Source organism: Triturus cristatus, chromosome 1_2 (genome assembly GCF_964204655.1).
Source record: "Triturus cristatus chromosome 1_2, aTriCri1.1, whole genome shotgun sequence".
Taxonomy (NCBI): Eukaryota; Metazoa; Chordata; class Amphibia; order Caudata; family Salamandridae; genus Triturus; species Triturus cristatus.
Window position 1 is genome coordinate 732943215 of NC_140580.1, and position 72089 is coordinate 733015303.

The following is a 72089-nucleotide window of genomic DNA, read 5'->3' on the forward strand; positions in this document are numbered from 1 at the left end:
GGTCGCAAACTTTCCCGCTCCCGTCAGAGTCGAAAGTCCCTGCAGCCCTAGAAGTAGATTTCCTGACTTCCTGATGGCCATTGTAAGTCTCCATCAGAGCTGAGGCGAGTGGACCCCACGAGTGACGAGGAACAGCAATACCCGGGTACCATGCACTATTGTCAAGTGCAACCCCTTCATGACATTCTATGAACTTGTACATTGGACCACTTGTGGTCTAAGCCTCCAGCAGAATTTCCCTTCAAAATCAGAGGCCTACCTTGTTCCGAGTGACCATGGGCTCCTGTGAAGCGAATCCTCATGAGGCATCTTTGCGATCCTTTGCTGGCTGGCTTGTGGGTCCCCTGAAGACTTTCTCATCAAACCAAAGGGCTCCCCTGGGTTGCTCTAGGCCTGCCCTGCCCTACCTTTGCTGGGTGAGTCCCTCAGACTTTGCTGGTCTACACCGCTGACTTTCTTCTTTTTCCACAAGACTTGCCGTTGCCAAGGCTTGTTGGCTCCAATCTGGTTGCCGACACCTCAGTAAGCTGTAGACTTTGAGGGACACTCCGAATCCAGCTCCTGGTTGTCGTTGACGCCTCTTTGACCTCGTGGCTGAAGAGTCAAAACACCCTTGATCATCTGAAATCACCCGACTTCCGTGGGCATCCATCTTCCTGGCCCCGGGTCACTGGCAAGTGACTGTGAACACTGTCCCTTCTGCTTACAGGTCTTCTTCATCTTGAATCCAGCCTTGGATTCCACCGGACACTTCTCCAGTCTTCACAAGCAGAAAAACTTCTTCGGCTTCCATTGAAAACAACGACGCAACCCGACACCAAAAGACACCTATGCACCCGGCTTCCCTGGGTGAGGTAACTCGTGCACTCCAGTGCTCCTGGGGGTGTTGGCCCTTGAACTACTTACCTTGTAAGTGGGTTGCTTGTAAACTCTCTAGAAGTACCCTAAAACTTTAAAAATCCAACCGCAACTTGCTCCTTTGAAATCAATAGGGAACCCGCGGCTGTGTTCTCACACTGCGTGCGTCTCCCGTGGGTCCTTTACTTACCTGCCTTGGGTGGATTAGTGAGGCCCCAGCAATTCTAAAGGCCCTAGGCCTTGTCCCCTTGCAAGTCGACTTTCCTAAACCTCTTTTTAGTATATGGTCTGGTACGCCCCCAGGGCCCCAGCCATATTTGTGCTTAACTTATTGTGAAACGTTGATATTTGCATATGTTCCTGACTTCTAATCTCATAAAGAGATTAGTAGAGTGTGTCTAGTAATAAATACATATATATTTGATATATATACCTGTGTGGTGTCCTTTCATTTGGTAATTCAAGAGATTATAAGGTAAAACAAGCTGCTTTACATTCCTCTGAGACTTAGCCTGAAGGTTGCTCTCCACAGCTACCACTAGGATAGCTTTCTTTAAAAGGTTGTCTTAAACCTATATACCATAAGAGTCGAATTGGACTGGTGCAAGGTGGCCACTATAACTAGTGACCAGCATATGCCAGGCCAACTTCTCACATAGATACTATGGAGGTTAGTGATTGTTATGTGTGTATGAAATTGCCAGCATCAGTGGCAGAAGGTGTTACCTACCACCATTTACCATTAACATATGGTATTTCATGTAGTATATTATCAAGTTTATTTTATAGAACAGGAAAATTACAGTATTATTATTCTAACTTAGATGTGATTTTTTCAGAGGTTCCTACTCGAAAGCGTATGAATCCAGTTCTTAGTACTAAAGACGCACAGTTTATGGATATATATTTCTTAACTATGAAAACAATAGATATAGCAGAAGCACACAAACACAATCTAACATGTTCATTCCACGAAGAAGAAAAGGTATTTTTGAATTTAGTTGAACAAAGGAGACAGGACTTCCAAAGAAAAGCTTCTGAAAAGAAACCTCAGATTCCTCAATGGGCTGAGAAAGAGGAGATTTATACACCTGGCAGGACTCATGCTGCGATGTCCCTAGATTTTGAAAAGAAAGGGAAGATCTGCCTCCATTGATTAAAAACTGACTATAACAATGTATTTATTGGTTCCTGTGAATGTGAACATAATTTCTAAGTTATTGGAGGATGGGGACTGAAAGGTGGAACGGATCCAGTTTTTCCTGGAGTCTATTATGTGTGTGGGAATAAAGCTTACTTTAGGCTGCCTGCACATTGTATGGAAGTTGCTATTTTGGAATAGTATTCCCTAAAGTTTACCATGTAAAGAGAATCAGTGGAAGCAATGAAAACACAAAGGAACTAACATGCATAAAAAGAGCTCGTTTTTCAGAAATAGTAGGTGACATATTTAGTGCATTGATACCTTCAGTGGGAGTCATTTTAAACTCACAAAAGAATTGTGAATTATCAACAGTGGTTGATCGTCTATCGACGGATACTGCTGCAGGGTTCCTAATGATCAATACGGAAATGGTTGCAATAAGGTCAATGGTTTTACAAAATCGACTTGCTCTTGATATATTATTGGCAAAAGAGGGCGGAGTCTGTAAAATGCTGAAAGCGCAACATTGTTGCACTTATATTCCTGACAAAAGTGTTGAAATTGGAGTGTACATTAAAAATATTTCTTAGTTGGAAGAAGATCTAAAACCACTGGAAGTTGACGGTGTATGGAAGAAATTAACAAACAGTATTACTTCAATAGGGAGTTGGTTTACTAATGTAGGCAAGAGTATTATAGGTTAAATAATACTACCCATATTTGGAATTTAATTTAATTTTATAAGGCGCACAGCTACCCGGAGGTTTCTCAGCACCATCGGACACACGCAGACTGAGAGAAAAAACTATTGGTTGAATAACCAAGTTTTTAAGCCTTTGCAAAAGTTCTTATAGATGGTTTCATGCCAAAGTGGCATGGGGAGTGAGTTCCACAGTGAAGGCCCCAGGTAAGAAAAAGACCGGCCACCCATACGCGACCGTCTGGTCCTAGGAACTGAGAATTTGGCCTGAGTGGAGGATCGGAGAAGGCACGTTGGTAGGTAAGGATGGACTAAGGCACTCAGATACTGTGGTGCTGTGCCCAATTTAATTTTATGCATATAACACAGGGACTTGAATTTAATGCATTTCTCTATCCTAAGCCAGTGGAGGTCCAGGGGCAAGCCTGAAATGGAAGCCCTTCTAGGCACCTGGCAAAGCAGTCTGGCCGCGGAGTTCTGTACTACCTGCAGTTTTCTCACCACCTCCTTGATGGCTCCTAAATACAGGACGTTCCCGTAGTCCAGCCTAGAAGTAATAAGGGCGTGGACCACTGTTCTCTGCGTAGGACTGGGAAACATCCAAAGTACTTTTTTGAGCCATTTTAGGTTGGTGAAGCAGGTTGCAGTGACCTTGACTGCTTGCTGCCTCATTGATAGCTGGTCGTCAATGATTACGCCTAGATTATGGACTCATTGCACCGGTTGGGGGAGAGCACCCATTTGGGGAGGCCAGTGTTGGGGACCTCAAAGATCTTTGTTTTTCTCAAGAACTAAAACTTCTGTTTTTCCGCCGTTAAGTTTTAACATGTTGGCATGCATCCAATCTGCTATGTTTAGCAGCCCTACCTGGAGAGAGGATGCCTTAGATGCCTCATTTGTAGAGAGGGAGAAGATTAGCTGGGTGTCATCAGCGTACAAAAAAAAAGATAACCCGGCCTCTTCAGCTATTGTTGCCAAGGGTTTGACATAGATGTTAAATATTAATGGGCTGAGGATAGAGCCCTGCAGTACTCCATAAGGAGAAGCTTGGGACTTAGAACTTGCTGACAGGGAAAAGACCTGAAAAGTACGGTTGGTCAAAAAATCGGTGAGCCATTTGAGTGCTGTCCTGATAACATCAAAAGATTGAAAGGCCTTTAGAAGGGCGGTATGTGACACAGTGTCGAAAGCAGCACTCAAATCAAGCAGTATGAGTGCCACAGTTTCACCCATATCAAGACATTGACGCAAAGTTTCCGTAACTCCCAAAGAGTGGTTTCCGTAGAGAACCCCGCACTAAATCCAGACTGTGATGCATGTAAAACTTTTTGGGAGTCAACAAACTGTGTCAGTTGTTGGTTAATATGGTTTTCTACAATTTTTGAGAAAGCTGGAAGTAGAGAGATTGGGCAGAAATTGGATACTTCTGCCGGATCAGCATTAGCTTTTTTTTTAAGAGTGGGCGAACCATGGCATGTTTCCATGCAGATGGGCCAGCTGCTTCCTGCAAGAATGCATTAAGAAACTCCATGATAAGTTTAAGTGACGATGGCTCCAATTTTTGAAGTATAGGAATGGAAAGAAGATCTCTGAAAGAGCCAGATTTAAGGCTATTTAAGATGCGGTTGAAAGAGGTGGTATTCAGAGGCAACCAATTTTCAAGCGTATTAGTAGGCATGGCGATCTGGTTCGCTGGTGGAGCAAATCAGTCCACTGTGGGGGAAGGGTTCTTCATTTGCTGCACCACATTAGTTGTAAATACATTCAGTTCTGCATGGATTTTCTCCACTTTGCCAATAAAACACTTGGCTAAATCCTCACATTGGGCTTCATTGAGCACAGGGGGGGTAGGTTGGCAAGCTGCGCCAGAAAGATCTTTAACTAATTTAAACAAGACCTTAGGGTTGTTATGTGCCGACGTAATGGTTTTGTTTACATGTTCAGCTCGGGCAGCGTTGCAGAGGGAATGATAGCCCCTTTTAGCTAATTTGTATATACGTCTGGATTCAGGCGCATAGGGAATGATAGTCCCTTTTAGCTAATTTGAATATACGTCTGGAATCAGGCGCATAGTCCTTCCTCCAACGTCTTTCTAATGCTTTGCATTTGTTTTTCTCTATTTTTAACCTGGGGGCGGGAGGTCGATGATTGTTAACTTTGTTGATAGAGGTTGGAAGGCATGCATCAATGGATGTCAAAATCCAGGTATGGATGGTGTCCGAGTCTGCTAAATTAATTGATGTGATGGCAGGAGTGTTGTTCAAGAGGTGTTGATTAAAAAAATCTATGTCTAAATTCTTCCAGTTTCTTGACCCCGACTTGACGGTTAAGGTGGATGTGTTCTCACGCTGCGGAGTTGGCCTCACCCTGAAACCGACCAAGAAATGATCGGACCAAAGTATAGGGAGAGCTGCCTGGCATTAGATACTGGATAGATTGGAAAAAATGTGGTCCAATAAGTAGCCTGCCCTATGTGTGAAACCTGAATTGCAGAGTAGGACATTCATAGCTGCCAAAACGGCCGTCAGGGAAGTGCTCGTACTGCATGTTGGATCATTGAAGTGAATGTTTAAATCTCCCAGGATGGTGAAATTGGCAGCATCCAACAGAAAAGGGGCGATGAGTTCAGGAAAAGCCGCTGCCCATGGCCCTGCTGGCCCCGCTGGGCGGTAAATCAAAATCCCAGAGAGAGTGAATTGGGGTGTGAGGGAAAGTTTGAAAAAGCTGGCCTCGCAATCCTTAAAGGGTAGGTTCTACCATTTACAGATATATTCATTCTTAAAAATTAACGCAATGACACCTCTGGTTTTGGCCCCGCGATCCTTCCTAATTATCGTGTAGTTGGAGGGCAGAGCAGATGCAACATCGGGGCCAGAGCTCTTGTATAAACATGTTTCCGTACGAAAAATAGCATCAGGTTGTGTATTCCACAAGAGGTCGCTCCCCAAACATAAGGATGACATCTTTGACCTCTTGTGGAATACACAACCTGATGCTATTGGAATAACAGTATTAGTTTTAGTAATAATGATATGGTGCAAATGTTGTAGAAAAAGAAAGAGATATGAAGTGAACGAAAAAGGAAAGAAAAGAAAGTATGAGGAAATCCAGTTTGAAGAAATGAAAGGAGAATTGTATAAAAGGATGAAAAGTTTACCAGGCAATAATGAGGAAGGAAACGGAAAGATTGAAAGGGGAATTGAGATGTGCTAAAGTTGGCATCTGATTAGGTGACGGGTAAATTTAGGATGGCATAAAATGCCATCAGAGAGGGGATTGATGGAGCAAGGACTCGTGTAAAGGAGACTTGCTCGTATGCGATCCTCTCATATAATTCCTAATACGGTATTAATTATGTTTTGTGTAAACTAACGTACACCACATCCCATTTTTAGATAGAATGACGATTGCATATGTGTTTTACTAACAAGTAACTCGAGTGAAACTTAAGATGGCTGCTAACGCGGGAAACTACACTGCGCATGCGTTAACTACATCTACGTAGTATGACGATCTTTGCTTGTTGGGAAATCTCTGCAGCTGTGCAATTGCACCTAAAATGACTGCTTGGAAGCTACATGCTAAGCATCTGCCTTGCTGAAACTAAAACATGCTATTTACTAAATGCTAAAGTGGGGAGAGCTATTATAAGTAAATGGGATTAGAGTAGAAATAGGTGGTATACAGTGAAATTATTTTATTTTGAATTTAATATGTTTCTTTCTGACCTCTCTACTAGTTCGTATTTGGGCCTCCGAGGGTAACTGAAGTCCATACTGCACGTGACTTTCACGCAAGCTCAGTAACCACCAGCCAGAAGCCATGATGCTGTCATTGAAACCCGTCCAAATCCAACTTGTAACATGTCCTGGGAACCTGATGGACATCCTCAGTGCTGAATGGAAGTGAACGCTAAATGTATACAATGTGAATGCGGGTGGGAAATAAAGCTTGGGAAAATAAATTAATGGGCGGGAATATTAAACAAAGAACTAAAGAAAATTATTAAACTTTGCATGGTGTGATGATCATCCCCCCTTGCCTGTCCAATCAGGATTAGGAATTTCATAAAGTCGAAACATTAAGGGGTGGTACATGCCATTAGAAAAGTATAATTGGAGGAGCCTAGCGCGCAACCAAGATGGCCGCGTAGGTGCGAGGCTCCCGAGGACCTCCGCAACCTCCTACGATTATCCTGAAATTATCCTGTCCTGGATGAGGGGACTACGTTGGTGAACCTGAGCTGAGGTGGCGCCCGTTTTCCGCTTCCGAATCGGACCTCGGACACCGGAGTGAGCACCGATTGAGGTTTGCGGCCTTCCCCTCGCCAGACCCCGGATTTGCGCTGTGGGGTGATCCAGTGACAAAGTGAACAACAGCGGCAGGCAGGGCCTGGCGACTCGCGTATCCCGCACTTTCGCTTTCGCACCACCTTGTCGTTTCTGCGAGGTTGGGTCGCGGAGCCCTTGGTGTTGGTGTGGGGCCTTGCTGGGAGATTCTGCCTGCCTGCCGGCTGTGATCCACCCCACTGCTCTGAGGGGGCCCCCCCGGAGCTCGTGGCCCTGCTTTCCTGCCCTACACGACGTGGCTGGTGCGACTGGGAGACTGGTGGCCATGGCCACGAAACAAGATGGAGACCGGGCAAAGACCAAATCGACCCGGCGTGGCGCCGTCCATCAGGCCAACAGTATGGACCGCTATACCCTCCAGAAGGGATCTCCCGATGGACCGCGCAAGTCCCCTGAGAGCCCTCCTGATGCCCCAGACCTGCCCGCAGATCTGACTCTGCGAGATGTCATGGGCGCCATTGCCGAAATGAAGGCCTCGGTGGGCCAGCGGTTTGATACACTGGCGCAGAAGATTGACTCGGTCCTTGTGGATGTTGCCCTGGTGAGGGCCGATCTTTCCAAAACCAACGACCGAGTAGATTCTTTGGCCCACACCGCATCGGGCCTAACGACAGATGTGGCGGCCTTGCAATCAGAGGTGCGCCGGCTTAGTCAGGCGAGTGCGCTGATGGATCGACGCCTGGAGGACTCCGAGAGTCGGGCAAGGAGGAATAACATCCGCATTATTGGGGTGCCCGAGGGACGCGAGGAGGCGGCGGCGGATCTCTTTGTAGAGGACCTGATTGCTACCCATCTCCAGCCACGGGGGCTGAGCAAATTCTTCGCTGTGGAAAGGGCCCACAGGGTTCCCGGGGGAAGGCCGAAGGTCGGAGCCCCTCCGAGACCTCTCATCGCCCGGATTTTCAATTTTCGGGATAGAGACGCTATCCTGCAAGCCTCCAGACTGCATGGACCGGTCAAGCTCGACAATATGGAGGTTAATTTTTATCCTGATTTCACCCCAGCGGTCCAGAAGCAAAGACTGAGCTTTCTAGGCGTCAAACGCCGTCTTCGGGACCTAAACCTCAAATATGCCATGCTTTTCCCGGCCAAGCTGCGTGTGGAGGTGGATGGTCGCACTCACTTCTTTGATCGTCCTGAAGCGGCCGGGGACTGGTTGGATACTCTGCCCGGGGATCGTGAACGGGGGGGCGGGGGGGGGGGCGGTGGGGGGAGACGGCACGCTGGATCGGGACTGAGGATCTAATATTGGGCCTCACTCTGGACGAAATTGTTGCCACTTTTGATTCTGCGTCAGTTTTTGTAAGTTCCCCTCCTATGGAGGTTGTGTTGGGTCTATTGGGGGTTCTCCCTCCTCCTCTAGGGGGTTTAGTTAGTCTAACTATATATGGGGCGACAGGCACACTGCACGTTGGGGGGGCTGTTTGGGCTCACGCAGGGGTGCAGGGAGGGGGGAGTTCTGTTGGGGTGGGTGGGTGGGGATGGGGTGTTGTTCGTTTTTATCACAAGGCAAACGTATTTTTGTGTTAGTTCTAAAGTGCTCTCCGGGGGACGAATGATGGCTTCTGTACATGATGGGGGGTAGGGAACTAACTTTGTTGTCTTGGAATGTGAATGGACTGGGGGACAGGATCAAACGGGGTGTGGTCCTGCAGTTTTTGAAGCGTATCTCGCCCGATGTGGTCTTTCTGCAGGAGACACACCTTATTGGCAACTCCTTCTGCGCCATGAATCGGCGTGGCTATCGCCTTGTGGCTCACTCGGGCTTCACGTCCGGCTCAAGGGGTGTGGGCATCATGGTGAAGAACTCGCTCCCGTTGGAGCTTGATGAGGTGCTCCACGATGACAGGGGACGTTACACGGTCTTGGTGGGAAGATTGGAGGGCAAAGTGATTGTCTTTGTGTCAGTATACATCCCACCGGGGCTGCAGTCGACCACCTTTGCGGACCTTGGGCGCCTTCTCCTTGGCCTTCCGGGGGGGCTTTTAGTGGTGGGGGGGGATTTTAATGCGGTGGTATCTGGGACTGTGGATCGTCACCCCCCTAGGGACCTCCCCCGGGCACAGGCGTGGCTACCCGGCCTCTTGGATACATTTGGATTAGTGGACTGCTGGTGTTTAAAACACCCCACGCAGCTGCAGTACACTTTCCACTCGGGAGCCCATGGTAGTCTCTCACGACTAGACTATGTCCTTGTCCCGGCGGCTTATGTTGGGAGGGTGGGAGAGGTGCGCCATTTGCCACGGGGTATTTCGGACCACTCCCCGCTCCTACTGCACTTTGATGTCTTTCCGAGGGGTGAGGGTAGGGTGGTCCCAATCAATCCTTGGTACCTGCGCGACCCCACCATTCGCGCTGAATTGATTAAATCCCTTCATCGATATTTTGATGAGAATGTGGGGTCTGTGCCTTCGGCTGTACCGCTCTGGGAGGCCTTCAAGACAGTACTCCGAGGGGAGGCCCTATCCCTTATTTCCCACGCCCGGAGGCGCGAGCGGGAGGAGGTGACCCGGATGGAGGCTGAAATAGCCGAGTTGGAGGGTAATTTAGAAGGTGGGGTGACGGATGCCGCATTGCATGTCCTCCAACTCAAGCAAGCGGCCTATAGGGCCCTCGTCACGGAGGCGGCCAGGGGCCTCAGTAGAGAGCAACAGGGGCGACTGTATGATGTGGGTGATAAGGCTGGTAAACTTATAGCGTGGTTGGACAAAAAAGAGAGAGCAAATCGTGTGGTCCCGCTGATTGAGAAAACGGATGGTGTGTGTGTAACTGAGCCAGAAGAAATTGTCTCCTGCTTCAAGGATTATTTCCGTGGGGTGTACTCCCCGGTGTCTCCCTGCTCGGAAGAGGATTCCCGTGCCCTGCTCAGTGATATCGCGCTGCCGTCCCTTTCCGGGGATGACAGGGTGTCGTTGGACGCCGCTCCCACCTCCGACGAGATCGCCCTTGCCATACGCTCGGTCGCTTCCGGCAAGGCCATGGGTCCGAATGGTCTCCCTATCGAGTTGTACAAGCTGCGACCGGATACGCTGGCACCCCACCTTCGGGCTATGTTCCTGGCGGCACACTCGGTGGGCTCCCTCCCACTGGACCAGCGTCTGGCTACAATCGTGGTCATCCACAAGGAAGGGAGACCTCGGGACCGGGTTACATCCTATCGGCCCATTTCGCTACTGAACGTGGAGCCCAAGATTCTCGCCAAGGTACTGGCCAATCGGCTGGTCGGTGTGGTGGGCGATTTGGTTCATCAGGACCAATCGGGCTTTATTCCCCATCACAACACAGCCCTTAATCTGCGGCGTTTGCACGGTGTGCTCGCACGTGCCCCGTTCATACGGGAGCCGGCCATTTTGGCGTCCTTAGACGCCACCATGGCGTTTGACACGCTTGAGTGGCCATATATCTGGGCGATGCTTGCGAAGTTTGGATTCGGCCCAGGGTTCATCAGTTGGGTCAAATTGCTGTATTCGGGCCCATTGGCGCAGGTGGTGGTGAACGGAAGAGTGTCAGCTCCGTTCGAGCTGGGCCGGGGCACGCGGCAGGGCTGCCCCTTATCGCCGCTCCTCCTTGCACTTGCCTTGGAGCCCCTGGCGGCGTGGCTGCGGTGGGAGCCTTCCATCCGTGGTCTCCGCTGGACCCCCGAGTATGAGGACCGCGTATCCCTATACGCTGATGACATCCTCTTGTACCTAGCTTCCCCACGTAAATCACTCATAGTACTGGTTGATGTTTTGCATTCATTCGGTCGTAACTCCGGTCTGGTCATCAACTGGGCTAAATCGTGTGTGTATGTTCTTTCCGGGGAGGCTCCTATCCTCCCGCGGGGCTGTCCGATACAGGTCGCCCCGCAGGGATTTAGGTACCTGGGTGTCTTCATCACTCTGGACCCGGAGGCTCGGTATGATCGGAACTTGCTTCCCCCCCTCCAGCGTCTGAAAGAGGATGTCGCGCGCTGGCGGCGTTTGCCGCTTTCGCCGCTCGGCCGGGCGGCATTGTTTAAAATGATGTCGCTGCCGCGTTTCCTGTACGCGTTGCAGAACACTATGGACCTCGTCCCGGCGCGCTACTTCCGCGAAGTGGAGAGTTTGCAGCGCCGTCTGTTCTGGGACGGGAGGCCACGTATTGCCCTGGCTAAGCTGACGCTCCCATGGTATGATGGGGGGATAGCCCTCCCGGATATTAAACGGTATTATTGGGCCTCCCAGCTAGCTGCGATCAATCAGGGCCTATATGGGCCAGCCTTGAACCCGGCGTTTGAAATGGATAGGATGCTACTTCCAGGTGGTGACCATTATCGAGCGCTCTATTCTAGCGCGCCCGACGCTCGCCTAACGGGGCCCACGCGCGTCATGGTGCGAGTGTGGCACGCGGCCAATGCAGCTATGGGGTGGAAGGACCGTCTGACCCGGGCGTCACCACTATATGCGTCTGAGCGGTTGGGCTCCTTGTGGACCTCGAAGGGCTTTGAGCAGTGGGACTTAATAGGCATTAGCAAAGTGGGGGATCTCTGGACGAGGGGAGGATTTAAAATGTTTGAAATGCTGCAGATGGAATTTCAGTTGCAGGGCAGCGAATACTTTCGGTATTTGCAGGTCCGACATGCGCTGGGCTCCGTCTTTCCGGACGTTGCCTCCATCCCGGAGTGTTCCCCCCTGGAGGATAGAGTGCGGGACGGACACGTCCCTGACAGCACGATCTCACTGATCTACAAGAAACTGATCAACGACCGCTCAGACTTGTTGATTGCCCTTCGTGAGGCTTGGGTAGCCGATGGGCTGGAGCTGGACGACGAGGACTGGATCTCTGCGGTGGCCTCCCCGAAAGAGGTGGCCATACCGGCTCGCCTTCGCTTCGTCCAGCTCAAGATACTCCACAGGGTCTACATGACGGGGCCAAAGCTCCTGCGTATGGGCTACGCTGAGGACGGTTTGTGTAAGCGCGGGTGTGGTGCGCTGGGGACTTTTCTGCATATCTTGTGGGAGTGCCCGGAGGTGGCGGGGTTCTGGCGTGGTGTGCATGAGGTGCTGCGAGTGGTCACGCATGTGGCACTGTTGCCCGAAGCGAGGAGATGCCTGTTGAATGTGTGGGAGCCTACCGATTACTCGGTGCCGCAGACGTGGTGGGCGACTCTGGGGTATATGGTTGCCAAGCGTGATATTGCCCAGCTGTGGGGATCCCAGAGGCCCCCGACTGTCTCGGCCTGGAAGGAACATATGGATTGGTGCATGTTTCGGGAAAAGGTGGTGTATGTGGCGCGAGGTAAGCCTGCGACATGGGTGAAAGTGTGGGGCCCCTGGAACGCCTACCGCGGGGGAATCTGTGCTCCACCGTTATTGCCCGATCCGTCGCCGGCCCCGTCCCCTTAGCCAACTCATCCCCCCGGTACCTGGGCATTGGGTGTACCCAGCCCTAGTTCTGATCTCTCCCCCCTCGTGAGATTCCTATGGATGGCTAGGATCCCCCCCTCCAGGGGAGCACGTGCTGCTATTTCCAATCGAGGATTGCCTTGTGGGTTTGTTTGTAGTTGTTGTTCTTTAAGTTTAAAATGGAACCGTATAGTGGCGTCAGGACAGTGTGGCTCGCAACGATGTTACCCCCTGTGCATGCTCGGCCGCAGCACCATGTGTTCTATAAATGTATATTGTATGCTCCTTTCACTGCTAGCGGCCGGCCGGAAGGTTGTAGGCCCATATTTGTATATTTTTGAGTCTTGTAATAAACGGTTTCAAAAAAAAAAAAAAACAAAAAAAAAAGAAAAGTATAATTGAGGTAGTTTAGTTAGTTAGATACGGCTGGTGTTGCTGCAATGCTAAGAGACTGGGATGTTGTCCGAGAGCTGAACAAATGCTGAAGAAGAATCGAATTGCAGAACTTAGATCCTAAACTTAATCAGAATTAGAAGAAAATCGCAGAAGAATCAGGAGGGAAATTAGGCAAAGAATTAGAAGAAGATTGTAGAAGAATCGAGGAGGAGGATAGTGTCAGAGAGGGTGCGACGCAGGCGTCAGATCTAGAAGGGGTCATCTATCCTGTCTTGTAACCTGTCCTGAAGCTTTGTCACCTGATAAGTCCCAGGGGACCTTCCCAGCTCCGTGGCCAAGGGGTTGGTTTCCACACCATTCTAGGTAACTATATTACTGTGTAGTATGTCATTGTACTGCTCTTTTTCTTCTCTCCTCTCCAGGTACTGTCATTGTTGGTAAAATTGTTCAAATAGATGATTGGCCTACTTGATTAAATTGTCTTTCTTCCTTGGAGAAACGGAGCTCTTAATTTATATGAATTTGCTCTTGTGAAAATTAACCAGATAAACATTTAAAACTTTCCTGAGTCTGTGATTATTTCAAACCAGAAAGAAATTATATTAATGTCATTTCACCATCAACTAGTTCTAACTAAAATGTCCATTGACCAGAGGAAAGAACTTTTTGATCAGTGAAAGATTAGTTAAATTAGCAGGTAACTAATATAGAGTAATCACAAAAAATTGACCCGATTGGGATTTACCAGCCTATGACTGTATGTAAGTGTATGGTCCCAGATGAATACATGGTAGTTGAGTACCTGAGGTTGGTAACCCGCTGGATCAGAGGGAACTGATATAGATGTTTTCAAAATTAAATGTTTTGCTTTAATATTGATTTAAAGTATTGAGGGCCTTATTTATGAGGCCTTGCAACAGTTTTGTGCTTCAGTTGCGTCACTTTTTGTGACGCATCGGCGGCATAAAACATGCCCACAGTTGTGCCCTATTTACAAAGTGCGAGGAAGCAAAAGACACACAATTGATGGACGGAATGCAGAACAAATCAAACCATTCGCCCAAGTCAAGGGATCTGGGTTAAATCCTTCATTCTTTTGCTCACCATGCCACCCCAGTTTAGACCTGGCCATATGCAAATCAATCTTAACCCTGTGCCTCATGGTAACAGTCCAGCCCATCCATCATCTCTTATGTTTGCTTTCTTCACCCTAAGTTGGCAGGGTATGCCCAGACGTGGGTCACTTGCTCACTTTGCAAATGGATTCAAGCTAGCCTGGCTGATGAGGGGAGTTACCCCGTTCAGGGAAGACCTGGCTTGGCAGTCCAGGCTGGACTGTTAGCATGAGGCACAGGGTCAAGAATGATTTGCATGTAGCTGAGTCTGAACTGTGGTGGCGAAGTGAGCTAAAGAATGATGATGGATTCAACCCAGATCTGTGACTGAAGGGGGGGAGTGTCTGAAAAGATACAGTGCTCCATCCATCATCTCCTTGTGCTTGCTCTATTTACAAAGTGACACATCTAAGCAGATGCGTCAATTTGTAAACCCCTGCGCTACATTATACCTGCATCAGGTATAATGTATGCAGGAGGGGGCATTCCCACGCAAGTAAGCATCGTAGAAGTGACTCAGTGAAATCTATGAGATTTCATGCGCCACTTTTAGGACGTAAATGCGTCAATATATTACGCCTGCCTCAAAGCAGGCGTAAGACTGACGCAGGCCCTTTGTGAAAGACACATTGCTGGAGTTGCGTCACTTTTGTGACACACTCCAGCAATGCATCACTTTTGCGCCTACAGATATGTGAGAAATACTGACGTATCTGTAACTCCTTGTGACATGATGCGTCACACAGTAAATATAACTCATCCATTATGTCGCACGGAGGGCGCACTGAGAAGTGGCGCATCGCTGCTTTTATGCAGCGATGCGTCACTTCTCATAAATGAGGCCCTAAGTCTGTATCTTTCACGTTTAGCTTCACCATAGCTAATGTAGACCGCATTTTCAAAATGGTTAACATCTGGTTGCTGTTTAGTCCATGTCGTGTATCTTTCTTTACTTCAGGAGAAAAGCAAAGCAACAATCTTAAGGGATGTATTGTTTGTTTTCTGTCCCCATGTGAAATTGTTTTCTGTGGGCAATCTTTTTGAAATGTACTAAAGAACACCTCCAGAGTACTGCATGAACTAAAATGTATCTAATTATGTTGCAGATAACTGCTATCCCAAGGATTTTTAGAGTGAGTTCATTGCGAAATAGCACCAGAAAAATAAGGAAGTTGTCTTATCTTCTTGCACCTTAACCTGATTGGTTCTTCATCTAAGAAATATGCATAGGTGTAGCAAATTGTTAGAAATGTGTTATTTAAACGAATGAAGTGCAGATGAAGATTCAACTGCCTCTAGAGGAGATCCTTTTTTAAATGCCTTCAGATTCAGCCACCTCTTTCCATTGGCTTAAAGAAGCTTTTTTTCCCCTGCCTTAGCAGTGTAGCGTACTCCCTTCATGGGTGAACTGATCTAGCTTGACTTTCCTTTTGAGACAACTTTATAATCGGTTTCCTTTGCCTTATGAACTTTGAATTACATTGAATTATACACTGACTAGTGCATTCATGTATTGGTTATTGATTACCACTAATACTGATGATTTGAGTTTGTAACTTTGTAAATCCTTTTATAAACCTGTTTGATTTAAAGCTTAACTACTCTGGGTCAGGTTTACAAGCCCCTTGCGCCACTTTTGCGTCACTTTTCCCATGTTAAAAGTGACACAAAACGGGCGCAAGGGGCTTGTAAATCTGCCCCTCTCGGTCTTATTATAGGCTCAAATGAGCTTCACGTTATTGAAATTTAGGGGCAGATTTAAAAGCCCCATGCAACACTTTTGCGCTGCTGTTGCGTCACTTTTGTGACGCAGCGGCGGCGTAAGAAATGCAGCCAATTTACAATGTGATGCATGTAGGGAGATGCGTCACGTTGTAAAGAACTGTGTCACATTATACCTGCGTCAGGTATAATGTATGCAGGGTGCGCGTTCCCAAGCAGGAAAGCCTCATAAAGTGAACAAGATTTCACTGTGCCACTTCTAGGACGCCACTGCTTGAAGCAGGCGTAAGAAGTGACTCAGTACAATAAGTATAGGCCTCAACATGCATTGCTGGAGTTGCGTCATGCTTGCGATAACACTCCAGCAATGCATGACTTTTAGGCCAATAGATGCGTCAGAATTTCTGAAGCATCTGTCAATCCCTGCGCCATGGTTCACCGTATTGTAAATACGGCACATCCATGGTGGCGCAAGGGTATCGCAGGCTGGCTCAGGGAAACTGACACATCTCTACAGATGCGTCAGTTTCTTGTAAATCTGCCCCTTAATGTCAGTCTCAGTCGGAATTAAAGGTTCGTCAGATGGCACTGTTTGAACCTGAATTTGCACGGAGCAAAGCGCCCGATCACCTTCGCCAAGTCTAAATAAGTAACAGGTTGAACACGATGAAGGATGCTGACATGTGCCTACTGGTTTTCATATAAAGTCTCTACCAACATAAGCCATGTTTGAATGTTTAGCGCAGTGGGGGTTTCCTTCTTTCTAGTTTTGGTTCTTTGTGTAGTTGCATATACGAACTGAGCAAATTACAGGGCTTGCCGTTACTAATCCTGACTTCAGATGGGCTGGTAACGCCCATTCTCCCACTGTACACTGGCAGCTGGCCTTGCACTCCTACAGTAGCATGCCTTTGATGCTGCCGTATTTCTAAGCTTTTAATTCGTGGTTTACATCTTCTGTAAATTGATACCGTAGTAGACACTTTTACAGGCTAAACTAAATTCACTGCTTCCTCCCACGTATTAATTACAGCGAATGCCGCAATTGATCCGCAATGCTTTTGCGCCATCTAGTGGTTAATACTCGAAATATACTTTGCACTTTTGTTTAACCTACTCAAACCGTTCAAATATAAAGGACAGGTTTTCTTTTCAAAATAACATACGGAATTACTAATTTCATATAACAACGGTTAAAGATTAAAACTCACTCTTAAACATGGATTCAAAGTGTGATATTGCATCATGCTGCAGTGTTAATGTAAATTCCCTCTTCTCTGTGAGAGTTTAAAGTGTGGTACGATTTTAAACCCAAGGTGTGGCTTGAATTATGCTAGAATGTCGTGGAACTCCATTCCAACCGTGATTCGCTGGTCGGAAATGCGTTCCAGCCTGACCCAAGAAGGTTGAAATTAGAAGTCGCCAAAGAATGTTTCGGATGGACTGAGTGACAATGTGCAGCCTCTCAAAGATTTAGCTGTGACTTATTCTTGTATTGCTCCTGAATTCGGGGAGCAAGGCAGGTATGAGCAAAAAGTAGCAGTGGCTTAGGGGCATATTATCGGGAAACAGCCTTTACAACGAAGCATTTTCTACGCGTTACGTTTACAACGGTACACTTACCTCGTAAACGTCTTCACAACGCGTATTGCTTCAACGACGTCTTTACCACGCAAGCAACGTCATGACGGAAACGTCGGAAAAACGTCTTCCTGGTCGGAAAAAAAAGCGTCAGTCCTTCTTTAGTGTCGGCGAAGACCTAAGAAAAAGGAAAAAAAAGAAGAAAGGGGGCTTGGGGGGGTCTCCCCCCAAAAAAAGAAAAAGCGAGGTAAAGGCAAAAGCGAGGTAAGGGCAATGCGAAGAAAAAACATTCCGTTGTAACGCATGCGTGGTAAAGGCATGCGTTGCAACGGAATGCGTAGTAACGACATATATTCCATATTATCAAGCCAGGCGATAAACTTATCGCCGCTTTAGAGGCAGAAAACTGCCGCTAAAACGGCGATAATCGGCTTGATAATATGCTCTATGGAATTCCAATTGAAGCCCATGTTAGACGTCCTTCACATTTAACATGGCTTCAATTGGAATTCCATAGAGCATATTATCAAGCCCATTATCGCCGGTTTAGTGGCAGTTTTCTGCCGCTAACGCGGCGATAATTTTATCGCCTGGCTTGATAATATGCCCCCTAGTCCGCAAAGTGAATGATTGACAGATTGGGGGTTGTCCTTCCATATTTAAGCTATGGGCAAGGTGTTCAAGACCCCGATTTTAAGTTGCAACTTGAGCTAAGAGGATGTTATGTTATGTTATGTGTGTTTGTATAGCACACAATTCACCCAGGAGGGTATACTGGTGCTGACTCAGGAGCTGGATGGCTGAGCCAGGGTCAGGGCTAGGTGAAGAGTCAGGTCTTCAGTATCTTGTGAAATTCAAAAACTGAGAAGTCGGCTCTGATGTGCAGGGCAAGTTGTTCAAGGTTTTAGGAGCGAGGTAGGAGAAAGGACAACCACTTGATCTGATTTTGCATATGGAGTGGTGCATGCAAGTAGGAGTCCGGCTGAGAGGAGGTGTCTGGTAGGTTTGTGGAAGTTTATGTGGTTCTTGAGGTACATGGGGAAGATAACGTGTGCCTGAGGAGTTTGAAGGATGCTCATTTGTGGACTTAGAGCCGGTGGAGCTCTTTGAGAGGTGTGGTGATGTGAGTGCGGGTGGGAGGTTGAGGGTGAGCCTGTCGGCTAAGTTTGTATGGTCTGGAGGCTCTGGTCTGTTGAGCGTTGATTCCAACATAGAGTGCATTGCCGTAGTCCAGATTGCTTTCATAGGCACGGATGATGGCAAATTGGGTCATGTAGGCGTTGAACAGAGTGGGGCTGAGAGAGAATCCTCGTGCATTTTTGCAGATGAGGTCCGATGTGAAAGGGACCAGCCTGATCGACTGGGTACAGCCTTTCAGCAAGGAGCAAATCCATCAAAGTGTGGGACCTCGGATGCTAGCTTCATGCAGTCATTGAGAATAAGGATGGGGTAGAAGGTTGTGTCAAAGGCTGCGGAAAGATCCTGTTGGATGAGGGCCAAGGTGCCACCTGTGTCCATGATCATCCAGATGTTGTCCGTGGTGGCAATGAGGGCAGTCTCTGCACTATGGTTGGACCTGAATCCGGATTGAATGATTTTGAGGAGGTAGTTGTCACAGAGGGAGGTGGCTAGGCGTTTGTTTGCCATCTATCCATGACTTTTGCTGGGTAGGATAATAGGACGACCGGCCCGAAGTTGGCTATCAGATCTGCTGAGGGTTTCCTGAGGTGCGTAGAGAACTGTGGCATGTTTCTATGAGTCTGGGTACGTGGCTGTGATGATATGATTCTGTCATTCAGGATAGGGGTGAGGGCTGCACTGATAGGGTCCAGTGCTTTGATGAAGACGTCCTGAGGGCAGCAGTCCAAGGGTGCTCAGGAGTGTATAGACTGCATGGCCTTTGCAGTTTCTTGATTGGTGATTGTGGGACAGGTGGTCAGGGTGGTCCTCAGAGTGTTGGTAGAGATGGGGAGGATGGCTTCAAGAGTCTAGTTTGGGCTCAATGTTTTCGTAGACGCTAGTGATCTTTTTGATGAAGAATAGGGACAGCTGGGTGAAGTGGTCCTGAGAGGTGCTTACACTGGTGGAGCTTGCTGTCAGAGAGATTAACTCTTTCACTATGGCAAATAATCCTCACACTTGGCTTACTTTTTTATAGACAGTTGTGGTGGGAAGGCAATGATGTCACATCCTGTGCAGATGGAGGATTAAAAATCCAGTGATGTCACATCCTGTGCAGATCGATGTTGAGAAATTCAGTGATCTCACTTCCGGTGCAGATGGACGGTGGGAAATGAGTCCTCTTGCTTGGCTTTTTCTTTTAAAGACAGTTTTGGAGGAGGGCAGGAGACAGTCACAGAGCTGCATCTGCGCTCTGGGGTTTTTGAAACAACATATTTCAATGTTGGTGTTCCAACACCTGCAGTGCAGGACAGGCTTGTTAGAGCAATGGGGAATAATGTGGCAGTGCGGCTGTTTTCAAAACACATCAGGCCCATGACATGACCCAGTTGTGCCAGTTGATTGTATTGCTGAACCTGCAAGGCACAAATTACCTATGTATTTATGTAGACCTTATACACCAAGCAGTACTACGTCCGAAGCATTTTTTACACATGTGAAAATGCAGATGCTTCTTTTATTGGCTTTCAACTCAGAAATAGGGTCTAGAGGCATCTTGTCAACTATAATATCTGATAATGCATTTTGGCACATGCCAATATGGAGTGTTTTTTTGCCATTCTACATTTGCAGTGTTTATTTGGCCTTCCCTCTGTCTAGGGCAACCACTTTTTTGGGTATGCTCACTTGTCCACTTTGTGCTACTAGGTCCTCATCACTGGGAGTAAAAATCAAATACAGCCAAGTCACCGAACTCACATGGACTGCCCACGCCATCGTCCACTTCACCATCACAGGTTTCCCGGGCACCACTACCAAGCCCTTGAGCTCCTCTCACCGCAGCTGGAACAAAGTGACTGTGACCCAGTGGACAGAGACCCTCAACACCATCCAGCTCGATGCTGCATCAAACCTGGAACAGGCCATCCAGAACTTCTCCAACTGGATCACCAAATGCACTGTTATAGTCACTCCCATGCAGCTAGCCAAAACGGCAGCTCACCAGAAATCAGAACCATCAAGCGCAGCTGCAGGCAACTAAAAAATAATGGCGCACCACCAAAGACCCCACCGACTGAACCGCCTTCAAATCAGCGCTCAGCAAGTATCCCTAATGCATCAAAGATACAAAAAGAGACGCCCTGACAGACATTATTGGAACAAGTGCCAACTGCATGAAAGAATAGTCAGAGAGTTCTTCTGCCCGCCAGCCACCGAGAACATGAAACACCCGCACAACGCCCATGGAACGCCTCCCTGGGGCAGAGTAATGCAAAACAGCGATTTGTGCTGCATTGCGTGACTCCTGATTTATCAAGCCACACAGAGCCACGCAAAGTGGCCTTGGGTGGCTTGATAAATTGCATTTTGGGTTTGCATTGCCCATGCATGGTGCAAACGCGAAGCAACCCCCTTGATAAATAGGGCTCTATGTGACAATCAAAGCGAGTCACAGAACTTGTGCACTCCAGTCCCTGTGAAGTTAAAACTCAAGAGGACTCGAAATGGTCCTGTAGACTAAACAACAAGAATATGATGTTTTTGTTTTTGTGAAGAAATTTGTAATGTTGTCTTTATTTATCAGAACATAACATTTTCAAGATGGCCACAGAGGCAGAGAAAATAAAACACAGTATTTTCCCATTTCCTGTATGTTACCTGTTTGCAGTTTCTTTCCCAAAAAATCTTCTCTGTCGCACCTACATCTTGGAAGAAGCTCCAATTGCAGAGAGTTATTTCCATCCTATCGTTAACAAGGTATCAGACTTTCTAATTTGCAGGTTTTTTTTAGATCTGGCTAGAAACAGCTTTAGCTGCATGTGAGAAGTTGGCCTGGTATATGCTGTCCACTTGTTATAGTAGGCACCTTGCACCAGTCCAAATGACCCTTATTGATGATTAGGTTTAAAGACAACCTTTATTGAAAGCTATCCTAGTGGTAGCTATGGAGAGCAGCCTTCAGACTAAGTCTCGATGGAATGTAAAGCAGCTTGGTTTACCAGATTATAACCTGCTGAATGACCAAATGAAAGGAGAACCACACAAGGTATATATAAAATATATGTATTTATTACTAAACACTCTCTACTATCCTCTTTATGAGATTAGAAAAAAAGATACACAATATTAAAGCACTAGAGCGACAGTAAATAGCACAATACACAGTGGGCTCCAGGGGGAGACCAAACCATATACTAAGAAAGTGGTATAACAACCACAACTTGACTAGACACAGTACCTAGAGCACATAGAATTGCTGGGACCCCAAGGGACCACCCAAGGCTGTGACACAGGGGACCCACAGGGAATTTGTGCAGTGTGAGAACACAGCCACGAGCTCCGTACAATCCTATGGGAAAGTCGCTGTTGGAATTTTAAAGATTAAGGACACTTAGGAGAGGACTTCAAGCAAACCCTTTGGAAGATAGAAGGTTCTAAGGCCAGCACCCTTGAGAGTACTGAGGTACCCGTGTTACCTGTCCCAGGAGAGCCGGGTGCATAGGGGTCAAGTGGTGTCGGAAACGCTGGTTGATTTCAATGGCGTGTTGCGAAGAAGTGCTGCTGCCAGGAAGATGAGAAGTGTCCGGTGTGATCCAAGCCTGGATTGGAGCTGAGAAGAACCTGAAAGCAGAGGTGACAGAGTCTGGGTCACTTCACAGTGACCAGGGACACGATAGACGAATGCCCACCAATGTTGGGTGTTTCAGGTGAGATGAGGTGAAGCTTGACTCTGCAGCCACGGGGACCAGGAGATGTCGACAATGACCAAAGTCCACAGGTGAGCTGTCCCACAAAGGATGTTGAGTGCTGGGGAGTCAGTGTTCGGATTGGAGACCAACAAACCTTGGAAACTGCAACCCACGTGGGCAGAGAAAAGATGCTTCGTTGTGGACCAGAAAGGTCCTGGGGACTCCCCAAGCAATGGAGAGTCAGGGCACATCTGGAGCAACCAGAAAAGTCCACTGAAAGTTAAAGTTGCCTTCATAGGGACCAACAGGTCAATGGACCAGGGATCACGAAGGGACCTCAAGAGAAATCACAAAATACCAGCCCACGGAACACTCGTGGAGTGTAGGCTGGTAATCTTCAGTGGAAACACTGCTCGGGGTCAGGGCTACAAGTAGCTCAAAACACAGTCTCAGGGATTGCCAAAAAGCATATGCTGCTGCAAATGTGCACGGTGTCCAGGGGTACAGGTTGCACAGTCCCCACAAGGGCTATGGGTCTCAGGTTTGCTGAGAGCACTAGTCGACCTCAGAGAAGCTTGGGAACCCACCTCCTGTGTTGCAAAATCTTCAGAGTCCTTCAGGAGCTGCGTAGATGCAAACCAGTCAGATGCGTTTCAGGTGCCTGCCTTGCAGGGGAGTAACTCCTTTACTCCATGGGAGGGTCAGGACAGAGGGGTGGCTACACCCATGTCCTTTGTCCAGTTTCACACCAGAGCAGGGGCTAATAGACCCTGCAACCGGTTTGAGCTGGACTATGCACAGGGACACCAAATGTGCCCCCAGTGCAGACATCAAAGCCCTCTCAGAGTGCACCCCCCATTCCCAATACACTAAAGCCTGTCTGGGAGGTGGTCACACATCCCTGTGACAGGAAACCTATTGTCCAGCCGTCCCCTGCAGGAATTTCGTCCAGCAGCAGGAGGGCAGACTCGTGTCTGTGGCTGGCAGCATCCATTTTGTGATGCCAGGGTTTGTAAAGCTGGTAACGGGTGTACCGGTGTTGTTATATTTCTCCCTCTAGTAGGGTGGAATCATACCTCCCACACCAGATATTAGTGTGGGGGTATGATTCCAAGGTGTTTAACACCAAACACAACATGTTTCCATGCAGCCATTTTAAAGTTAACATTTACCACGAGGTTATAATGCACTTAAGTATATATGGTTGGCTACATCACAAACAACCCTGGAATATAGGTTTCGAAAGCTGCAGAGGAGCTCTGCTCATGCATGCGCACCCTCTCACATAAAATCCAGCACCCTGCCTTCAGGATTGATAAGGCCTGCCATAGGGGTGAATGATAGGTTTATATGTGCAGTGATATAGGATAGATATAGTGAAACTATATCTAAGTAAGGGGTGCATGCTCCACCTTACACAGGCTGCTGTAGCAGACCTGTTGTGTCATTTTGAATGATCTCCCAGGGGTGGCATAATACATGCTGCAGCCCCTGAGAGGCCTCTGGGGTACCTATTCCCTAGGTACAGAGTATACCATATACTAGGGACTTATAAAGGTATCCCAGAATCCAATCTGGAGTGTACCTAAAGTACATGCAATCAATTTAGAGGAAAAAGCAGCTAGGCTGGGGTCTTGGATAGCAGGATCCAAGCCAGTCTAAGTCGAATACAGTGAAACATCAGCAAAAAGTGGGGGTAACTATAAGAAGCTGATCCTACTCTCCTACACTGCAACTACAAAAACACCAAACTTCAAGCACTCACATTCAACCCATATCCACTTATGTTAACCCTCTACTCACTCACATTCTTCCAGGTGCATTAAACATTCCTTTTCACCTCAAATGTTGATTCACATACCCAGTCATTCACATTTAACCCTCAGTCACTTATGTTCACCCAATTACCCACTCGCATTCATTCAATGACATTAGGCATTCACAAACACATTAAATATCAGTTCACATACCCAGTCACTCACAATCATCCATTCAGGGAACCCATATTCACCCAATCACAAATAAATACCCACCACTCAACCCCTGCATTCACTGACTAACCAACCCTTACTCAAACACGTACACAAATTATCCTATCAATCTGCAAGGTTTTTCACTACTACAAAGACAAGCCTAACTACAACTGCTTTCTCTCTGACCAATGTACAGCCTAAACTTGGAAAGGCATGGTTACTTCACGAAGAAAATTCTGTACAAGGATTTGCAAATGCTTGTTTTTAGTACTATGGAGCAGGCCGGTCCTTTGCACAGACAGACCTCTGCCACTTATCCTGGGCGTTTGCACTTAGTTCCTTCCCTCACGTATGCATTCTGGGTGCAGCCTCAGTGCTTATTTTACCTGACTCTTCTTTGCACTCTTATGAATGGATAACTTGTGTTTTTCTTTCCCACTTTGCTGCCACGTGGCACAGCACAGAAACAGCAATGAATACCTCTCAGTTGCTGGGCATGACTGAACTTGGCAGACATCCCACTTGGCATTGAAAAGCAGCTTACCGTAACCCAGCAGGAGCAGCCACATGGTATGCACCCTCCTGTGTGAGGGGTGTTCTGGCTGGCACTCCTCTTCTGGTAAATCCCAACCTGTGATAAGGTGCAGCTGATGCTCACATTCACTAACTCTTCTACCAGAAGGATATATGATGTGTGATAAATGTCTTTGTTCAGGAATTTGAATGAAAATAAGCCAATAAGCAGCAGCAGCCCGTGCAGGTAAGAGCGGCGCAGTGGTGGGGCTGTGTGGGGGAGATTTCAACAGACGACCACGAGTGAAAATGAATTAGTTCCTTGATCGTTGCTTTTCAGATATTTTGTAAAAAATATTTAGGACTCTATTTATCTACCAAGTGATATTTTTAAAAAACAGTATTCTCACACAGAGAAATGCCTAGACAGCTAGGTGCAGCCTGTTAGTATTAACACTCACCTAGGACTCTTAGCTGCTAAAGTCCAAAGCAGCCCTTAAGTACTATTAGAGCAGAATAGGACCCAACTTCAGGAGTACAATAAGGTAGTATTTTAGAATATGTTTAGAAAATAATATCGTCTGGAAGAAATATAGTGTCCTAAATATCGGTCACAAAAATGTCATCCATTTGGGGATAGATTTTCTATTATGAACTCCAGTTGCGCAATATTTTGTAAGCAATATTTAGGACTCAATATTTCTGTTAGAGAATATTTTGGTTACAATAATCTGGTAGCATGCTACAGCACTTGGCTTAGTTTGTCTGCCTCTGTACTGCAGACAGTATAGTAGCCATGGATGTCAAGACATCAAGAGCTGGGGTAGCGGACATGACATGGCATACCCTTGGATCCCCGATGACTGCACATTGGTTGCCCCTTGTTCCACTCTCAGCCTCTAAAATACTTCCTATTTGTTGCAGAAATGGGAAGAAAGGAATGTTCATAAAGAAAACAGGGCTGGACAGGCCTTTTATTCCATCTGGCATGACCCAGTGCCACTTTCCCCAGCACCTCAAGGTTATTTGCAGCAGGCAGATTTGGGCTCCAAAAGAGAGAGAGAGAGAGGGGGGAAGGGAGGAAGGTAGAGAGAGTGAGAGATCATAGAGGGAAAAGAGGAGATAGAGGAGAGAAGGACAGCAAGAGCATGGAGAGGTAGATTGAGGGGAGGAAGGCAGAGAGGGTAGTTTGAGCTTTTTTGTCAGGACGGCTTTTAGTTCCCCAGTTCGGCCCTAAAAGTAAACATTGTTCCAAGAGCCCTATTCACTTTCTGCAGCAGGGGCACAACCAGGCTTTAAGCCAGAGTTGGCAGCTGCTTTCTGTGCTATTCCTAGTTGAAGTTCATGCTATAGTGGCTGTCAGGTGCATTGAAACCCATTGCATTTAATCTGCTTTTCTTGGCTGAACCCTAGGACTCTTTTAGTGACTTACAGCAGATACCTTGGGTGGTTATGCGGGTTGCCTTACTGTGAGAAGGTGGCCTGGTATATGATGTCCATTAATTAAAGTGGGCACCTTGCACCAGTCCAAACAACCCTTATGGTGATTTAAGAGGTCAAAGATAACCTTAGAAAGCTATCCAAGTGTTAGCTGTGGAGAGCAGCCTTCAGGCTTAGTCTTGAAGGAATGTTAAGCAGCTTGTTTTACCAGAGAAGAACCTTATAGTATTGGTTAAATGAACGGAAAACCAACCACACAGTAATATTTATTAATATAACACACCTTAAATACCTCACAATATCTGCTGCACACAGATAAACACAAAGCACACAATACTGTAGCATAAAAACAATCGTAAGTAGCACTAATACACAGTGGGCTCCAGGGGGAGACCAAGCCATATACTAAAATAGTGGTATAAGAACCACAACTCGAGTCAAGACAATGTCTAGAGGTTGTAGTATCACTGGGACCACAAGGAACCACCCAAGGTGCGTAAGGAGGGACCCCACGGAGGACGAGTGCAGTGTATGAACACGACCGCGTGCTACGTGCAATTCAACGAGCGAGTCACGGTTGCAGTTTTAGTGTTTAAGGACCCTTTCCAGTGGATTACGAAGAAACCCTTTAGAACATAGACGGTTGGAGAGCCGCCCCACCTGTGGATACCAAAGTACCAGAGTTACCTATCCCCGGGAAGCCGGGTGCATAGGGCGGAAGTGGCATCAGAAACCGTTGTCGATCTCAATGGGAGTCTTCAAAGAAATGCCACTGCTGGAAAGAAGAAAAGTGTTCGGTGGAACTCACAGGTGGATTCTTGAAGGAAGGAACCTGAAAGCAGGGGAGACAGAGTCTGGGTCACTCAGGAGTGACCAGGGGCTCGGTAGACGAATGCCCACCGATGTCGGGATGCTTCAGGTGTGAAGATGGAGACCTTGACTCTGCAGTCACGAGGACAAGGAGATGTGTCGAGGACAATCAGGAGCCGGATACGAGCTGTCCCACGAAGGATGTTGAGTGCTGAGGGCTCGGTGTCCAGCGGGAGCACCATCACACCTTGGCAGCGGCAACCCACGAATAAGGTCGAGGAAGGTCAGGGTCTGGCCCACCAAGGACCAGGAGACTCACCACAGCCAGGGGAGTCAGGGCAGGCCTGGAGCAACCAGGGGAGCCCAGGAAAAGCAGTGTTGTCCCTCAAATGGACCCACAGGCTGAAGGCACAGGAGTCGCGAGGGGACCGCTAGCAGTTTCACAAAGCAACAGCTTGCAGGGCACAGAGTGCGAGGAGGCCAAAGTCCTTTGTACGTAATGTGCGTAGATGTTGGGTCTATTGATAGCCCAATGTACTTAGTTGGGGAACACCAACAAGCATATGCACTTGCAAATGTACGCAGTGCACAGGGGTTCGGGTTATGCGGTTATGTGGTCCTCAAACTCAGTGAGAGGACAGCTCAACCTCATGGAACAAAGGAACCCACATCCTGTGTTGCTGGAGCCTTCAGAGTACACAGGAGCTCAGGATCAGCAGACCGGTCAGTTGTGTTACGGTGCCTGCGAATGCAGGGGAGTGACTCCTTCACCCTAGGGAGATACTTCAGTTGTCCTTGATGCTCCACAGGTCCTGCACGAGGCCTGTATGGTGCTCGGGCACAGACGATGCTTTGGACGGAGAGGTAGACGAAGTCGGACCCAGTCGAAGTCCAGCGAAGTCCAGAGTTTCCAGACGGTTGAAGGTCAGTGGTTTCTTGATTAGAATCTTGTCCACGTCAAATCTAGGGTCCTACAGCCATGTAAGTCCTTTTGTACCCACGGGAGAGGGTTGGAAAGATTCAGGGGACCCTCCCAGGGAAGGGTCAGGATAGTGGGGAGGATACTCTTATGTCCTTTGTCACGTTTCGTGCCACAGCAGGAGCCAACGGCTCCCAGGACTAGTTTGAATTGGACTATGCACAGGGACACCAAATGTGCCCCAGATGCAGACTTTCACGCACTTTGGAAGTGCACCCATGCAGCCCTAATACACTAAATCCTGTCTGGGGGGTGGTCAAACCTACCTGTGACAGAGTGCCTAATGTCCTGCCTTCCCCTGCTCGAGCTTGGCTCAGCAGCAGGAGGGCAGAAATGTGTCTCTGGTCAGCAGCAACCATTTTGTGCTGCCCGGGTCGAGAAGGGTGGTACCGGGAAGACCAGTGACCTCACGAAGCTTGCTTCACAAGGGGGGGAATCAAAACTACCCCGGTGTGGAGGTATGATTCCAAGGTGTTTGATACTAAACACGACATGTTTTGTTGCAGCCGTTTTCGAGATAGCATTTTACGCGAGCATTTAATGCACCTTTACCTATATGCCTGGCTGCATTACCGACAACCCGGGAGAATGGTCTCCGGAGGCTGCAGAGGGGCTCTGCTCATGCAGGGGCACCCTCTCCCGTAAAATCCAGCACCTCGCCTTCAGGATTGTCAAGGCCTGCTAGAGGGGTGACTGATAGGTTTTAAGTGTAGTGACCTATAGATATAGTATATCTAAAGTAAGTGGTGCATGTACTATCTTACACAGGCTGCAATGGCAGGCATGTAGTTCAGTTTTGCATGGCCTCTCATGGGTGGCATAATACATGCTTCAGCCTGTGGGAGGCCTCTGGGGTACCTATGCACTGGGTACATGGGTACCATATACTAGGGACTGAAAAGGGTACCCCAGTATCCAATCTGGAGTGCACCTAAGTACAAGACATAACAGTTTAGGGAGAAAGCAGACAGACTGGGGTCCTGATTAGCAGTATCCCTGTCAGACTAGTCAAAACAGTGTAATATCAAGCAAAAAGTGGGGATAACCATAAGAAGCAGATCCTACTTTCCTACACTTACATTTTGGGCAATCGTTTGTTCATGTAAACGTTTTAGTTTGCTTGATCACTTGGTTTTCTTTTGGAGTCGGGCATGTGTTTACACAAACATTTTGTGTAAATATCTATTCCGTTGCAATGCAGCTGGTGTTACATTTCTCAGAGAGCTTAACATTGGGAGTGGTTTGAGAAGTCTCCTTCTAGGCATGTGATTCTCAGGCTGAATAGCTAGAAGTTCTGTATGTTTTTGATGTTAGTGTTTTTGTACATGTGCATGCACTGCCTTTCCATGCTAGTTCCCCACTTGAATTTCTCCCCTCCAGCCTCCCCCAAACCCTATATGAAGTGGGAGGCAGATAAAGTTTTGCGTTCTCACATGACCTGATTTGCAAAAGAAAAATAGTGTCTTATTCACAAATGTACTCTTGGAGTACTCCAGGTTTACTACTGTATCCCAGGAGTAAGACAGGAGTGCTACTCGCTTAGTCCTGGATTACAGTGTTAAGTCAGGTGTACGACACCTACTCATACCAGAATCGAGACCAAGAATCCGAAGATATACGTCGTTTAATATCATACTCAATGTGTAACTTTTGAATGGACTAAGCCTGTGCATATCTTGAAAAGGATGCTCATAAATTCCCTAGCTACTTTCCACCGTATGAAAAACACATGTATGAAAGCCCATGGCTGCACATTTATGCACATAGTGTAAGGAAGCTCGACGGACCTTCACAATGTTTTAAGGTAAGAGCTTAATTCATGCAGACCTCATACACAGCTACCATGATTAACCATCAACCACTGAACTCTTGGAACCAGGACTTGCAGAGTCCAGGGAATTCAATTTCTACTGCAAGATACAGCAATTCAGCCTTTTTCTCAAACTAAGCCATTTAATAACAAACAAAATAACTAAACAAAACTCCCCCAAAAAAGTGTGCAAAAAGACATAGTTTACCCCAACAATAACGCAATAATATGCTTGTGATTTACAACACAGAAAACAGCTCTGAAGCGCACACATAGTCACTTAGATGACTAGGCCTCCAGGGGTGTCCTCATATTTCTGCAAACCCCGACTCCTGGTGGAACCACACCTCTGAGAGCACCTGACTGCTTTGCAGAAACAATGTGCTTACTTCCTATGTTCTTGTATTCACCGCCCTCTGAGGTCCATGGACACATTGATAACCAGCTCAAATTCTAGACCCAGATGTAATTTTTGAACAATTTGACCACTCTAATGGGAAGGTAAAACTTGGACCATGACGCACACCCCACAGGTACTTTTATGTCACACAGTATGGCACTCATTAATAATATAATCTGTAAAAAATACAAAACAGCCTTGGATATTTCCAATGGTTTGTCTGCCAAAATCTAGAACCTGAAAGCAGAGATTAGACTGCCTTCTCAGCGGGGGCGTGGCTTAGGCGCCTACGGAGATGGCCGCCGGGTCTCTGAGCTCCGCGATGGCGTGAAGCGGCGAGGTGTCTCCAGGTTGTTTTGCCGCATCGTGGGTGTACGGTAACCTTTGAAGATAGCATCGGAAATGTGGCTCCACGATGTGCGCTGCAGTAGCAGTGTCTGGTGAGCTTTAAAGCATCTTTTTCGCCTCAGAATCGGCGGCGATGCACTCGCGGCCGCCATTTTGTTTTTCTTTCTGAAACGCTGTTCCCATGTTCGCTGCCACAATTACCTCAGAAAATTCCTATTTTTTGCGGAAATGTCTATTTTCTTTCTTTTTTCCTGCAAAGACTGCCTGCACTATTATTTTTAACGTACCATCTTCATGGTCTTGGCTGGTCCTATCCTTTTTGTGAGCTACTGACAATTTTCATGCTGTGTGGCTGATTCTTACTTTATTAGTAAGCTGATCGTCTTGGGTCCAATTTTGACGCAACAGGGCTGTCACTTGGTCGCTTCGCAGGGCTAACAGTACTCTTTGAGGCCACTAATCTCTGGATTGAACTTTATGAAACTATCTTCAGCATTTTTTCTTAGTGGCGGAGTGTCTTGTCCTGTACGTGGTGGCTTCACACAGCTAGATTTTACTTTAAAAAATTTGCTGGATATTCTCTGCTTTCATTCTGCAACATGGGAACTTCTCGGAATAATCGTAGAGAGGTTCCACAGGCCAATGCTGCCTCTTTGGACGACTTCAATCCTTTTACTATTTTACAAGAGAATGCTGATGATGTCTCCAATGATCCTGCGGTTACAAAAGGTTCCTCTCCATCTACGTCTCGAGCGGGCGCCAAACAAGGATCTAAAATTCCATCCTCAGTCCCTTTCACACCTAGGAAAAGAGGCAAAGCGAATCCTCCTTCTCCTCCGAATTCTTCTTCACCCCTTTCGTTGGAACTTATTCTTGAAGAGATTCGCGCCCTCAAGCCCTATATGGAAGAGACTAACATTCGCTTACAGAGTTTGGAAGATAACTGGTCCCACACTGAGAAGCGTGTTGATGCTTTGGAGAAGAGAATTGACTCTGTTCAAGACTTCACTATGCAAGTTCCTCTTCTTCATAAAGAGGTGGATCACCTTAAACAACAGATTGAACAGTTGGAAAATCGTAATAGGCGTAATAATTTACGCATTTATGGTCTGGCTGAAGGTCTTGAAGGTTCTAACGCTATATCCTACTTTCAGTCCTTTCTTCCAACTCTTCTTGGTCTTCCAGAGTCTCCGCCATTAAATATCCAGCGTGCACACCGTTTGGGTCACCTTTCCAACTCTGCATCTTCCTCAGTGAAACCCAGAGGAATCATTTTGTATTTCTTAGAATATACGGATCTTCTCAGAGTACTGCAGGCGGCCAAACAAAGAGGAAGGATTTCTTGGAATGGTTCTAATCTCTTTTTTGCTCAGGACTATGCTAAAATAACTGCTGATCGTCGGAAGAAATTTCTGGATATGCGTCCAGCCCTTCGCAGTCTAAATGCTCGTTATGGTTTATTTCATCCATGTCTTTTCAAAGTGACTTATAATAACAGAACAACCAATTATGAGGATCCTGCTGTACTTCAACGATTTTTGGATTCTTGTAAAGGAGTCTCTATGGACACTTCTAAATCATAACATGCTGTACTAATTTTTGTTTCTATCATTTACCATTTGTTTCATATTTGTCCGCAAGTGTGAATTCTTATTTTTCAGTCATTCTTTGTAAGTCTTGCTGTTAGTATATTGTTTTTTATATTAACCTATATCTTATTTTCCCCTTTCTAGGTTGTGGTTTCTTTGCTCTCTTGCTTCCAGTGTTCCTTGATATACCTGGATGATATTCTCTGTTTGCTTCTCGTCCCGTGACCTCTAGCCCGACGTTTTGGCCCTTCCCATGTGTCTCCACCTACCCCGACACTCTTGTTTCTTGTGTGGTATGTTTTTCTTGTATTGTATTAATTTATCACTTGTTAATTTTGTTGTGTTCTCTTGTTTCCTGTTTCCTTTCTTTCCTTACTCCTCCATTTTATCTCTTTTTTCAATTTTTCATCTATGTTCTTTGTATACAGCGTCTTCTCTCTTATTTTCACTCTTTTTTCTTTTTCGTAATCTTATATATCCCTCACTGCTATCTTTTTATATTAACTGTTGAATACCTTACATTGCTTTTGTATATATACTTGGTATACTTTGTCAAAAATGGTTTCAATTTATTTGATATGAATTTGTAATGTCGTTAAATATTATATCTTGGAATGTTAAAGGTTTGGGTTCTCCTATCAAACGTCAAAGAGTTTTGTCACATATTGCGAATTTGAAAGGAGATATTGCTCTTTTGCAGGAAATTCATTTACCTGACACTGAAATAATTAAACTACGGAGGAATTGGGTAGGTCATACTTTCGCTTCACCTGGTTCAGGAAAACGCAATGGCGTTGCTATTCTTTGTCATAAACGCCTAGATGTTCAGCTCGTAAAACAAGATAATGATTCTGACGGCAGATGGGTTGTGATTTCTTTACTGATTAACAAAATTCCTCTCACTATTTTTAACATCTATGCTCCCACTATTCACGATAAAGTGTTCTGGCCTCAAATCCTTTCCCTCTTAATGCAATGCACTGATGACCATTTGATTTTTGGTGGGGATTGTAACATGATTGTTGACTTCTTTATTGACAGGAACTCCAAATCTAGATTTGTCCCTTCCTTTATGCACTCTCAATTCACTTCCACTATCTCTCAAAGATCTCTTGTAGATTCTTGGCGAATTTGTCACCCCACATTACAAGAATATACTTACTTTTCTCCTGCTCACTCTACGCAATCTCGAATTGATTATCTCTTCATTTCCAAAGCTTTACTTCAACACATTTCTCATTCAGACATAGGATCTATTCTAATTTCTGATCATGCTCCAGTTTCCTTAAGTTTGGATTTACTTCCCCCTGTTAAAGGTACCAGACGTTGGAGATTTAATAATTCTCTTCTGTTAGATCCTAAGTTCACACCGGCCTTTCTTGATTTTGCCTCCTTATTTTTTGAGAAGAATGAAACTCCTCAAATGTCTCCTCAAGTTGTATGGGACGCATTTAAAGCTGCTTCTCGGGATTTTATTATTTCCTTTGTTGCTCATAAACGACGTGCAACTTCTTTTTCATCTCAGGCACTTACTCTACAAACTAAAAACCTGGAACACCATTACTATCTAACAAAAAGCCAGTCCATTTTGGAGGAACTTATTAAGGCCAAACTTTCTTTTGACAAACTTTCTACTGAGTCTGCGAACCTTTATCTACTTAAATCTAGCGCTAAATTCTATAGCGCACAAAATAAATCTGGCAATCTTCTTGCTAAATATCTCAAAATCAAGAAGGAACGTACGAAGATTGAATCTATCACATCTTCCTCTAATAATGTACTCCACAGGGATGAGGACATTCTTTTAGAATTTTCCAACTTTTATGGATCGCTATATACTCCTGAATCTCCTCCTCTTCTATCTGACATTGATCAATATCTAGCTTCTATTCCTCCTCCTCCTTCTTTGGATGTGGATTTCTCTTCTTTAGAAACAGATATTCATGCTAAAGACATCCTTAATGCTATTCAGTCACTGAAAAAAGGGAAAGCCCCGGAACCCGATAGTTTTACCATAGAATTTTATACCCACTTCTCTAAGTTACTTGTTCCCAAATTATTACAGTTATTTTTGTTTTTTATATCTTCCCAGGGATCTGATGGATCTTTTCAAGAGGCTTTGATTTGCCTCCTTCCTAAAGAAGGTAAAGATCATACATTGTGCAAAAATTACAGACCTATTTCCTTAATCAATTTAGATTATAAGATTTTTGCGAAAATTCTTGCGCTTCGCCTCGAGAATATTCTACCACATCTTATAGGTAAAGAACAATGTGGTTTCATTAAGGGTCGCCATCTTTCTGATAACACTCGTCTCTTTTTCAATGTCCTAAGTAAATCTTCTTCCCATAAATCTTCATTAGCTGCTGTGGCTTTAGATGCTGAGAAAGCTTTTGATCGGGTTAATTGGCAGTTTATCTTTTCAACTCTTACCTGGTTTGGTTTTGGTCCAAAATTTCTCTCTTATGTTTCTCTGCTTTTTTCTTTTCCAAGATCTTTTATTTTAGCCAATGGGCTTGTCTCCTCTTCTTTCCCTCTTCTCAAAGGTGTCAGGCAAGGTTGTCCTCTTTCTCCCCTTTTATTTATTTTGGCACTTGAACCCTTCTTATCTAAAATACGGACGAACAAAGCTATTACTGGTTTTCCTTATGGTAGTAAACAGCTAAAACTCTCGGCATATGCTGATGATATTCTTTTATTTATCTCTAATCCTCAGACCTCCTTGCCGACTTTTCTTTCAGAAGTTTCTGCCTTTTCCTCTGTTTCTGGATATAAACTCAATGTAGACAAATGTGAAATTCTTCCGTTAAATAAACATTGTTTCCATGCTGATTTTGTATCTTCTTCTTTTCATTGGAACCCTACGAAGATTAAATACTTAGGTTTATGGTTTACCCCTTCTATTAAAGATACTGTATCACTAAATCTTAACAATCTCCACTCCACTTTAGCTAATTCTACTTCGCAATGGCATCCTTTATTTTTGTCTTGGTGGGGTAGACTTGATTCTATAAAAATGATGTTGGTTCCTGTAATTTTATTTTTCTTATCTAATCTTCCAGTTAATATCCCTACCTCCTGGTACAAAAAAATGTACTCTATTCTATCAAATTTTCTGTGGCAGAACAAAAAACCTAGGATGTCTTTCTCTAAGCCTAAACAACCTAAGCATTTAGGTGGAGTTAACTTCCCCGATTTTGCATCTTATCATACCTCCTTCTTTCTTAAAAATTCCTCTTCGTTGTTATCAAAGAACGCGTCTGATTCGGTAGCTTTACCTTTGTGGCTTGAAATTGAGTCTTATTTTATTTCTCCTTTTTCTTTTGATGAATTTTTATCCTTATCTAATACTCCTCAGAAATTTTCACTCCCCATCCTTAAACATGCTCGTAAAATTCTTTATCCACTTATGCTTGATGGTTTGGATGATCGAGATCGTTTCTTGCAGTCTCCGATTTGGTATAACAAACATATTTGGATCAAAAATAGAACTCTTTTTTGGAAAGAATAGTTCCATCTTGGTCTTAGATGGACTCACCAGCTTTTTCAAGACGCTACCTGTATCCCTTTCCCTATATTACAAGAACGCTATTCTCTTCCTTCTTCCTATCTCCCTAAATATACATTATTAACCCTAGCTGCTCAAAGTTCATACGATAATTTTGAGTCTCCTTCTACACAGATCAACCCTTCTCCTCTATCTTTATCTTCCCTGTCCTTGACCACTTCGGCTTCTCAAATCTACACTAAATTGAGAGACAGTGGTCGCACTCTGGATAAATCTAAAGTAGAATCTAGTTGGGAATCTGAGCTAAGTGTTTCCTTCTCCTCCTCTGTATGGGATAAAATTTAGATTAAACTAAGAAAAACTTCTAGGGCAGCAAATACCACTCAAACACTATTTTTCATATATAATAGACTTTTAATTACTCCAGCCAGATTGCATCAGATTAATCCTCTCAATCCCTCTACTTGTTGGTCCTGTTCAGCTCCTGTTGCGGATCTTAAACATATGTTGTTTACATGTCCACCTATCCACCAAATGTGGATTAAGGTTTGGCAACAAATTAACAAAATATTTTGCACAAATATCCCTTTTTCTTTTTCCCATATTTTTCTAGGTAGCATTGCAGAAATATGGTCCTCTTCCTCTTCTCTTAATACTCTCATCATTGATTTACTTATTGCTGTTGCTTTTCAGCAAATAACTAAGTCATGGAAGAATGCCTCTCATGTTTCTTTTCAGGGCTGGTGGTACGGTGTTTGTTATAACCACAGATTGGATAGAGCATATGTTCACCCGATTGCACTTGCCATTAAACGTGACTTATTATGGTTACCTGTTACTCATTTTTTAGATAAGTCTGCTCAAATATTCCCAAGACATGTTCCAATTATAGAAGAAGTTTCTAAGCCTCCTTAAAGTAGTATTAATCAATCGTTTTATTTTATTCTGTTTTTCTTCTATTTTATATAATTAAGTCTTTAGTAGTGAGATAAGTATAATATATATGCTATATTTTTTCGCTGTTGGTTTAACTAAATTATTATAAGACATATGTATCTCCTTTCCCCCTCCCTCCTTTCCTCCCCTTTCTTCCTTTTTTCCTTTCTTTATGATATGCATTATATTTCTATTTTTCTTCTTATTATTCTCTATTGTATTGTATTATTGTATCCTTCTATATTTGTATCAAATAAACTTTCTTTTAAACTAAAAAAAAGACTGCCTTCTCAGCGCTTGGCTTTCAATGTCGCTTTGCACGACTAGTTATGGGATATAAAAACAGTCCAGTAGTGTTTACTGCCTGTATAGTGTCAATTCTACACAGTATTGATCCAGCCACAATTTCCTATGTGGATGATATTTACCTGATGGGTGATGAGTTAAACCTACATTTAGCCAGGGTAGATCACATAATACTGGGTTTTGCTGAAACTGACTACAAGTTCAACTTTAAGGAACGTAATATAGCATTTCTAAGTGTCCTTTTCTTGGGATATGAGCTTACCCATAAGGGGAAATGTCTTGCCCTTCACTTTCTGGAGAAATGTGCAAAACTGCACCCTCCAAACTCTTTAAAGAAATAAAATCCTTGTTAGGATGTCTTAATTTTGGCAGAACTTGCATACCTGATTATGCACAATGCATTACATCACTATATGAATTAATACATTATGATTTTTCCAATTCACATTAGACATCAGAACATACAGAAACACTCAGATCTTTACAATATGATTTTCCTGCAACACGTCACCTACATACATGTGTGAAAACCACAAATCTGCTCATGCGTATCATAGCGGGTGCATTTGGATTGACCTATATCACTTTCAATAAAGGTGAAACAGTGCCAATTGCATATAAATCAAATTTCTATTCCAGTACAGAAATGCGTTTTGCATCCACAGAAAAAATACAGACGACAGTGCAGATTGCTATTTTGAAAGAGCAGCCACTGGCACAAGGGAAATGCATCATTGACATTACTCATGTTCCAGCCTTAGAGGCTGTTACAAAAGCTAGCATTCCTAAAGCTAAAGCCCTCCATCCTAGATGGATACAGCGGGCAATATCCTTAACAGCTGTTGATGTGGACTTTGTCTTTGACCCGTCATTACAGACACAACAATTTATACAATATAAGCATGTCTATCCCATGTCAAGCACTTTTTTTTAACCTCTTTAACAGTATAAATATGTTATTTATACTGATGGTTCAGACCAGCCTGCTATAGGCACCAAGCACCAATATTCAGCTGAGTACGCAACTGTTCTTGGTGTGATGTTGGATGGAAAATTCCAACCACAAAAAACGTGCATTCAGTCCTTAGGGGACTGCATTGCGCTGTTGGCTGAACTCAAGCATTGCTTCTCACACTGGAATATACAGATGCTGAATTCCCCACACTTATATTTTGAGATTAGTATTACTGTGTTCAGTCCTTTAATGATAATTTACATTATTGGTGCCAAAATTGATTCAAGGGTTTTAAAGACAACACAATCAAGCATAAAATGCTTTGGGTGAAAGTGGCGGACCTTAAAGACTGATTGCCACTGACTCACACCATTCATATGTTGATTCATCAGCGTGTGGGAACACATGTTGCAGGGAATTCTTTGGCTGATGAAGCTGCCAAATCTGCAGTTGTGACTGCTACTGTTGCTGCAATCACTCGTTCTAGAGCAAGAATTGATAATGACATATTGGCTGCCATTAATGCTAACAAAGACGGCATTCCTTTACTTAAGAACTTTCCATCTAAATATACATACCACTGAAGTGAACAAAACATTCCTTTTGTAACTAATCCAGGGGTTTGTGATCGTTTGATTCCCAACAAAGACTGCAGGCAAGCTTTAGTGATAGCTGCGCATGAAGGTGTTGCTTTTGCACATGCCTGTGTGGCGGCTACAGCAACGCTATTGGTGGCAAGGCTTATAACAACAGGCCAATAAATATGTCCGTTGTTGGGAAATACGTCAACAAATTAAATCTTCCACCGTGGCTCATCTACCACAGACACACCTGTTGACTTCCAACATGCCTTTTGGCTGCATTTATTTGGACCACTGTGGTCCTCTTATTTCGGACACTGCATTTAAATATTTCCTAGTTGCAATTAATTCTTGCTCCAGGTTCCTCTGTGTTTGGCCATACCGTTCGACTGATGCTGGCACTGTTATTAAAGATATGTAAGTCTTTATCAGGACACATGTATGCAGTATGTTCCACTTGGACTAGGGTCTGGCTTTTGCTTCAAAAGCATATCGGTAGACTATGGCTTCCCTGGATGTACAGGTGCATTACCTTTGTCCATATCAGCCTGAAGGCAATTGTGTTGCAGAGAAGATGAACTGTGTCTTAAAGTCCTTAACAGCTAGAGTATTAGGTACAGGACAGGGTATATATATCAAAAGAAGTCTATTTATTACACAGCACACTCACTAACAAATTGGTATATTTCCTACCCAGGGATATCCACACAAAACACAGGAATACTATAAAATAATCAGGTGAATAGCACAAAATACACTAGTCTCCAGGGGGAGACCAAACCATATATTAAGAAAGTGAAATGCTTTGTTGCGGTACTTGCAGATGCAGGGGAGTGACTCCTTCACTCCAAGGGAGATTTCTTTGGGTCTCCTTGATGCCCACAGGTGGGTTGAAGAACCTGGAGGAAGCAAAGACACAGACAATGCAGAAGACTTGAAGAACAACGAGACCAGGAGCAGCAGGAGTCTTCCTTTGTGCAGTCTCTGTTCCAGTCAAAGTCCAATGAAGTCCAAGTGACCCGACGATTGAAGAGCAATATAGTTTCAGGGTTGAGTCTGGTCCCACAACAAACTAGAGGACCCACACACATGGAAGCCCTTAAGTACCCTAAGGAAAGAGTTGGGACAACTCAGGAGTCCCTCCCGGAAGAGCGGCTGGACAGTGGGGAGGATACTCCCATGTACTTTGTCCAGCTTCACGCCACACCGGGAACCAAGGGTTCCTGAACTGACTCAAACTGGAGTATGCAAGGAGGGCACCAAATGTGCCCATCAAAGCAGTCTGGTGGTGATGGCAAGCGCCCCCAGCCCAATTAACTAAGTCCTGTCTGAAAGGTGGTCACGCCTCCCTGTGACAAGAAACCTATTGTTCTACCTTCCCCTCCTCAAGCTTCGCCCAGCAGCAGGAGGGCAGAACCAGGTTTGGGGTCAGCAGCAACACTAGGTTGCTGACAGACCCTGAAAGGCTGTTACAGGGGAGAACAAGGGAGTCCCCAAAGAAGCTCCCCAGTACACGGGATCATACTTCCAACATTGGAATCAGTGTTGGGGTAAGATTGCAACATGTTTGATACCAAACATGACCTGGTTCGGTGCAACAATTATATAGTTAGACATCCCGTAATTACTGATGTCCACTATATGTCTGAAAATGGCTGACTGCACTTACAAAGCCTGGAGAATCGACTTTGGGGTTTGTAAGGGTGTCCTATTCATGAAGGGACACCCTCACCCTTGTAACCAAGTACCCTGCCCTCAGGACTGAAGAGCCTGCCGTAGGTGTGACATAGGTTTTAAGTGCAGTGACCTCAGATATAAGAAAACTGATATCTGTCGTGAGAGGTGCAAGCACCAACTCACACAAGCTGCAATGGCAGGTCTGCAGTCACAATTTAAGTGGACTCCCATGGGTGGCATAAAACATGCTTCAGCCCATGGGAGACCCCTGGTGTACCTATGCCCTGGGTACCTCAGTACCATATACTAGGACTTATAAGGGTTCACCAGCAAACAATTGTGGAGGTATCAAAGTACGTACCAGAACTAATTTAGGCGAGAACGCACAGTTGCTGAAGTCCTGATTGGCAGAATCCCAGTAGACTTGGTCAAACACACATTTACACCAGACAAAAAAGAGGGTAACTATGCTAGAAGGATCTTACCTTCCTACAATCACTATTTACACCAAGCTAGTGTTCAGCATACACTTTTTAATTACACACCATGGGAACATTGCCCTACTCCCCCACAAGGGAGCTCAAAAATATGTATGGATAAATTCATATATTTTACTCGATAAGACACATCAGACCCAACATCATATTGTTTCAAATTTGTCGCTACACCATTAAAAAAAATATCCTTACACAAACTAAGCTAATATATACAGACTCATTTGTTACCCAATTAGCTGTAAAAGGATTCGATTATTGGATGGATGTCATTGACATTAAATCAATTTGGGGTGCCAAACCTTGGCATGGTCAGGGGATGGAACCTTGTTTAATTACCACACAATGATTTTTCTGAATTATACAGTTCAACAGACTACATGTCTGGAACTAGCAAAAATTAAAGACATGAATGCACCAAACATTCCCTCTATTGCCCGATTTCACAATTGGCAACATTTGACAAATTACACTGAAAAAAAAACTTGATAGTATGTTGCAGAATAGTACATTTAACTCCACATTTTCAGGTCCTCTTGGGTGGTTATTGTGGCCAGTAGACACAAATGGTTGTTATACTCTAAGGAAAGACCTGACTGTTATTCCCACTCTCAACACTCCGGAAGTGTCACAAACTCTTCGGTGCGGAAAATGTGTCAACAACGGTTGAACATTACACACTGTTGCAGAAAAACAACATCTTTCTCTCCTGCGGAAGACATGGACCTCTCTGATTTCTTATTGGGTCCTAAGTCTCCGTCTTGTAAAAGATTTACTTATGCCACATACAATTACATTTGGAAATTATCACAAATGGAAGCTGCTGAATGCTTAAGACAAATTGATCAAGATAAAGTGCTTGCTGCTGTTGATAATAGTAGTAATACATTGTCTTCTCGCATTTACAATTTGAATAACATTGCGTCATTTGTTATTGATATCATGCAAAGTGACATGTCTTAATTGTATCATGGGCAAAGTCAGCTTAGATCTATCATGCAGTTTAGCTGAGCTCTCCAAATTCTTAAGAATGGTTGTATACCATGGCGTTACCTTAATTCAAGTCAGCTATTCTTGCCTGTCAATGTGACATGCAAACAAATACTCATGGCTAAAAAAAAGGCCTCATGCACCATGTTACCTCTCGAGAACTTAGAACGGCTCCCATTCACAATAGCATGAGCACCCTCTGCTGTCTGGTTAATACACAGTGTAATATCTTTGCCAATTTCAACATTTCAGTTCACAGCTTGCATGAAATATTTCCGTCGGTAGACATGAACCCCTACAAGGTTGCTTCATTCAAGAGTTATGGTCACTCCCATTTTCCTATCATTGAGAACGAGCCAACAAAGAGACCTGCCTTATTGCAACTCATCTGTCGGACACTCACTCGTTTGTAAACACATTACCATTCATGGTGCATGCAATCCATTGATAGCTTATTTGGCCTGTTTAATAAAAGTAATACCAGCCCCTTCAATTCTCCCCCTCATTGCAGTCTTTACAAATTGAAACTACTTAATGTTAATGTAGGAAGGTGGATATCTGACTATGGTTACCCCCAACATTTTGCCTAGTGTCTAGCTGGTTTTTCGACTTAGTTGGCCTGAGATCCTGCCATTCAGGGTCTCAGGCTGTCTGCTCTCTCTTTAAAATGGACTCCATGTACCCTAGGTACCTACCCAATTGGTAAGGATCACCTTATTGGACCCTGTACAGTGTACCCTAGGCCTCCCAGGGGCTGCAGCATGTATTATGCCACCCCTGGTCTGGCCTTCCAATCAGACACAACTGGCTGATCACTCAGCTGGGGCAAGGTCGTGTAATCACCCCTTGCTTAGATATAGTATACCTATATCTACCCTTAATATAGACACATGTGTACCTATCAGCCACTCCTATGGCAGGCCTTAACAATCCTGGAGGCAGAGTGCTTGGTAACATGTGAGATGGTGCTCTAGCATGAGCTGAGCCTGTCTGCAGCTTTCGGAACCATGTCCTTATAGCTGTTCTATGATATAGCCTACCATATACTCTTAAAGTACCTTATAATCTTAAACGGTTATGGTAACTATGGTTTGGCTTTATCAAAACATGTCGTGTAAGGTGTCTAACACTTTGGAATAATACCCCCATACCATTTCTGGTGATGAGGATATTATTCCTCCCTTCTAGAGGGAGAGACATGTTAAAATCCTACTTTGCTGTTTAACTCTCACCAAAGCCTCAGCATCACAAAATGGATGCTGCTGCCACAGACACGAGTCTGACCTCCTGCTGCTGGGAGCCCTCCCAGCCAGGGAGGCCTGGATAGTAGGTTTCCTGCTTGGGGAGGTGCTAGCACCTCCCCAGACAGACTTTAGTGTATTGGGGCAGGGAGGGCTGAATGAAACGAGACACTGCCTGGGGCACACAAGGTGTCCCATGCATAGTCCAGTTCAAACCGGTGCTGGGGCACTCCAGCCCCAGCTCTGGCGTGAAACTGGACAAAGAAAAGGGGGTGTAGCCACTCCCCTTCCTGGTCCCACCCATAGGAGGGACCTTGCAGGTAGCCCAGCCCACTAGCCCAGTATATTAGTAGCTAGTTGGGCCCTGCTAAATTAGATTAACCTGAATCTGCAACTTGAACAGAAACTCTGGACCTTCGACGTTCGACCTCAGGAAGAAGACTGAAGAAATCTCCCTTGTGGCCAAGGAGTGACCACCCTGGGCAACCAGGCACCATCCAGCGACCGCTGCTTGCTTTGCGACTGCATCCTACGAGGGACGACTGCAGAGACTGACCAGCGCCAAGACTTCCAGACACCTCTGAACCAGATCCACATCTCCAGCGAAGCTGAGATCCGCGGAGGCGACGAGGGACGTGGGACCGGTGACTTGGGAAAAGTGGCTAGTAACTGACTAGCGCAACTTCTGAGGCTTCCTCGAGGCTGTGCTTGGGGAATTGAGAAGCCCCACTCCCGAGCACCATCTGCAAAGAAGACCAGCTCCCCACACTTCACGTGTTCTGCGTGGGGCCCTTCTGCACCTGTGTTGCTTGACGTGTTGTCCGGTTGCTGGCCCGTTGGCTAGTAGCCTCTGCGACGATGAACCTTTACTTTCAACTTGCTGGTCCGGCTCCTCCAGACTGGCACCCGCTCCTCTGTGAAAGAGAAGCACCCCAGACCTTCCTGGTCTGCACCAGAAGCAAGTCCTCCATCCTGCGTGGGTTCCGCTTGCCAAGGCTTGTTGGGTCCTGACTCGACTTCGACGCTGCCGACAGCAAGAGCCTTCGTGGGACAGCTCACCTCCTGGTCCTGGTTGTCCTCGACGTCTCCTGGTACCCGTGGCTGCTGCGACAAGCTTCACCTCTTCACCTGCATCTTCACCACATCGCCTGGTTCCTTCCTGGTTCCTTCCCGGCTCCTGGCTGGTGACCTAGACTCTGTCCCTTCTGCTTGCAGGTTCCTTCCTTCTTGATCCCCACCTTGGGATCCACTGGACACTCTTCACTGACTGCCTGTCAGCAACTTTCCTTCAGGCATCCATAGAAGTCCACGACGAAACCCGACGCAAGTTCACACCTATGCACCCGAAGCCTGTGGGCTAGGTAACTTGGGTACTTCGGTGCTCACAAGGGTATTGACTATCCTAGGGTCTAGTTTCCGAGTCTCGGCTTTCTAGCTATACCGGAAGTGTCCTAAAACTGCTTATTTCTAACTGCTAGTGATTCTATCGACTTTTACGCATTACGCGTGAGTGTTTCCACTCTGCACCTGAATCTCGTTGGCCTCCCACTTCCTAACTGTTGGTAGTGTAGTGTAGCCCCAGCGATTCCCTAGGCCTAGGCCTATCCTGTGTTCGTGACAGTGGTCCTTATACCACTTACTTAGTATATGGTTTGCGTGGCCCCTAGGGCCTAACTGTATTACTTACCTGTGTGACTTAATGTATGCTTAAATAAGACTGTGTTGTACTTACCTCGAATCTCATAAAGAGTGCTGAGGGTTTGACTAGAATAAATACATTCTATTTTTATATACATCTGTTGTGGTGTCCTTTCATTTGGTATTCAAGGGATTATATATGGTATAACAGCTGGCTTCACATGCCATTCAGAGTTTAGCCTAAGACTGCTCTTGTCCATGCTACCACTAGGATAGCTGGTCTATAAGGTTGACTTTACAACCAATCACCATAAGGGTTGTTTGGACTGATACAAGGTGTACACTAGAATTAGTGACATCATATATCAGGCCAACTTCTCACAGTTAGTTGACCAGGATTGTTGCGAAATGAAGACCTGGCTCTCATATAATTTATCGGTCTCCCAGATAGTGACCTGCTGTAGTAACGTACTCTTCCCTCTCACTCAAGGGGGTTTTGATAGCTCGTTGTGGCCTTGCATTCCAACTTTGAAGGCAGATTTTAACAAGCTAAGCAGACTCAAACCACTATTGTTTCAAAAAGATGTAGCATTAACATCTGCTCGAAAAACTTTTGATTTGCAGGTTGCAAGGTAAGCCAGTAAAATACAGTCCTTGTTAAACACCAACCTCCCATTACATTTCGGTGAATTAGTCCGCCACATTTTTAATGCATCTAATACTGACAGCATTTCTCACTTTTTTAAAGCTGTGGGAACTGGCTTGGTCAGTTCCTTCCAGAAAATGTTCGAAGTAATACCAGCTTTTATTCATTCTCTTTTTTCAAGTGTGTTCGGGGGCATACCCTTGGTGTTATTCCTCATTTGCAGAATTTTGATACTATTTTTGCTCCTCCACAATGGATGTTCCTTCTCAAAGCCTGCTGGAACTACCACTGGTCCAGCTGTGCCGTGAGCGTGTGGTGCGATTCTTCGGAATGTTTTTGCTCCAGGAATTGGACATTGACTAGTCATTGTCATTCTGACCTGCCTGGTTTACCTGCATGCAATCCATGTTCCATTGCCTATGGTGCCCCTTTGAATGGGCAATGGATATTTGCCTTGCTCTGATGATGCTGATTCCTGTGGACATGAACCTGATGATGATTCCTATAATGACCCATTTTCAAAGTAGTCTCATGGGCTTCCGACTGCTTCTAAATGCAAGATATGAGCCACTCCCTATGGGGGAAATGAGTGTCTCAGCACCAGGATTGTCATACTCTGGCTCTAATAACATGGATGCTGGTCAGCAGGCTTACTCCTCAGCATCGGCTGATAACAAGGATCATGTCTGTTACCTGGAACTTTTGAATTGGGCAAGTGCGGAGTCATCGTCTGCAGAGATGGAATCCATTCTCCATTCAATATCGATTAAACATATGGAAGAAATCGTGGTTGCCTCCAGCACTCCTTAGTTTGGCTATGTTTTTGAAATCATCATTCTATGTTTTTTTCTTTTTTGTCATTGTGGTTTAAAAATATATATATTACATGCTTATTAGCAAAGTACTGTATTTGCTTAGCTTGGGCTTTAGGTTTTTATATTTTTTGGTTAATCACTAAGTTACTTTCCCAACCAAGGAGGGGGTGTAGTAAGTTCCCTATAGGGCCCACTTATTTCTCCCTTATACTAACTGCACGTTGTACGCCGTTTTGCTTTGCACATGTTACAAAATAACACATCTGTTTTTGTGCCACAAAATTATCTTAGAAATATGCTGCACATGTTTTTGTTATTCAGTACTTCTTCATGGGATTCAGGGCCTTATTACGGGTTTGTCGGTCTTCATCTGGGACTGCAAAACTCCGCCAAGGCTGTGGTGCACCCACCTGCCAGATTATGAGTTTAATCTAGGACGGGCGGGTGGTGCTGTGGTGGTGTCATGGCAACAGTTCTGTTAGGCTCATTGGAGAGCCTATACAAACGTCTGCCACCGTGAGAGAGCCTGATACACGTACATACACTGTGTGGCATGCGCCATGTCTTGCATGCCACACAGTGCATGCAAGAATGTGCAATTGTAGGGCAAACATGTGCCCCCCGCATGCAGCTCCAGGGGCAGATTCACCCAGGGGCCCTACCTGCATTTCTGTCGCCCTTTTCATGGCAGGGTCCCTCCCATCAAATGGGTGGTGGAAATGCAAGATGTAATATGCTCAGCGGTGCCGGCATCGGTAACGCCAGCATATTCAGGCACTGCTACCACCGTGGAGTCCTGGATCCCAGCAGAGGCAGCGGTCTTGTGGCAGTCCCGCAGCCACCATCATAATATGGCCGTCGAACAGCCGGGGTGGTCAGACCGCCGGGGTGGTCAGACCGCCACTGCGAGTACACGGCGGTCCCAAGAATCGCTGTACTCGTGATTGCGCCCTTAGACTGAACATTTCATACAAGGTTGAATACCGTGCCCTGTTTTTCTGTGGTTACTCAGCAACATTTTCTAACATTTAGACACAACACAGAGGTGCAGTTGCTGTTTTCTAACATGGCACTTCTTATCATATAAACCAAGACTTCCCTTCTGAAAACAGAGAGGAGACTTCTTGCAGAGGGACTAGTCATAGAACTGAGTTTACACTTACAATGTGGACCACCTAACTACAAAATACCAGGTATAGGGCCCAGTGCTAATCCCAGAGATCACTGATATATCCCTGTGCTCAAGTAGTGAGAGTAGACCTAGACAGATATATAAATTACCATGTTAGTGCTTTTCTTTGTTTGTCAGAACTATCAACAATCCTTGTGATAAAAGGTTAAGGTTACAGTAGCAATGCTCAAGGTGTGCTAATCACTGTGACTTTCAAACTGGCAATTACGAATGAGCACTCCTCCAGAAATAAGAGCGATTTTTATTTACTTCTTTCAGTGAGGGATACGTGATACTTTATTAAGTGCAAAGCAGGCACTTCCCAATCAGATAACATGGTCGTCAATCATGCAAAATAATATATCCTTCTTTAAAAGGGAAAAAATGATGCTCCATTAAGCGCAAGGTTCTCAATTTTCTAATATGGCCACCAAACATGTGTAATGCACTCAAGAATCACATTGTAATGTGTGCATTGACTTCCACCCAAATTCACAAAATGTCTACAATGTGCATCACAGTGACACAATGTCTTTGCATTTAGAAGCCCTTTTGGCACATTCTATATTCAGACGACAACATGTTGCACTCAATGTTGAAAGCGCAGTGCATGCATACCACTATTAGCTTCACGTCAAAATCATTCTTTGCTCCACTTATTACCAGTTACCTAGTGTGCACACATACACACACACATACACACACACACACACGCGCGCGCGCGCACACACACACACACACGAGCGCGTGCGCACACACACACACACACACACACACACACACAAACACACACACACACACACACACACACACATATACGAGTCACAGATCTTGTTGGGGTTTAAGACAGTTGTCGCAATGTAATGAAGCTCGATCAGCTTTCACAATGGTTTAAGGTAAGAGCTTTATTCATAGAAACTCCATACACAGATCCCATGATTAACCATCAACCACTGAAGTCCTAGAACCAGGTGTTCCAGAGTCCAGCCAACATTCCATTTCTCCTGAAAGATACCACACATACTTTTGCAATGCTGGAAATGGTTTGGATTACATCCACACACATGTACACTGACACAATGTGGAAATCAGAAAATTCAGCATTCAATCATAGTCTGCTGAAAGGATGGCACAGATCTTTTTGCCAATGTGGCTTATATTGGAGTGTGAATAGTATATGTACACCCTTTATTGTTTCAAAGTTTCTACAATGTATTTTAGTTTGGAATTGGAATATTTAATTTACACGCTTGTAAGTTGATTTCTTGGTTTACTTTGTTTAACTTTTGTTAAGAACAAATATTGTTATGTTTTTATTTAGTTATTTGTAGTTTTATGGATGAAAGGTAGTTTTATAGACGAAAGTAGTATTGATATGTAAATGTAAAATATTTACTAACATACTTTGCTTTACACATTAGGTTATCAGGAGAAAATTCAAGAATTACACTGTTTTTGTAAGGTACTTTTATTTATTATAGGTAGTGATTTTAATAGAATATGCAGTTGTGTATTTCTCATATTTTTTTTATTCATTTTGGGGCTATTCAAACGGGTAAGTTATAGGTGTGAGTTATAGGTGTGAGTAATTAACATGTGTAATTTATTCTTTTGAGTAAATTTACTACTTTGGGCTATTCACAACAGAGTATAAGATTCCTCAAAAGCGGACGTTAGTACTGCAAAAGAAAAGGCATTTTTTAAATGCATTAATAGTTGTCAAAAGTTGGAAAAAATGAGGTAAAGAATGAACTATATGTAATTTAATTGTATTGTATTGAAATTTAATGTTACATTATTTTATCCATTTCAAAAAAGGTTGTTATAATCTTTTATAGTTAAATAATAAAAGGATATATTTGTAGATGTTTTTTTTATTAGATTATGTTTATATTTTTTATGATTTTAAATAAGTTAAGTTATTTTATCATTTTTTCCTATGTGTTTTTATTTTAAGTTTCCAACTCTATAATTTTCCATTGGAGGGTGTTACAGGACCAGGGGTTGGCCATTTGTGGTGCTGGATTTATTTCAGACTTGAGCTGGAGTAAATGACTTTGTGTCTCTTTTTGGCTGTAGGAATTTTGTAAGTGCAGTTTGTAAATAGCAATGGGCTGACTGTGTTGTGGGTGGGTGCATGTACTACACGAAGGCCCTCCTTAATCCTTCGTATTCCTCTCCCATATACTAGTAAATATTGGCTATTTTCCCGTCTGTACTTCCTCCATTTACTACTAAAATATGTAGTTGGGTGTTAAGAAAACTCTTCAGTTGGGGCAGGGATCAGGAAAATATAGGAGAGGTGGATGTGTAAACTCAGCATATTTCTTTGTGAAAAGCATTTCATAGTATGTTGTTGTACTATTGTAGTACTACTAAACCCACTACAAGATGCAGTTACTAGGCCCTTATAGAATTATTTGCATTTGAACATTCATTGTCAGACAATTTTTTCAACATAACTGTCACTTTTTTTTATCAGCATCAACATTTTTATACATATTTTTCTTTTCCATTTTTTAAATATTTTAAAATATATGTTGAAGAATTTACATCTTGTATAGTTTATATCCATCTATTTTTAAACATACTTTTTCATAGTATATTTTTTCTTCGTACATACAACTCATACAACATTGTATATTAAGAAACATTTTAATATGTTAACAAGTACTATTTGTTAGTTATTTGAAAATATTGCATTGCTCGTTTTTTTAAATATATGCTTACAATTTAAGTACACTTATTTCCTACAATTTGTTTATATAATATAATAAATTATAAAAGCAATAAAATATTTTTTATTTTTCATTGTTCTTTATGGGATTTGTGTGTTTTTTATGTCTTTATAGCAGCCATTGTCTTCCACGTTATACATTATTTTGCCTATCTTTGTTACTTTGAGCTGTTCCTGGTTGCCTTCAGCTGCGGTTACTTGTTTCTGTTGTCTGGGTCAGGTATGATTATTTATTTATTCTTTTTCTTTTTTTATAGTCTGTATAGGAGTTTTGTCTGCCTTTTTATGTGTATGCTTATTTTTTACCTGAGATTTACTGATAAAAACTAAAATAATATTTGTAAATAAATACATGAATTTGTTGTTTATAGGTTTGATTAGGGTTATTTTTGATAGTTTTATCTGGATTAGTTCATTTACATAAAGCTCTTGTTATAAAAACTAGGGGGCAGATTTATGATGTCTGGCGCATCTCTGCGAATCAGCAGAGATGCGCCAGAAGAGTACCGATGCATCTGCCCACCCGTGCGCCACCATTGATGCGCCGCATTTACAATGCGGCGCACCGTGGCACTCGGATGGGCAGATGCGTGACGCATCTCCTGTTAGAAAGGCGGCGCATTGCTGGAGTTGCTTCGCAAGCGCGACGCAGCTCCTGCAAGGCTCGGCGGTGCCCTATCATTACAATGCTGCGTCAATCCTTACGCCTGCTTCAAGCAGGCGCAGGGTTTTGACGCAGCATGGGCTCAAAAGTGACTGAGTGAAATCTTGTAGATTTCACTCAACCACTTTTAGGAGGCGTTCCTTCGATGGAACGCCCTTCCCCTGCACAGGTACTCCTACTGCTGGCGCAGGGCTTTACAACGTGACGCATCTCCCAGATGCGTCACATTGTAAATACCCCACAGCATGGCGCAGGATTTGCGCCGCCGCTGCGTCACAAAAGTGACGCAACGGCGGCGTAAATGAGGCGCAAGGGGCTCATAAATCTGCCCCTAGGTATGGTAGGCCGTGATTGTTAGCAAATAATTGGACTTTGCTTTGCAATATATTGGGCATTTTTCTGGTTTGTTTTGAGGCTTTAGGTTGTAGTTGGGTAGTTGGGTTTGTAGATAGCTTTTTTCCTTTCTAAAAATTTCTGAAATTAGTATAGTGTAGACTGGCTTTGTGCTAAAGCTATTTGGAAGGAATTGAGTCCCCCTTTCACAATGTTGTTGGTTTTTGCCTGTCGTTCCATGGTACTGTTGTAAATATTCCACCATGGTATATAACAGGTTATAATGTTTTGCTGCTTCAGTTACAGGGACGTATGCTAGAGCATCACACAATCAGGACACCACAAAATCAGGATTCAGACCCAACCACAGCAAGGAGACCTCCCTTATAGCAGCAATGGCTGACAATTGGACGGTCTTCGACAGCTCACGACTCTGTCTCACACACCATCCTAATCCAGCGACTCCACAAAGCTGGAATATAGGGACTCAACTTCGATTTGGATCTGCTCCTTCCTCACCAGAAGATCCCAAACTGTCAACATGCCAGCCCCCATGCTTCTAAAGATCTTCAGAGTCCTGCAGAGCTCCTCGCTCAACCCAATGCTCTCTAAGACATTCATGAACCCTCTGACTGGCACCATACAAGCTCACAATGTAAACATCCTCACTGCCGCCGACTACACACAACTGATACTGTCCCTTTTAGGCAATGAACCCAACACCAGAATCAAGGTCACCACATGCATGACAGAAGTGGCAAGATGTGTGTAATCCAATTGTCTCAAATTGAAATTGGACAAGACCTAGGTGGTAGCCTCCAGAAAGAATGTCTCTTCATGGGACTCCATCTGGTGGCCAGCAGAATTTCGACCCACCCCAATGCCCTGCTCTCAGGTGAGAAATCATCATAGACAAGAACTGGACATGACAGCCTAAGTCAACGCAGTCTCTCGGCCTTCTTTGACACATTAAGGATGCTCAAGAAAAATATTCAAGTGGCTACCGGACAACACCAGGAAAACGATCAATCAAGCCCCCACCACCAGCAGATTAGACGACGGAAACACCTGAATCGCAGGGACTACCAACCAGCTCACATGAAGACTGCAAACCATCCAAAATGCTGTAGCCAGATCAGTACTTAACTTCCCACGCCAAGTCCACATCACACCACACCTTAGGGAACTCCACTTTCTCCCGATACACAAACGCACCCATTTTAAATTCCTCACCCACTAATGTATGATGGAATTATGCATGCCATTACCACACATGTCTTTACCACCCCTCCTGCACCACACATTACTTTGCCACGCATTGCCTTTAACACGCAAGTCTTCACCATGCATAAGCCTTTACAATGAAAATGCAAGAATATATCAGGTAAGTGAAACCCCCTTTTCTTATATATATATTAGGGGTGGGCAGTAAACTCTGCGAAGTTTTGCCACTCTGCTTGGAGCACAGAGTTCAGCAAAAATCTCTGCCAACCACCGCATGGTGAAGTTTACTGGCGCCCACCCCTATCTTCAGAGCCATCTCTGATTCTGATGTCCTGCTGCTGGTGGCCTCAGCACGATAACTGTTTAAAGTGAAAAAGATTCATGCAGCCCGGATTAATTATATTCCCACAGATTACGGTATGTGAATGTCTCAGTCACTTCAACATAATCAGTGCACTCATTATCAAAAAGGCAAAACATATATTTCAATATTACATTTGGCGAGAACCTCCCTTCGAGTATACTGTGCTCCAAATGTTCCACCCACTTCCTGTTTGAAAGCGAAGACCACCAGTATGCAGGTACCTGCTGGTACTTGATCATGGTCATTGACCAGAAGTCAGTGTAGCTAGAAACAGGATAGAGAGGGTAGGTTGCAAGGAAAGGTTGAGATTTTCTGCAGCCCGTTTCTGATTAACGGGTCAACAACAACCCATAACACAAAATGTACAATTTCAGAATAGATAAAGAAGTAAACTGTTAGTCTAAAAGGGTTGGGTATAATGTTAACTGTAACTGGTAACTGTTTCAGGTTAGTAGCCCTAGTCATGCATTGGATTGTATTTGTGTACATTTCTGAATCGACCTTAGACAGAAGAGAAGTATTGTCACGTGATTAGAGGGCACAGATCTTGATTCTGAAGTTGTGCTGTCAGGTTCTCTGCTCCTCAGCTGCTATCCATTTGGCTTTCAGGGTTGTTTGTGGCTGTCGGAACCCTGATCCACTGAGTCCTGTTCCCGAGGGCTTCAGACTTGCTGGCATGGAGGTCACTGTTTGGGCTGGTGGCTGGAGTGCTCGAGCCGGCAAGCAAACACTGGCTGAGTGAGCCACTCCAGTGGAGCCCGCACTGTATAGCTGTGTTCCTCGACTGTCACTTGGAGTGGCAGGGCATCTGGTGAGCCTGGTGTGTCTCCTGTTGAGAGCAGTGGGCGAAAAGGGTATTGGGCTAGGAAGGGTCATTCTGGGCAGCAGGAAGGTGCAAGGCAAAGCTGTGGACATTTTGTGCAATGTTTCCGGAATGAAAGCATGTTTCTTTCTGGATTGAGGCTTGGAACGCTCTGTTGTGATTTGTGATGCTGCTACCACCTTGACTCCCTTATGCCTACATGCTTGCTTTGATGTGAGGAGTAATTGCAGAGTCTGCCACTCTGACTAACACAGAGGGGTCTATTAGCATGGTGGTCAGAAAATCACTCCGACCGCCATGGTAGCGGGAAAACACCGCCTGCCAGGACTGCGGGAAAACCGCCGGTCCAATTATTATGCTCTGCAGTGGAAATCCGATCGCGGCGGTCGGATAGCGGCGGTTAACACTGTGGCGGGCGGTGCTGCCAGCAGCACTGCCGCGATGTCCAAACAAGCATGTCCTGCATGTCCCTGCACTGTGTTGCAGGCACTGCACAGTGCCTGCCACCTTGTACAGGGACATGTAGGGGGGTTCCATGGGTACCCCGCCAGTGCACCCACACAGCTCCTCAACACATTGGGGGTCCGCAATGGACCCCCGGAGACATTCTCCGCATGCCTTTCCATGGCAGTTCCACAGCAGCGGAAAGCTGGCTACCGCCGGCATCATAATCGGTGCTTGGCCCTGATCCGCCACAATTGTAGTGGTCTAGCTCCGCATGCCAGGCAAGCGGGTGGACTGCAACCGGCGGAAAAGTGGTGGGCGGAAAATCACACCGCTGCGGTCACAACCACAATGCTACTCGGACCGGCGGTGTCCAGGGTTTCGATGGCAGGCGGATGTCCGCCGCCGGTCTGGCGGTTGCTACCCCCCACCCGGCGGAGGACATCTGCTCTCTATCCTAATAGACCCCATAGTGTTTAGAGTCACTGTGGCACTGCAATTCTGCTTGCATGCTGTGCGTTAACATTATGTGCTAGGGTCAGGAACACTGACAAATGTAGAGCATTTTGGCTTATGTTATCTATGTAGAGCATTTCTGTTAGGGGTGGCGTGGGCACCAGAGCATTGTGCCATCTGCTGGAGGGGGTCTGTTTGCCCTCAGTCGTGTGCACTGACCTTTCAGTGAGCAATCAGGTTTTATGAAATAAAAGGATGCAGATATACAAAAATAAACATATTTCAATACATATATAGAAAACTAAAAAACAGAAATAAGCCATGCGGATAGCACAGTGGGTTGCTCTACCTACCCTTTAATAAAATGTCCATGCAAGTTCAGGTCATCGTTTCAACACCCTGAAAGGGTGACTTATCTTTCTCCCTTCTCATCTAAAGACCAGCTGGTTTTAGTAATAATTACGCCTGCCATTCAAAGCACCTAGTAACTGCTCAAGTGTTGGTGTGCGCTTCACCTAAGGAGAGCATTATAGTATATAAAATATAAAAAGGCTACTTTGATTAAACATAGAGATGCGCAAATATATCACTGTGTAGGGGTGAAATGTGTTAACATCCACGTGAAATCCGAATGATAAAATATAATATATCCGAAAAGGATGGAAGAACGCCAACCCACAATTAGCACATTTACATTGAAGTATTCCTGTGCACAAAAATGGTTTGGATTATTTTTTTTATATAATTGTTGCTTTTCAGTGAAAACCAAAGAATATATAAAGAAATGTGCAACCAGCAGCACAGGTTGTGCATTTAAGCAGTGATGTCGAAGTCTCACACTTAGATGGACAGATCGTCAGTCATGGCGCTTTTAGCAGACATTGTTGGTTTTTATTTTTGTTCAAACGGGTGTGTGTCTTCTCTTTGGAGACTCTCACCGGGTCCCCTGATTTGGGATTGAAAAGGTTGTGATGGAAACACTCTCCTGATCACACTCAAGGAGAACACAGAATGAGGTAAAAATATTCAACCTTGGAGACTGAGGGCATGAATGAAAATGCACATTTTATATTACTTTATTTACTGCATTGTAAATAATGGGCAGAGATGTATTTCATCATTTTGGCGGTACGCACATTATCCTGCTAAAGGACTAGGGATGGGCGGTACTCTGCAGTATCTTGCACACATTTTATGTAACTGTGAGGAGTTAAACTCCATGAGTTCCACCCACCACTGATATATATACAGATATACACACACACACATATATGTGTGTGTGTATACATATATATATTCATTGGAAAAACCACAGGTTTCAGGGACGTAGCTACTCTCCAACCCATGCAGCCGCTTACACACCAACTGACAGACTGATACAGACATTCACACAGTTTAGTCACTAACCCATGCATTCAGTAAGACACGTTTAATCACTCACTTATGCAGTCAGTCATGCACCTACTAAATCATCCATTCAGACAGTCATACACCCACTCATTCTTCAATACACCTTGGCCTACATACATGTAAAACATATTTAAACTTTACAAAAACACACAGTCACTGGATGATGTCATCAGTAATGTCATTTGAGATGTCATCAGTGATGTCATCAGTGATGTCACTGACCATGTCATGAATGATGTAATATGTGACATTATCCGCAGTGCATTGCAGGGGCGCAAGTCATAGTTAGCTCAACTAACTATAACGGGCGAATTTCTCTGGTTTTGTACGAGTGAAATGTCCAACTAACTATAATGTCCCTGAAACCTGTGGTTTTTTCAGTGAATTTATAAGGTTGTTTAAATGCTAATTTCTAACTATAGCATCCCTGAAACCTATGGTTTTTTCAATGAATTTCTAAAGTTTTTCAAATGCTAATTTCTAACTATAACGTCCCTGAAACCTATGGTTTTTTCAGTGAATTTCAAAGGTTTTTTAAATGCTAATTTCCAACTATGCCTACAGAGGTAGGACATCTGCAGAAAGAGGAAGAAAGGCGCAGAAAGAAGCAAAGAAAATGCAGAAGGAGGCAACAGAAGTCCAGAAAGAGGAATAAAGGTGCAGAAAGAAGCAAGATATATGCAGAAAGAACCAACAGAGGTGCCGAAAGAGGCCTAGTTGCAAAGTCATCCTATGCCCCCAACATTTTGCTGACTGGTACTGGTGGTATCTGACTAACCATGCCCGGAGCCAGTGCTATGCTGAAAGACACTTAGAAAACAGTGAAAACACCTACATACACTAGGTTACACTATGGGTTGGGGTACCCCTGTCATTGGCATGACCTTCCCTCTAAGGCCCTAGTACATAATAGGGCAGGGGGATTAACACTACCTCTAAGTCAGAGGTGCAGAAAGAGGCAAGAGTGGTGCAGAAAGAGGAAAGAGGGATGCAGAAAGAGGCAAGAGGGGTGCAGAAAGAGGCAAGAGAGGTACAGAAACAGGCACGAGAAGTGCAGAAAGAGGCAAGAGAATTGCTGAAAGAAGCAACAGAGGTGCTGAAAGAAGCGAGATAAGTGCAGAAAGAGGCAAGTAAGATGCAGAAAGAGGCAAGATAGGTGCAGAAAGAAGCAAGACAGGTGCAGAAATAAGCGTGGGAAGTGCAGAATGAAGCAACAGGGATGCAGGAAGAGGCAAGAAAAGTGCAGAAAGAAGCAACAGAGGTGCAGAAGGAGGCAAGAGAACTGCAGAAAGAGGCAAGAGAGTTGCAGAAACAGGCAAGAGATGGGCAGAAAAAGGGAACAGGGGTGCAGAAAGAAGCAAGAGAGGTGCAGAAAGAAGCAACAGAGGTACAAAATGAGGCAAGAGAGGTTCAGAAACAGGCAGGAAAGGTGCAGAAAGAGGGAACAGGGGTGCAGAAAGAGGAATGAGAATGCAGAAAGAGAAAAGAGTGGTGCAGTGAGAGGCAAGAGGGGTGTAGAAATAAGCAAGTGAGGTGCTGAAAGAGGCAACTGAGATGCAAAAAGACAGAACAGAGGTGTGGAAACAAGCAAGAGAAGTGCAGAAAGAGGCAAGTGAGGTGCAGAAAGAGGCGAGAGAGGTGCAGAAAGAGGCAAGAGGGGTGCAGAAAGAGACAAGAGAAGTGCAGAAAGAAGCAACAGAGGTACAGAAAGAGGCAAGGGTGGTGTAGGAGAGTAGGGTCTGCTTTCTATGTTCACCCCCACTTTTTGCTTTTGCTTTACTGGTTTTCGACTTAGATATGGCTGTGGGCCTGCTAATCAGACCCACAGCCCTGCTGTTCTCTCTCTAAATTGATACTATGTACTTTAGGTGCATAACCCATTTGGATAGGATCACCTTATTGGCCCCTGTACAGTGTACCTTAGGTACCCAGGGCATAGGTGTACCCTAGGCCTACCAGGGGCTGCAGCATGTATTATGCCACCCCTGGCCTGGCCTTCCATTATGACACAACTGGCTGATCACTCAGCTGGGGCAAGGTCGTGTAATCACTCCTTGCTTAGGTGTAGTATTCCTATACCTATCTTACATATAGACACATGTGTACCTATCAGCCACTCCTATGGCAGGCCTTAACAATCCTGGAGGCAGAGTGCTTGGTAACATGTGAGATGGTGCTCTAGCATGAGCTGAGCCTGTCTGCAGCTTTCGGAACCATGTCCTTATAGCTGTTCTATGATATAGCCACCATATACTCTTAAAGTGCCTTATAATCTTAAACGGTTATGGTAACTATGGTTTGGCTGTATCAAAACATGTCGTGTAAGGTGTCTAACACTTTGGAATAATACTCCCCATCCCATTTCTGGGGATAAGGATATTATCCCTCCCTTCTAGAGGGAGAAGACATGTTGTAACCTACTTACCCGGTTAAAGTTAACCAGAGCCCCAGCATCACAAAATGGATGCTGCTGCCACGACACAAGTCTGACCTCCTGCTGCTGGGAGTGATCCCGGCAAGGGAGGCTTGGACAATAGGTTTCCTGCCTTGGGAGGTGCGAGCACCACCCCAGACAGGCCTTAGTGTATTGGGGCAGGGAGGGATGAATGAAACGAGACACTGCCTGGGGCATACAAGGTGTCCCATGCATAGTCCAGTTCAAACCGGTGCTGGGGCACACCAGCCCCAGTCCTGGCGCGAAACTGGACAAAGGGAAGGGGGTGTAACCACCCCCCTCCCAGGTCCCACCCATAAGGCGTGACCTAGCAGGCAACTCAGCCCCCCAGATTAGCATAAGTGTGGTAGCTGGGCCCCAGGAGATTAGATTATCCTGAACCTGCAACTTGAACAGAAACTCTGGACCTTCGACATTCGACGAAAGAAGAAGACTGAAGAATCTCCCTTGTGGCCAAGGAGTGGCTACCCTGTGCAAACAGGCACCATCAAGAGACTACCCTTTGCGTTGCTGAAGTTCTACGAGGGACCGACTGTAGAGCCCGACCAGAGCCTTGACTTCCAGACTTCTCCGACCCTGATCCACATCCACAGCCGAGCTGAGATCCGTGGAGGCGGCGAGAGACGTGGGACCGGCTACCTGGGAAAAGTGGCGAGTATCTTCCAGCGCAGCTTCTGAGGTACCCTCGAAGTTGTGCACCGGGGATTGAGAAGCCCCAACCCCAAGCACCATCTGCACCGAAGATCAGCCCCCCACACTCCACGAGTCCTGCGTGGGGCCCTTCTGCATTTTCCTGCTTGCCGCATCTGTCCGGTTGCTTGCCCGTTGGCTAGCGGCCTTTGTGACGACACACCTTGAAATCTTCACTGCTGGTTTGGCTCCTCCAGACTGGCTCCCGCTTCTTTGCAAAAGAGAAGCATCCCAGACCTTCCTGGTCTGCACCAGAAGCAAGTCCTCTGTACTTCGTGGGTTCCGCTTGCCAAGACTTGGTGAGCCCTAGTTCGACTTCGATGCCGCCGACAGCAAGAGCCTTCGTGGGACAGCTTGCCTCCTGGTCCTGGTTGTCCTCGACGTCTCCTGGTACCCGTGGCTGCAGCGACAAGCTTCACCCTTCACCTGCAATCTTCACGACATCGCCTGGTTCCTTCCTGGTTCCACGTGGTCACTGGCTAGTGACCTTGACTCTGTCCCTTCTGCTTGCAGGTACCCTTCCTTCTTGATCCCGGCTTTGGGATCCACCGGACATTCTGCATTGACTGCCTGTCAGCAACTTTCCTTCAGGCATCCATAGAAGTCCACGACGAAACCCGACGCAAGTTCACACCTATGCACCCGCAGCCCGTGGGCTAGGTAACTTGGGTACTTTGGTGCTCACAAGGGTAGTGACTATCCTAGGGTCTAGTTTCCGAGTCTCGACTCTCTAGCTGCTTCAGAAGTGTCCTTAAACTGCTTAATTCAAAACTGTACTATTTCTATCGACTATACACATTACGCGTGAGTGTTTCCACTCTGCACCTGAATCCCGTGGGCCTCCCACTTCCTAACTGTTGGTAGTGTAGCCCCAGCGATTCCCTAGGCCTAGGCCTATTCTATTTCCGTGACAGTGGTCCTTATACCACTTCTTTAGTATATGGTTTGCGTGGCCCCTAGGGCCTAACTGTATTACTTACCTGTGTGACTTAATGTATGCTTGAATAAGACTGTGTTGTACTTACCTCGAATCTCATAAAGAGTGCTGAGGGTTTGACTAGAATAAATACACTTTATTTTATATATATATCTGTTGTGGTGTCCTTTCATTTGGTATTCAAGGGATTATATATGGTATCGCAGCTGCCTTCACATGCCATTCAGAGTTTAGCCTAAGACTGCTCTTGTCCATGCTACCACTAGGATAGCTGGTCTATAAGGTTGACTTTACAACCAATCACCATAAGGGTTGTTTGGACTGATATAAGGTGTACACTAGAACTAGTGACATCATACATCAGGCCAACTTCTCACAGGTGGTGCAAAAAGAGAGAAGAGTGGTGTAGAAAGAGGCAAGCGATTTGCACAAAGAGGGAATTGTGGTGCAGAAAGAGGCAAGAGTGGTACAGAAAGAAGCAAGTGAGCTATAGAAAGAGGCAAGAAAGGTACACAAAGAGGCAAGAGAGGTACGGAAACAGACAAGAGAAGTGCAGAAAGAGGCAAGAGAATTGCTGAAATAAGCAACAGAGGTTTAGAAAAGAAGCAAGAGAAGAGCAGAAAGAGGCAAGTAAGATGCAGAAAGAGGCAAGATAGGTGCAGAAAGAAGCAAGACAGGTGCAGAAATAAGCATGGGAAGTGCAGAATGAAGCAACAGGGATGCAGGAAGAGGCAAGAAAAGTGCAGAAAGAAGCAACAGAGGTGCAGAAGGAGGCAAGAGAACTGCAGAAAGAGGCAAGAGAGTTGCAGAAACAGGCAAGAGAGGGGCAGAAAAAGGGAACAGGGGTGCAGAAAGAAGCAAGAGAGGTGCAGAAAGACGCAACAGAGGTACAAAATGAGGCAAGAGAGGTTCATAAACAGTCAGGAAAGGTGCAGAAAGAGGGAACAGGGGTGCAGAAAGAGGAATGAGAATGCAGAAAGAGAAAAGAGTGGTGCAGTAAGAGGCAAGAGGGGTGTAGAAATAAGCAAGTGAGGTGCTGAAAGAGGAAACTGAGATGCAAAAAGACAGAACAGAGGTGTGGAAACAAGCAAGAGAAGTGCAGAAAGAGGCAAGTGAGGTGCAGAAAGAGGCGAGAGAGGTGCAGAAAGAGGCAAGAGGGGTGCAGAAAGAAACAAGAGAAGTGCAGAAAGAAGCAACAGAGGTACAGAAAGAGGCAAGGGGGGTGCAAAAAGAGAGAAGAGTGGTGTAGAAAGAGGCAAGCGATTTGCACAAAGAGGGAATTGTGGTGCAGAAAGAGGCAAGAGCGGTACAGAAAGAAGCAAGTGAGCTATAGAAAGAGGCAAGAAAGGTACACAAAGAGGCAAGAGAGGTACGGAAACAGACAAGAGAAGTGCAGAAAGAGGCAAGAGAATTGCTGAAATAAGCAACAGAGATTTAGAAAAGAAGCAAGAGAAGAGCAGAAAGAGGCAAGAGAGGTGCAGAAAGAGGGAAGACGAGTGCAGAAAGAGGCAACATGGGTGCACAAAGAAGCATGGGAAGTGCAGAATGAAGCAGCAGGGGTGAAGAAAATTAAAAACGTTACTCTTCCATTAATGCCTTTTGGGCATGAGCTCTCGGTGGTTCATAAGCGTCCCTTCTTCTTTTGCTATTTGGCTCTCGCGCCGGGACACTTTTTTAGTATCTGTGTGCGTTATAAAATGAGGCTAACATAACATAACATAACAGAAAGAGGCAAGAGAAGTGCAGAAAGAAGCAACAGAGATGCAGAAGGAGGCAAGAGAACTGCAGAAAGAGGCAAGAAAATTACAGAAACAGTCAAGAGGGGTGCATAAAAAGGGAAAAAGAGTGCAGAAAGAGGCAAGAGAGGTGCAGAAAGAGGGAAGAAGGTTACAGAAAGAGGCAAGAGGAGTGCAGAAAGAAGCAGCAGAAGTGCAGAAAGAAGCAAGGGAAGTGCCGAAAGAGGGAAGATGGGTGCAGAAAGAGGCACGAGGGATGCAAAAAGAAGCAAGAGAATTGCAGAAAGAAGCAAGAGTAGTACATACAGAAGCAACAGAGATGCAAAAAGGGGGAAGTGGAGTGGAGAAAGAGGAAGAGGGATACAGAAAGAAACAAGAAAGGTGCCGAAAGAAACAAAAGAAGTGCAGATAGAATTAACATAGGTGCAGAAAGAGGCAAGAGGGATGCAGAAAGAAGGAAGAGGGGTTTGAAAGAGACACAAGGGATGCAGAAAGAAGCAGGAGAGGTGTAGAAAGAAGGAACAGAGGTGCAGAAAGATGCAAAAGGAGTGCAGAAAGAGGCAAGAGGAGTACAGAAAGAGGGAAGAGGGGTCAGAAAGAGGCACGAGGGGTGGAGAAAGAAGCAAGAAAGGTACAGAAAGAAACAAAAGAAGTGCAGAAAGAACAACAGAGGTGCAGAAAGAGACAAGAGGGGAGCAGAAAGAGCAAAACGGAGCGCAGAAAGAGGCACAAGGGTTGCAGAAAGGAGGGACAGAGGTACAGAAAGAGGCAAGAGAAGTGCAGAAAGAAGCAAAAGAGATGCAGAAAGGGGAGGAGGGTGGAGAAAGAGGCAAGAGGGGTACAGAAATAAGCAAGAGAGGTGCAGAAAGAAACAAAAGAAGTGCAGAAAGATGCAACAGAGGTACAGAAAGAGGCAAGAGGAGTGCAGAAAGAGGGATGATGGGTACAGAAAGAGGCAGGAGGGGTGCAGAAAGAAGCAAAAGAGGTGCAAAAAGAAGCAAGAGAAGTACATAAAGAAGCAACAGAGATGCAGAAAGGGGGAATTGGGGAGGAGAAAGAGGCAAGAGGGATACAGAAAGAAGCAAGAGAGTTGCAGGAAAAAACAAAAGAAATGCAGAAAGAAGGAACAGAGGTGCAGAAAGATGCAAGAGGGGAGCAGAAAGGGGGAAAAGGGATGCAGAAAGAGGCACAAGGGTTGCAGAAAGAAGGGACAGAGGTGCAGAAAGAAGCAAGAGAAGTGCAGAAAGAAGAGATGTGCAGAAAGATGGATGAGGGGTGGAAAAAGAGGCAAGAGAAGTGCAGAAGGAAGCAACAGAGATGCAAAAAGGGGGAACAGGGGTGGAGAAAGTGGCAAGAGGGCTGCAGAAAGAAGCAAGAGGGATACAGAAAGAAACAAAAGAAGAGCAGAAAGAAGGAACATGTGTGCAGAAAGAGGAAAGAGGGGTGCAGAAAGAGGGAAGAGGGGTGCAGAAAGAAGCACGAGTGGTGCAGAAAGAAGCAAGTGAGGTGCAGAAAGAAGAAAGAGTAGTGCAGAAAGATGCAACAGAGGTGCAGAAAGAGGCAAGAGGGGTGCAAAAATAGGGAAGAGGGGTGTAGAAAGATGCACAAGTGGTGCAGAAAGAAGCAAGAGAGGTGCAGAAAGAAGCAACAGAGGTGCAGAAAGAGGGAAGAGGGGTGGAGAAAGAGACGAGAGGTGCAGAAAGAAGCAACAGACGTGCAGAAAGAGGGAAGAGGGATGGAGAAAGAGGCATGAGGGGTACAGAAAGAAGCAAGAGAGGTACAGAAAGTAACAAAAGAAGTGCAGAAAGAAGGAACAGAGGTGTAGAAAGAGGCAAGAGGAGTTTCAGAAAGAGAAGAGAGGTGCAGAAAGAGGCACAAGGGGTGCAGAAAGAAGCAGGAAAGGTACAGAAAGACACAAGATAAGTGCAGAAAGAAGCAACAGAGATGCAGATAGGGGGAAGAGGGGTGGAGAAAGAGGCAAGGGAAGTGCAGAAAGAAGCAACAGACATGCAGAAAGGAGGAAGAGGGGTGGAGAAAGAGGCAAGAGGGGTGCAGAAAGAAACAAAAGAAGTGCAGAAAGAAGGAACTGTGGTGCAGAAAGAGGCAGGAGGAGTGCAGAAAGAAGGAAGAGGGGTGCAAAAAGAGGCAAGAGAGGTTCAGAAAGAGGGAAGAAGGGTGCAGAAAGAGGCAAGAGGGGTGTAGAACGAGGGAAGAGGGATGTGGTAGAGGCACGAGGGGTGCACAAAAAAGCAAGATGGGTGCTGAAAGAAGCAACAGAAATGCAGAAAGAGGCAAGAGAGGTGTAAAAAGAAGCAAGAGTGGCATGCACACCATTAGTACTAAATTAACACCCACATTTAGCAATCAGTAACAGGTGACCATTTAGAGTGGTGTAAAAAGGGAGCGTGACCTCAAACCACTCTCACCAATACAGCTGTGTGGGGCTTACTGGAGGTACCTGGTGGGCTAGTTGGCCCCTAGGGATCCTCAGCATTATTAAAACTGCTGCAAGGACTTACGCTCTTGAGTGCCACTTCTTACTTAGAAAGAGGAGCTTGGGTAAGATGCCTACTACTTGGCACTGCCAGTGTTCTGGCAGCTGACTGGCAACTGACGAACATGGATATATATATAAATATCTGAATCTGAATCTGAAATAAGCTTTATTTCGATAAAACATATCTTAAAAAGCACATACAAATGTAACATACAAAATAAGCACAGACCGGAAAAATACAATAACATCCATACATCCCAAGTTATGCAGCAAGAGTTTAAAAAAATACATATAGACACAATAAATAAGACAATTTAAAAAAGGGAATATATACAGAGAGGGGGATCAGTCATCCAGCTTAGCTAGAGGCTGCAAGGGCTTTGGTTCTCAACAGCCAGGACCACCTCAAGAATTTTGCCAAAGCGCAGGCATAAAGAGGTCGAGCATCTGATTTCAGGATACGCAAAGCTATGCGGTGGTCGCGTGTTCCCAAAGTTTTACATAAGGGAGTAAGCCAATAGGATCTTGGGGTTCTGTATTTCGGGCATGCAAATAAGACATGCGCGATCGACTCAATTAAGGACTCGCAAAAAGGGCAATATGGAGATGTCTGGGAGGGCGGTTTCCAACGTGCAGTCAACTCACGAACCGGGAGAGTGCCAATCCTAAACTTAAAATAGAGGGATCGGTCATACGGCTTTTGGATTATGTCAAAATAGGGCTCGTAACACACTACATCTTTAAACGTAAGGAATTCAGTAATTCTACTGCCGCCAAAAGAATTAGAATTTCTTTTTGCGATCACCCATCTCCAATAAAGCTTCTTGAGTTCTGCTTTTGGGGGAGAAGTTTTATTGTCCCATGCTTCTTTAAGGCCAAGATCCGTAAGTAAAGCTTTGACTTCTTTCAACCATTTAATTTTATGCCAAGAAGGGATGGATAATATATCGGATAGACCCTCTGCGTATTTGGCTAACTCGGGGGTCCGCCAAATCCGGGCCCATAGGAGTAAGGGGCGTACTTTTGCCAAGTCTTTGATTGTGTGGCACCCTAGGTCCATTAATAACGGAACTAAAGGGGTGCTCTGTGGAAGTGCCAGTAATTCTTTAAGGAAGCTAGATTCAGACTTGGCAAGCTCATCAATATTAGTTAAGCCCCATAGTTCGGCACCATAAAGTGCCGAACTCACACCTTTTGCTTTATATATATCCAAAGCTGGAGCTATCGGCCGGGACATAGAGGATCGGTGCTCCCTGAGGAGGGCGCCAGTAACCCTCTTGTGGGTTAGTAGCATTTTTTGTAAATGGGATGACCAGGACATCGTATCTGAAATGCGGATACCCAAGTAATCGAATTCTTGCACCTGCTCAAGAGTGACCGAATTCAAGACTGGTGGCCGCCCTAACTTTCTGGGTGGATTTAAGATTAGGTACTTAGTTTTAGAGGTATTTATAATGAGGCCTCTAGCACTACAGAAGGCCTGGAAACTATCAAGCAGGATTTGTAAACCCTTTGGCGATTTGGATAGCAGGAGAGTGTCATCCGCGAACAGGAGAGTTGGGATACGATCGCCCGCCAGGGATGGGGCATCAGAAGGAACTTTTTTCAGATGCTCCACTACACCATTCACATATAGTGAGAATAGGGTAGGGGCGAGGACACATCCCTGGCGGACGCCCCTGTTCACTGGGATTCTCTCCGTTTTCTGACCCTGGGGCCCCCAACGCACTTGGACATAATTTCCCTCATGTAATTTCATTAGTAAAGCCAACAAGTAAGAAGGAATATTCATGTTGGCCAAAACACGCCACAAAGTATTGCGAGGGACAAGGTCGAAAGCTGTTTTCAGGTCGATAAAGGCAAGATAGAGACTGCCCTTTCCAAGAAGTACGACCTTCCAGTAAAGAAGAAACAGCCTAAAGGCCTGCTCTATGGTGACTGTTCCGACCCTAAAGCCTGCTGGTAGTCAGAGATAATATTATTCTCATTGGCCCAAGATAAAATCCTCTCCAGGATCACTTTCCCGGTCACCTTCTGGGATGAGTCAATAAGACTGATCGGGCGATAATTCGCTGGATCGTCTCTAGCTCCCTTTTTAAATATGGGAACAACCTCCGCCCCCTTCCAGGACTCGGGGACCGAGGCACCATTATCGATGGCATTGATTAGGATAGAAAGAAGCCTCCCCCATAGAGATGGATCAAGTTTTAAAACATCTCCAGGAATGCCGTCTGGGCCAGCTGCCTTCAGGGGAACAATAGACTTGATGGCGGAAACTACTTCCCTTTCAGTAAATAGAGTAGGATTTGGAACTTTCGCAAGAGGGGGGACATCCTCAATAGAGGGTGTCCCTAACTCTTCTGACTGAGAGGAGTAAAGTTTGGAGAAGTGTTCGGACCAGGCCATGCTCGTAATGTTGCATGTTAGAAGTGCATGGGTTGGCCTGGTTTTGCTTCTGATTATTTCCCAAAAAGAGCCAGAATCTCGTTTGTAAGAAGCCTCTCTAAGTGCCTGCCAATACTGATCTTCCCAGAGTTTTTTGGCATTAAAGACGGTAATATTGTAGTCCTTCCTGGCCAGCTGGATCTCAGATATGATCCTTGTTTTTATGGCTGCAATTAGAGCGGATTGTTTCTTCCTGCACATTGGTGTGTACCACCCATCAGTGGAGATGCGTTTCGTCATACCACTTGGTGGGCCACCCTTACCCTCTATACGGAATAAGTTACCCAGCTTACTTATAGTATCTTGAAAGATCAAAGAAGCTTTATCTAAGGTAGTCTCATGGTCGCTTAGTGAGGCCAGATCGGCTTGCACTTCCTTCATTATTGATCTAATTGAATCGACTTTTACATCATCTAGGCTCACATTATGCCATTTAAGGCGTCTCTCGCAATTGGCAGGACATACCTCATGGGTTTGCATAGTGCTAATTGCTGGAAGAGGCAGAGACCCATGTATGTCTTCCCATAATGATTTTATACTGAGGGATAGCTGATTGTGGCCGCTATCGTGTGAGGGGACTATTACCATATCTACCTCGTATGCCCAGAGATTAAGATCAAGAAGTATGTAGTCGATCCGAGATGAATGGTTGGTCCTATTATAAGTGTGCATACCTTGAGGGTCAGAAGATGTTCTACCATTTGTAGCCCTTAAACCAAACTCAAGTGTCATAGTGTTTAGAAAGATGGCTGTTTTCGTCCATCTCTTTATGGGAGTTAAGGATAACGAGGGGATGCCTCTTTTGAAATCATCCTCAAAAAGATCAGGGAGGTCCAGTGAGGCGAGGGGCTCATAGGAACAGTTGAAATCGCCGGCTATTAATATATGTGATGTATGGTGGCACTTACGTAATTCGCCCTCTAGGAGTGGAAATACAGGCGATAATGCACCACCATTGAGGCCCCTGGCATAAACATTAAAAATCACGATAGGCTTCCTACCATGGGGACCCCCTAGAGTTAGTTTTAGGATGTCAGGGGAGATAGTACAAGCTTGCCTTACAGAGCACCCTATGGAGATGTTAACCCAAATCAGGAGACCTCCCGATGGGCGACCTCTTCCTGTTGATGGTAAAATGGCCGGTATAAAGAAGGTGGTATAACCGACCATATAGTGGGGCACTGTACTCCATGTCTCCTGAAAGATGCAAATGGAGTAAGGCGTTATTAAGGAGTTCCAATCTGGTAGGTCAAGTTTGCTGGAAAGACCAGCTACATTCCAGCTCAGCACTTTTAGGGAGGAAGCATTGATTGCTATGCCTTGCGTTGTAATAGGACCAGGAAAGTTGGAGGAATCCCGTAGAGAGTTATATGGTGAGGGCGGCAATGGGTCAGCTACATTCGAACTAAGCACCTTTAGGGAGGAGGCATCGGGTACTGTGCCTTGCGTTGTAATAGGGCCAGGAGAGTTGGAGAGGTCCCGTAGAGAGTTATGTGGTGAGGGCGGCAATGGGCAGTTGCTAGCCTGATGAGTAGAAGTAACTGTAGGCTACACTGCTGGATATTTTGGGGAGAATCATTGGTTAGGGTGGTGAGTGTGATTGCTTCTTTGCTTTTTTGTGCTTCTGCGAAAGGATAAATTCTATCCCCTAGAGAAAAAGATTCGTGTCAATAGGAATCATAGCGCCCATAAGGGGCACAATACCTATTTTGAACAAAAGGGAGGTGGACATTTCCACAAGGAGCCCAGTTACCCAAGAAATGTTCGACCTGGGGCAGGTGAAAAGGAGGGAAATGTGGATAATGAGAGTACGCAGGATCAGAATAGAAATAACTTAAGTCTAAACATTCTATCCCACTGTTGTTAGGGCCTGGATATCCATTATTGCAAATTACCTTGGTTACATGAGGATCCCTGAAGTTTATAACAATACAGTCGCCAGTCGTTTGCTTTGGTCTATTCCCCACCCAAGCAACCCTCCTGACATGAAGAACATGGCCATCCAGATGCCTAGGGAGCGGCCTATTGATGTTCAGCCAGTATGTCGTCTTGTTTTTGAGCTCAGAGAAAGATTCTGACTTGCCAGCCTTGAGGTGTGGAACACCTGTTAGAACAACAACAAAAGGCTGGCATTCGGGTGGAAGATTAATGTGGGGTAGTTTATCCACAGGGTCGCTAGCGGCACTGTTCGGGGGATCTTGGGCTGGGCTTTTGCCAAGTGTTTTAGAGGGGTTCAGCGCGGATTTTGCCGCGCAAGCTGGTACTTCAAGAGTTGTGGGGCTGTCAGTTGAAGTGGTAACTAGCTTCTTCCCTTTGGGTAGAATACCCAGTTGCGATGTGGATGCCGGGGACTTGATACCTGGAAGAAAGATTCCATTATTTACCTCTGGACGTGGGGCCACATTTAAATGTAATGAACCATTTTTGGAAACAGGGTCAGCATGACTAGTATGCTGAGGGTTGGTGGTTGCACAATTTTCTTGAACCATTTTTGAGTACAGCTTAATTAAAGATTTAAGGGAGAAGAAATTGTCAAGAGAAGACTGTTCAAACTTCTCAAGCCTCTCTGACAATATTCTCACTTTTTCCATCAGAGGTAATAAAAGGGAGTTAATAAGTAACTTGATTTGATCAATAAGCGAATGTTGGAATTCTGGAACCTCTAGCGAATCAGAAGGCAGAGGGCACTGCTCAACAAAGTTAGCGGGAACTAAATTAGGGGTCTGAACAAGAGATGGTCTTGACTTCTGATGATGGAATTGGGAAGAAACTATACGGCCAGCTCTCTTTCCAAGAGTATTACGCAATTTCCCTTTACATTTCTGGGGAACTTTTGGTTGATCCTCTATTATTCCGCTGCCCACCGTTTTGCTTTTATTTAAGGTAGGGTTCTGTCCTGCTAGGTTAGGTGGCTCAGAAGAGTCACAAGCTTCAGGAGAAGGTGATGTGTTGTTAATGGTAGGTTCAGGAACAACCAATGAGGTAGGGAAGAGGGGAGAATACGATAAATTAAACTGTGAATTTGAACAATGGGCTGTAGGTCTCACAGGTGAGGCAGCCACGGTAGGTGACATATGTTGTGTGTGCCCCAATGGGGTTCCATCGAGTGTAATAATATTATTATCTAGGCCAGGGGATACAACGGAAGCAATATTTCCCAGTGAAGAACGTTTATCAGTATGCAGGCCAAGGGAAACACGTCGTTCAGTGAGGGCGATTTCTTTTTCAAGTACCGAGCAGGCACGGATTATGAAGTGATCTAAAGTGCCACTTATTGATGAACCTCCTAAGGTGCCTCCTCTACCTGACCGGGTCGACATTGCCATTTGCAGATGGTGTGGTAACAGTGTAGTGCATGCAATAAGGCTAACAGTATATTGTACAGTCAGAAAACCAAGTTCATGACGGTCTGCAGCAAATAGTCAACAAAGTGTCAAATTACCGTCCAGGAGCAGGAACTCGACACTTAGGGGAATGGCCCTGCCCGGCCTCAATCGGCCCCGGACGGCCACAGACGGTCCCGCCCTTGTCCCGGGCTTCTCCCGGCGCCGCCCGCGGAGAACGACCTGGATGTTTAAACTCCTCCTGGCGGGAAGTCGGTGCTGGCGGTGGCGGCTTCCTGCCGCTAAGGCTCGTGGGCTTTGTGGTTCCTCCCAAGCTGCGGCCGCGCTGGTGGCAAAAATTGCGGCGGCAGGATGGGTCCTTCAATAGCACCCAGAGCCCAGGGGAACTGCAGGGGATGTCAGCAAGGCAAGGTAAGGCAGGGTCCAAATAGCTAGCACTCTCCGTAAAACAAACAAAGCGCCCGCTCTGCCAAGAACGACCTGGATATTTAAACTCCTCTTGGCGGGAAGTCGGTGCTGGCGGTGGCGGCTTCCTGCCGCTAAGGCTCGTGGGGTTTGTGGTTCCTCCCAAGCTGCGGCCGCGCTGGTGGCAAAAATTGCGGCGGCAGGATGGGTCCTTCAATAGCACCCAGAGCCCAGGGGAACTGCAGGGGATGTAAGCAAGGCAAGGTAAGGCAGGGTCCAAATAGCTAGCACTCTCCGTAAAACAAACAAAGCGCAGAAGGAAGCAACAGAGATGCAAAAAGGGGGAACAGGGGTGGAGAAAGTGGCAAGAGGGCTGCAGAAAGAAGCAAGAGGGGTACAGAAAGAAACAAAAGAAGAGCAGAAAGAAGGAACATGTGTGCAGAAAGAGGAAAGAGGGGTGCAGAAAGAGGGAAGAGGGGTGCAGAAAGAAGCACGAGTGGTGCAGAAAGAAGCAAGTGAGGTGCAGAAAGAAGAAAGAGTAGTGCAGAAAGATGCAACAGAGGTGCAGAAAGAGGCAAGAGGGGTGCAAAAATAGGGAAGAGGGGTGTAGAAAGATGCACAAGTGGTGCAGAAAGAAGCAAGAGAGGTGCAGAAAGAAGCAACAGAGGTGCAGAAAGAGGGAAGAGGGGTGGAGAAAGAGATGAGAGGTGCAGAAAGAAGCAACAGACGTGCAGAAAGAGGGAAGAGGGATGGAGAAAGAGGCATGAGGGGTACAGAAAGTAACAAAAGAAGTGCAGAAAGAAGGAACAGAGGTGTAGAAAGAGGCAAGAGGAGTTTCAGAAAGAGAAGAGAGGTGCAGAAAGAGGCACAAGGGGTGCAGAAAGAAGCAGGAGAGGTACAGAAAGACACAAGATAAGTGCAGAAAGAAGCAACAGAGATGCAGATAGGGGGAAGAGGGGTGGAGAAAGAGGCAAGGGAAGTGCAGAAAGAAGCAACAGACATGCAGAAAGGAGGAAGAGGGGTGGAGAAACAGGCAAGAGGGGTGCAGAAAGAAACAAAAGAAGTGCAGAAAGAAGGAACTGTGGTGCAGAAAGAGGCAGGAGGAGTGCAGAAAGAAGGAAGAGGGGTGCAAAAAGAGGCAAGAGAGGTGCAGAAAGAGGGAAGAAGGGTGCAGAAAGAGGCAAGAGGGGTGTAGAACGAGGGAAGAGGGATGTGGTAGAGGCACGAGGGGTGCAAAAAAAAGCAAGATGGGTGCTGAAAGAAGCAACAGAAATGCAGAAAGAGGCAAGAGAGGTGTAAAAAGAAGCAAGAGTGGCATGCACACCATTAGTACTAATTTAACACCCACATTTAGCAATCAGTAACAGGTGACCATTTAGAGTGGTGTAAAAAGGGAGCGTGACCTCGAACCACTCTCACCAATACAGCTGTGTGGGGCTTACTGGAGGTACCTGGTGGGCTAGTTGGCCCCTAGGGATCCTCAGCATTATTAAAACTGCTGCAAGGACTTACGCTCTTGAGTGCCACTTCTTACTTAGAAAGAGGAGCTTGGGTAAGATGCCTACTACTTGGCACTGCCAGTGTTCTGGCAGCTGACTGGCAACTGACGAACATGGATATATATATATATATATTCACTGAAAAAACCATAGGTTTCACACATGTTATAGTTAGCGGAAATTTTACTGATAAAAAACCAATGAAATTCCCCCGTTATAGTTAGTGCAGGCAACTATAACTCACGCGACCGCAATCCTCTGCTGATGCTAATACTGTATTTAGACACTTATTTGCCCATGTCTTCTTCCATACATTTTTAGCTATACATATATTACAAATATTTTTTTTTCATAAAGACACATATGTCATCAGCAGAAGATTGCGGTCGCGTGAGTTATAGTTGCCTGCACTAACTATAACGGGGGAATTTCATTGGTTTTTTATCAGTAAAATTTCCGCTAACTATAACATGTGTGAAACCTATGGTTTTTTCAGTGAATTTGCAAGGTTTTTTAAATGCTAATTCCTAACTATAACGTGTGTGAAACCTATGGTTTTTTCAGTGAATTTGTACGGTTTTTTAAATGCTAAGTTACTTTACGCCATTAGTGGCGTGCGCGCCCACTTAACGCAGTTCGTTCCGTGCGCGCACGGTGCGCTTCGCACCTGCGCGCCCACTTTACGCAGTTAGTGCCGTGCACGCACGGTGGGCATGCGGTGCATTACGCGCACCGCGTGCCCACGTTACGCTAGATGGGCCATG